This window comes from Microcaecilia unicolor, chromosome 6 (genome assembly GCF_901765095.1).
Source record: "Microcaecilia unicolor chromosome 6, aMicUni1.1, whole genome shotgun sequence".
Taxonomy (NCBI): Eukaryota; Metazoa; Chordata; class Amphibia; order Gymnophiona; family Siphonopidae; genus Microcaecilia; species Microcaecilia unicolor.
The window spans coordinates 324,912,868-324,984,956 of NC_044036.1; the positions used below are offsets into that span (position 1 = coordinate 324,912,868).

General features: G+C 44.9%; 1 protein-coding gene across 1 annotated transcript; it reads left to right on the top strand.

Moving 5' to 3' along the window:
• The first annotated feature begins 13,177 nt into the window (after window positions 1-13,177).
• On the top strand, window positions 13,178-48,458 carry PCTP (phosphatidylcholine transfer protein). Its single transcript, XM_030208373.1, has 6 exons — window positions 13,178-13,317; window positions 18,076-18,193; window positions 32,899-32,978; window positions 37,054-37,225; window positions 40,686-40,753; window positions 45,744-48,458. The coding sequence occupies exons 1-6, from the start codon at window positions 13,180-13,182 to the stop codon at window positions 45,801-45,803; spliced, it is 636 nt and encodes a 211-aa protein (XP_030064233.1). The 5' UTR covers window positions 13,178-13,179; the 3' UTR covers window positions 45,804-48,458.
• Window positions 48,459-72,089: the final 23,631 nt, after the last annotated feature.

Genomic DNA, 72,089 nt, shown 5'->3' on the forward strand with positions numbered 1-72,089 from the left:
TAATCTAAAAAAAATTATACTGTACTGAGCTTTTGAAAAGAGAAGGACCTCTATTTATTTTTTCTGGAATCTATAGAGGTAATTTTTATAAAAGATGTTAGTGTTTAAAATGCTGCTTTAGGAGCAGAAATCCTATATAATAATTTGCACCTCCAACATTCTACGTCTGGATGCCTGGGTTCGTAACATCCATTCTCACTCATTGCCCCGCCCTCGCGTCAAAATGTAATGACATCAGAGGGTGGAACAATGAGAGGGAAGGGAACGCTGGAGGCGAGATGATGTCAGGAGGAGAGAATCATGGGACATCGAGGGGAGGGAGAGAGGGAGGAAGGGAAGGGGAGGGCAGGGGAGAATTGATGGACATGGATGGAATGGGAAGACAGTCATAGCGCCCCGTATAAGAGGCTTGGGGAATCACCTTATTGACCTCCCAACCAGGAACAGTTTGACGTCTTCCCGTACTTACCCCAATCTACACCTCCCCAACTGCAAAGGTATTAAGTACAAATCCTTCCACACATCCAATTTTTCCTTCTTAGGTAGCCAGCTTTGGAATGCTTTACCAAGATCTATCCGTACCATCAACAGCCTTATGCCCTTCAGAAAAGCACTGAAGACCCATCTCTTCAAGATAGCCTACCTTAACGATCCAACCTAACCAAAACTTACCCATACAATTCTTGACAATAGTTATATTCTGACCATGTTCCCCATTATCCTTTCTGCTACCCCATATCCATTCCTTTTCATCTTTCTACGCCTACCCTCCAACGCTCATTTCCTTCTGAACCCAATTCCTCCTATGTTTAACTTACTTTCCGTCAACCCCATTAGTTTTGCGTTTAACACAAACTGTATATTCTTCTTATGACTTTGTAATTATTTATATTGTTATTATGTAAGCCGCATTGAGCCTGCCATGTGTGGAAAAGCGCGGGGTAGAAATGTAATAAATAAATAAATAAATATGTTTCTGGAAAACCATTCATTAGTTAGCCATCTAGGGCAGGATTCTATATGTGACACCTGGAAATATTTATGCCTAGATGTACTATTACTAATCTTTTGTATTAGCATTACTAGATGTATGCAGTATATGCAGGTACTTTCTCTGTCCCTAAAGGGCTCACAATCTAAGTTTTTTCTACCTGGGGCAATGGAGGGTTAAGTGACTTGCCCAAGGTCACAAGGAGCTGCAGTGGGAATTGAACCTAGGTTGCTAAGATCAAAGCCTGCTGTACTAACCATTAGACGGAACAGTCAGAACAAGGGTAACAAAGGAAAGGGCAGTAGATGATGTCCAAAGTAACACCTTTTATTGAAATATCCAAAGACTCGACACGAGTCGTGTTTCGGCCCGAAGGCCTTCTTCAGGTGTCTCTAGTTGGATGTATGGCGATATAAAGCTACCTCTAAAATTTGAACTCCTGTGAGTCCATACGACCTACGAAGCGTTTTTTAGAAGAAAGCAGCAAGATATCAAATATCATCAGTATTTATTTGTTACATTTGTATCCCACATTTTCCCAACTATTTGCAGGCTCAATGTGGCTTACATAGTACCAAAGGCAATTGATTCAGACATAATGAGGGTCAAAGGGAGGGAAGGTTAAATAACAGTGGCGTAGGAAGGGGGAGGGGCAGTGGGGCGGTCCGCCCCGGGTGCACGCCGCTGGGGGGGTGTCGGCTCGCTGGTTCCCTGCTCTTTCTGCCCGGGAACAGGTTACTTCCTGTTCCGGGGCAGAGAAAGCAAGGAAGCAGCAGAGCCGACGCAGCTCCCAGTGACATGCACTGGGGGCTGATCGGCCATCCCGCCTGCCCTCCGCTGCAAGGTAAGGGTGTGTTTCGGGGGGGGGGGAGGGTGCGTTTCAGGGGGGTGCACTTCAGGGGGGGAGTGCGCAGCGGCAACCCGCCCCGGGTGTCAGGCACCCTCGCTACGGCACTGTTAAATAATGTCCAGTATCATTTTAGAGGTAGCTTTATATCGCCATACATCCAACTCAAGACTCCTGAAGAAGGCCTTCGGGCTGAAACACGACTCGTGTCGAGTCTTTGGATATTTCAATAAAAGGTGTTGCTTTGGACATCATCTGCTGCCCTTTCCTTTGTTACCCTTGTTCTGACTGTTTCGTCTGTGTGTTTACAAGGGTTTCTATTCTTCTGTTTTTCTGCCGTACTAACCATTAAGCCACTCCTCCAGGCACATTTTATAGAATTATACCTATCGGGTTTATAGAATACACCTAGTGGCCATGCCTGCATCCACCTCTATTCGCGTCCATTTACAGCAAATAAAACTTGGTGTAAATACTGGTTCAGAGCAGGTGTAGTCTATAACCGTGCACATAGATTTTCAGAACGCCCACAGTCTGCCCATTCCACACCCATGGCCATGCCCCCTTTTTGGCAGTATGCATTAGAATTTATGCACGCCACTTTACAGAATACGCCTAACAAGTTACACGTGGAATTCTAATTAATGCCAATTAGTATCGATAATTGCTTGTTAAATGGCAGTTATCGGCACTGATTGGCTTGTTAAGTAATTAAACTGTGTGCGCAAATCCAGATTTGCATGCATAATTTCATCATGCCATATAGAATCTAGGGGATAGCTTTTTGGTGTCTCCACTTCTGGGAATGAGAAGAAAGAGGGTTAAGTGACTTGCCCAGAGTCACAAGGAGCTGCAGTGGGAATTGAACTCAGTTCCCCAGGACCAAGGTCCATGGCACTGGCCACTAGGCTACTCCTCCCTCCCCAAATATCCAAAAAAATTTATGATGCTTATGTAGGCCATTCATCCCTTGGCTTCACTATCTGTGTTTGATTGAACTTCTATTCCTTCATTCCAAAAAGGCAGGCAGAATAGGTTGTGTCCAATTTTTAAGAATACATTTGAAAGCAACTACTAGATTTTTGAACCATTAAGCTATGATTTTTTCCCACCACTCTCAGATTTTGTCCCAACCCAATACCAAACCCCAGGGCTGACAGTTGATATTTTGTTCTAGTATCCCATTAAGGAAATGAATAACGTTACCTGAAAAAGCTTTTGAGGACATTTGAATTAGGTTGAAACCTAGTTTGGGGTTGTATGGGGGGCATTGCCCCCCCTCCATATTCAAACTTCATGTCTGGAAGGGGAAAAGGATGTGTACAAGGTAATGTTTGGGGGGGGGGGGGGGGGTGAGCAAATGATCTGGAAGAGAAAAGGGAGGGAGATTACGTGTCCTAGTGTGTTTTGTATTGTTTGGGCTAGTACTGGGCAGACTTCTAGGGTCTGTGCCCTGAAAATAGTAGATACAAGTCAAGGTCAGGTATACATATAAAGTAGCACATATGAGTTTATCTTGTTGGGCAGACTGGATGGACTATACAGGTCTTTTTCTGCTGTCACCTACTATGTTACTATGTTCTTTTTGGGATCTGATGGGTTCTTGCAAGTGATTCAGGGGCCCTTTTACTAAGCTGCATAGGCACATACGCGCATCCTAGGTGCATATGTGCATCCTACGTGCATCAATTTTGAACTACCACATGGCTACCGCATGGCTCGGGTGGTAATTTCATTTTTTACGCGCATCCACTAAACACGCTGGAAATTTTCCGGCGCACGGCTTTAACCGAGCAGTAATCGGCATTGTATGCGTGTAGACCGTTACCGCCCGGTTAAAGTGTGAGAACTTACCGCTAGGTCAATGGGTGGCAGTAAGGTTTCAGGCCCCAAATGGATGCGCGCCAATTTTTATTTTGCTACACGTTCATTTTCAGCCAAAAATAGGCCTTTTTTTTTGAGGTACTGCGCACACACATCTACACCAGCGCAGGCCATTTCTTGGTGCACCTTAGTAAAAGGACCCCTCAGACAGGCCACTATTACAGATAAGATGGTTCAACGGACCACTGGTCTGACCCAGCAGTGCTTATTTATTCCACACGGATTTTTCTGGTGCCATATGTAGAATCCAGCCCAAAATGTCCAATATTCTAGTTTTTGTACTAAAGGTTCTGCGCTGTTGCCATTAGCGTGCGGCCATTTTTTAAAAATTACTCCCATCCATTTTGGGAAAGGGGATGGGATTTGATATATCATCTTTTTGTGGTTACAATCAAAGCAGTTTGCATATTACATACAGGTACTTATTATTTATTTTTACCTGGGGTATTGGAGGGTTAAGTGATTTACCCAGAGTCACAAGGAGCTGCAGTGGGAATCAAACCTGCTTCCCCTGCTTCTTGAGTTGCTGCATTCAGTGGCATAGCTGCGTGGGGCCACGGGGGCCTGGGCCCCCGTAGATTTGTCCCTGGACCCCCCCCTGCCGATGACCCTCTCGACCCCCCTCCCGCCGCCAACCCTCCTCTACCGTCGCCGTCGGCTACCTTTGCTAGCGGGGGACCCCAACCCCTGCCAGCTGAGGTCCTCTTTTTCTGGCGCAAGTCTTCATTCTGTTTCTGTGAGTCTGACGTCCTGCACATACAACGGGGTGGGGTCGGCAATGGCAGGGGGGATGGCGGCACTGGGGGGGGGGGCTAAAATGTGCCCCCTCACCTCGGGCTCTGGACCCCCTTCCTGCCAAAGTCTGGCTACGCCCCTGGCTGCATTGACCATTTGCTCCTCTTTCATCATAGGTGGTAAGGGCTCAGGAGGTATTCCTGCATTAACCAGTCAGTAACCAGGAAAGCCCACTCTCTACCACCTGACATGCCCCCTGAAAGAAAAATGTTAGTACACGATTATCATGTGCACATTTGACAGTTACCACGGAATATCTGAGTGTATCCCACAGTATGCCATTTTAAGCTGTGTTAAGCGTGCATTAGCGTCTAATGCAGCTTAGTCGAAAGACCCATTGGTGTGCACAAAACCAATCTAAGACATTTTAACCTACAAATTAGCATGTGCACAATCAATCTGTAAATGTTAATAAAAGTTCTAATACACACTACAATTGCACTGAAAAGTTAATTAGCATGTGTACACTTTTGTCAATTAGCACAAAGGAACTTCGTGCCTCCTATTTAGGAGGAGAGGCCAGGGCCGCCGAGAGACTAGGCCAGGCAAGGGGCAAGGCTGCCCCGCCTCCGCCCCCAGCCGCTGCCACCCTCCGTCGCTTCCCCTGCCGCTGCTGCCCCCTTTCACTCCACCCGCGGCCGCCGCTGCAGTCCGCGGTCTCACCTGCCTGCCTCCACGGCTCCAGGCCCCCTGCATTCAAGGCGGCAGTTGCAGATCACCTCTCTTCTGGCCTTCCCTCCCTGTGTCCCGCCCTTGTCTGATGTAACTTCTGGTTTCCGCGAGGGCAGGACACAGGGAGGGAAGGCCCGAAGGGAGGCGATCTGTGACTGCCGATTTGAATGCAGTGGGGCCGGAGCCGAGGAGGCAGTCAGGTGAGACTGGGCACTGCAGCGCCGGCAGCCTGACCCTGGCGCCGGCCCGGGGAATTTTGTCCCCTCTGCCCCCCCCCCCCCTCGGCGGCCCTGGGAAAGGCTCAAAATGAATGTTTCAAATGAACCTCCCCTCACCAAAAGCCAGATAGAAATATATAAGATCCAAAACTCAACCAAAATCTTTTGCCACCTGTTGGGTTTACAATGATAATTTGGACACCTGGCAACTTCTCATAGAGGGGCCCTTTTGCAAAGGTGCGTTAGGCTGTACGCATGTGCAGTGTGTGCCAGAATGAGACTACTGCAAGGTTACCGTGCCCTGTGGCGATAATTTCAGATTTGCCGTGCACGCATAACACCTGGATGATTTATTTACTAGTAAAAAAGGCCCGTTTCTGACACAAATGAAACGGGCGCTAGCAAGGTTTTCCTCGGCTCCCCTGCAGCCACCCATGTCCAGTGACCCTCCTCTCCCCCTGCAGCCACCCATGTCTAGCGACCCTCCTCTCCCCCTGCACCCACTGCAGCCACCCATGTCCAGCGAACCTCCTCTCTCCCCTGCCCCTCCTGCAGCCACACATGTCCAGCGACCCTCCTCTCTCCCCAGCCCCCCCTGCAGCCACCCATGTCCAGTGACCCCCTGCCCCCCCTGCAGCCACCCATGTCCAGCGACCCTCCTCTGGATATGGATCAGTTGTGAGGCATGTTATTTCCCCCCCCGGGTTCTGAAGTTGACATCATAATGGCTACAGTGATGTCAGCCTGATCTACGGAGCTTAGCAGACCAACTCGGTATGAGCCACGGTCCCAGGCAAGTCAGAACATTGGAGGTGAGAATTATTATATAGGATTTCCTTCCATATGCGGTGTTTCTGGTGGTAATCAGCAGTTGGCGTGCGCCGACCGGTCACTGTGCGTATAGCACGTGAGACCTTACCACTAGATCAATGGGTGGTGTAAGGGCTCAGGACGGTTTTAGATGTGCGTTAGTTTCAGTTTTTCCGCGTGCCCTCTTCCCATCCCATTAAAAAAAGCCCTTTTTTGCAGACATGTTAAAAACTGGCCCAGCAACCAAAACACGCACCTACACTACCGCAGGCCACTTTTTACCACAGCTTAGTACAAGGACCCCAGAGTTTGTAACCCAACCAGAAAAGATACACAAATTTTGATATACATGAGACAAAAATCTTCCACCCAACAAATGTACTTAAGAATCCATCTTGGTGAAAGAGGTTTATCTTTACAGTAATATTTCACATTTACTTCTGTCTTTGCTGGCAGCCTTTCTTTTTGAATGATAAACTACTTCCATCCAATATTATTCTGCTCTCTTCCATCGTAGACACTGATTTTGATGAATGAGACCTTGCAGAAAAATCGCCATCAGCAGGCTGAAAAACTGATGCACCATGACAGCAGGAAATTGAGCTACCATCAGGTCAAGTAAACTCCTAAGGGCCTCTAGCCTGTAAGATTCTTAACATTAAAAAAAAAAAAAAAAAAAAAAATATATATATATATATATATACACACAGAAGATAGGTGTAAATCTTTGCTGAGCAATAAAAACTGGCCAAACATAATTGTTTCCAGCAGAAAATCACCAGATATTCAGTCATTTACATGACTGAAATTTTGCATGATTTAGGCCAAAATAATCATTTTCAAACGTTGCATAAATCATTATTATTTTTGTAGAGGCTCTCAGGTTCTCCTTCTATAACATACTCAGCAGAGACGTCTAATGACTCTACCGATATTAAGAGAGTGATAGTTTGTCTTAGAATACTCTCACAGCTTCCGGAACAGGGGGCGGCTATCCTGACTGTGTCTGACAACACCGAAAGGAGACAACGTTTGGAGCGAAATTGTGTTGGTATAAATAGAAAAGTCCAGAGGTACCTTTATCTCCTGCTTCATGACCACTGTGTTGCTACTGCAAGGGGAAAAGGCTTCCCGCCAAATTCAATATAGGTTGCTCAAAGTTGGGCTCACAAATTTGGATGAGGATTGCAGATCTGCTCATAAACTCATTAGCTAATTATGTGCTAACAATCACGAACTGGTGTTAGTAAGCACTTAACTGACAGTAATGAGGAGTTATTGTGGATCCAAAGGGGGAGTGGCTATGGGAGAAGCATGGGCGGGTCAGGGGGTGTGTCTCAGAATTTAGACATGATGTTATAGAACACCTGCACCAGTTGGGCCCGAGCATTTACACCAACTTTTGGCAGGCGTAAGGGCTAGATTCTACATATGGCGCCTGAAAATTCCACGTGGAAAAAAAATATGCCTAGATGTATTCTCTAAAGTACGCCTAAATTTTATAGAGTGCCTCTCCGTGAAGACCATATGTAGTCGTGGACATTTACGCCATGGTGTAAATTGTGACGCCTAAATTAGGGGCAGAGCGGGTGTATTCTATAAAAATGCGCATAGATTTTAGAAACACTGATGCCACGCCCCCTTTTTAATTATGTGACTTAGAGTTTATGTGCACCACGTTACAAGATATGCTTAGTGAATTGTGCATATAAATCTTAATTTATGCCAACCAGTGCTGATAATTGCTTGATAACATCTAATTAACAGCACTGATTAACTACTTAAACAATTAAGTTACGCACATTGTTATAGAATACACGTCGACTTCTGCTTGGAACTTAAGGCGCAATAGTATTCTGAAAAGTAGTTCCCCGCAGAGCACCCTTTGAAGAATACCAGCTTAGCACACATCATTTGGGTGGCTATTTTTGGGCACCATTTACAGAATCTAGCCCTTGGCATTTGCCTCCCTAACGAAATTATAACTATTTAAGGGGCCATTTTACAAAGCAGCAGTAGAGTTACTGTCGCTTTGTCACATGCTAATCTAGAACTACCACCAGCCTAACGCAGGAGCCGGCGGTACAGCTGCCCCAGCACGTGCCATTCCCGGTTTGACCAGAATTTTTTTCTACTTCAGGGGGGTTACTGCTGGGTTAGTGCAGGAGCTACTACAGAAAGGGCTCCACCTGGAAATGGCCACGTGGCAAGTATTTACTTACCGCACAGCTATTTTTTTGGCTTTTTACTCGCCGCAGTAAAATGGCGCACAGCAAATCCACGCGCCAATGGCACCGCAGGGCCCCTATTACTGCAGCTTGGTAAAAGGAAGAAGCCCTAAGGGAACAGAGTCTCTGGCTACCACAGCCACTACACCCGGAGGAGAAAAGAGTAGACAAGCAAACACCAGAACCAAATCGGCTGCTGAATTTGTACTAAGGGAAAGCTGGAACAGAGAACCAGTCCTCAATCACTATTCAGTTTCTCCGTCTAATCTGTCTCTATGATCCACCTCCACTTACCCTCTAAACCATCAATAATTGAGTACTAGCAACCAATTATTAATGTTAATTGGCACCAGCGGAACCAGGTTGATGGCACGGGGGGGGGGGGGGGGGGAGCGAGAGCAGACTTCCGCTGGTGCACATTTTCAGTGCAACACAATGAGAAAAAATAGGCGCCAGTGCCAGCAGAACTCCGTTTGGGGGGATCGGCCGCTCCCCTGGCATCCCACCTAGCTAGGCCACTGATTGGCATCCATTCAATCTGTGCACGCTTCTGGCTGCATTCTATAAAGCAGGGTGCCCAACTCCTGTATAGTGTATCTGAAAAGGGGGTGCACCATGGGAGGGGCATGGGCGTGTCAGGGGCGTTGCAAAAGGTTATGTGTGCAGTTTTGGAATACTGAGTCAGCACTCAGCTTGGGCACCAGCATATACACCAGGTTTCAGCAGGCGTAAGTCTGGCACCCAAAGTTAGGGCATGGGAATTGGCACTTAGTGCTGATTTTTTTCAGCACCCGTTTTTGGGTGCCATTTAAAGAATCCAGACCTATGTACATAAGAAAGCTTTTAACTGTATTATGTAGTCACATTTATGTTTAAATATTTTTTATTAAGAAAAAGCAAAGCAATTACAGACAGATCAGTGTCATAAGAAATGTCCTCCTAAATAAACATCATTGTAGATCATACGCTGAAATCTTCTGCTCAGTCTATGACTGCAGCCAAAAAAGCAAACAGGATGGTAGGAATTATTAGGAAAGGGATGGTGAATAAGACCAAAAATACTATAATGCCTTCGAATCGAGTGCTGCAGATTTTTATTTTACCGCTTGTCCATTTTTGGCAAAAAAAAGGCCTTTTTTGCAGGTGTGCTGAAAAATGGAACTGTGTGCGTTCAATGCACATGCCTACACCAACGCAGGCCATTTTTCGGCGCGCCTTAGTAAAAGGGCCCCATTTTACTTTACTTTGAAGTGCATTAGTTATCAAGGCCAATTTAAATACACAAACTCTCAGATATCGTTTGTTTAAGCCATTTGTATGTGCTTTCTAAGGAGCCCTTTAACTAAGCCACAGTAAAAAGTCATCTTAGCACGTGGTTACACCTGTCATGTGATGTGATGTGATGTGATATGTTACTTGTATTCCGCTAACTCTCTCTGAATAGAGGTTCTGAACAAAAGCCCACCTTTTTGGTGCTGCTTTTAACTCCTAACCCTTATTCACTTGTTCAGAACCCTTATTTTATCATCCTCACTTTAATATTCCCTTATCTCTTGTTTGTCCTGTTTGTCTGTCCTAATTAGATTGTAAGCTCTGTCGAGCAGGGACTGTCTCCTCATGTTCAAGTGTACAGCACTGCGTACATCTAGTAGCGCTATAGAAATGATAAGTAGTAGTAATAGTAGTCTTTGGGATTCCGGAATCTTGTTACTCTTTGGGATTCTGGAATTTTGCTACTCTTTAGGATTCCACACAGAATCTTCCTACTCTTATTCCTTATTTGTCCTGTTTGTCCTAATTAGATTGTAAGCTCTGTCGAGCAGGGACTGTCTCCTCATGTTCAAGTGTACAGCGCTGCGTACGTCTAGTAGCGCTATAGAAATGATAAGTAGTAGTAGTCTTTGGGATTCCGGAATCTTGTTACTCTTTGGGATTCTGCACAGAATCTTGATACTCTTTGGGATTCCGGAATCTTGTTACTCTTTGGGATTCTGGAATTTTGCTACTCTTTAGGATTCCACACAGAATCTTCCTACTCTTATTCCTTAATTGTCCTGTTTGTCTGTCCTAATTAGATTGTAAGCTCTGTCAAACAGGGACTGTCTCTTCATGTTCAAGTGTACAGCGCTGCGTACGTCTAGCAGCGCTATAGAAATGATAAGTAGTAGTAGTAGGTTCCGAGCGGTTTAACTAAAAAAGAAAAAACGGGGGAAAGAAAAGGAACAAACAAAAAAAAAAAGAATTAGGACATAAATTGTTTAAACAGATATGTCTTTAACTGTTTCCTGAAAGAAAAATAACATAACACCTGGGGTAGAGAAAGCTAAAATTGAGGTGCCTGAAAACAAAAAGACGATTCTAAAATCTGTTTAAATCTGATATCAGTGCAGGAAGGCAATAACAGGTGAAACAGATCCCTGGCTTTTGATTGTCCATGAGCACAAGGAAAAGAGATTAACTTTGAAAAAAATATTCTGGTGCAGAGCCGTCAGACATTTTAAAAATGAAGGGCTCCTTTTACTAAGCGGCAGTAAGCCCAATGCGGGCTTACCGCTCGCTACACAGGAAGTACCGCCAGGCTACCGCAGTAGCCCAGCAGTACTTCCCACCCCTAGCGTGGTCATTTCTGGCGCTACAAACATTTATTTGCTGCATGGCCATTTCCTGCAGGAAGGCGAGACTTCCCTTTTACCAGCTGCAGTAAAAGGGGGCCTCGGCGCACGTGTAAAACATGTGTCGACGTCAGCACCTGTCCCCATTTTGCCACAGCTTGGTACAAAGGGCCCTAAGCATGCCAACTTGAACAAGACTCTGGAACGAATCGGAAGCCAATGCAAAGCAGCTAAGTAAGGCTGCTTTTGAGCAGTCAGGTCTTTTCAGACCCAAGATAAGTTTGGTTGCTATATTCTGTAGCAGTTGTAATTTAAAACAAAGTTTTGGCGTGAGAGAAGCGTACAAAGCATTACAATAATCTAAATGACTTAAAATACATGCTTTTAGTAGGATAGTAAAATTATATTTATCAAAATACTTTTGAATACAACATAGTTGACGTAATCCAAAGAAAACAGTTTCCTCACTTTAATATTCCCTTAACTTTTGTTTGTCCTGTTTGTTTGTCCTAATTAGATTGTAAGCTCTGTCGAGCAGGGACTGTCTCTTCATATTCAAGTGTACAGCGCTGCGTACGTCTAGTAGTGATATAGAAATGATAAGTAGTAGTGGTCTTTGGGATTCCGGAATCTTGCTACTCTGGGATTCCAGAATCTTGCTACTCTGGGATTCTGGAATCTTGCTACTCTTTGTCCTTATCCCTTGTTTATCTTGTTTGTCTGTCTTGATTAGATTGTAAGCTCTGTCGAGCAGGGACTGTCTCTTCATGTTCAAGTGTACAGTGCTGTGTACGCCTAGTAGCGCTATAGAAATGATAAGTAGTAGTAGTAGATAGATGAGTCACCTCAGGTTCTAAAGAAAGAGAGGAATCAAGATAACCCCTAAAATTTTAGAAGTTGATTCAATTTTAAGGGAAAATCCTTAGAAAGAGAAAGAGACTCAGGTACAATACTACCCTTAAGTGCCAGCTGAAGCAACTTGGTTTTATCCCACATGCTAAGCCCGTTTTTATTGCTTGGGTAAAATGCTGATCTTTATATTTCCAGCATTGATGGTCATGCGCTAATTTTCCCATTAGCATTTGAGTACTTAACTACACCTATATTGTAGACACAGGACTCACAAGCTACCCATGTGCTAATCGGTTAGCGTTTGGCAATGTAACTGTGCTAATCGATTAGCGCAGAACACGCCTACTCTCCACCCTGCCCCCAGTGCTAAAAAATAGTGTTTGGGAAGCACAGCACATGCAAAAGTTACCACAGGATGCCTGAGTGCGTTAGTGCTTACCGTAGCTTAGTACAAGGCCCCTAAGTGTGTAACCTTTCAATTCTTTGTCAGATTTCAATGTCTTTTTCATCTCTTACAAGACTCTTATTTTTTGCAAAATTATATTTAGATTGGATAAGCAGTGATATTCTACATTTAGTCAGACTCTATGACTGGCACACAGGATATAGCCTTGGCAGAGGACAGGAATAAGACCAAAGAATAGACTAATTAGTCTTTTTTTTTTCTGCCATCATCTACTGTGTTATGTTACATTGTCCAGGGAGTGGCAGGCATTCCCCGGGGAAAGCTGGAAAGAAAGCAGGATTTTTGCTAGGATTAAAATGGATAATCAAGAACGGTGCGGATGAATTGACAAAATACATGATTACAACATCTCTGTATTAACTCCCCCTCTGGAGGTTACTGAGTTTCACTACACTAAATTCCATTTTCGATTCAGTATTTGTGGGATTGCTTTTTATTTTCTGCAACCTTGTATGCATCTTTAGAAAGATAGACTGGAAACTAATTAAAAAATTATAATCTAAAACTTCCCATCAATTTAATTTTGAAGATTAATTTTAAGAGCTGCCCATTACAGGTCCTGCAACCTGTCCCTCATCTGATCCAAGTCAGTCCTACCTGCAAGCAACCACCCAGATAACCCGTATGAACCCCACGCGCCTCGCCCTCTCCAACCTGATCCCGGAAGCCGGAAAGAACACGGATTGGCTACATCGGTAGCGGTAGGGAGTCTGGATTGGCTGTAATGGAGGCGGGAGAATGATAGGGAACGCGGATTGGTTGAGGGGCAGCTTGGCCCCGCCCTAGGTTGGTAAGTGCCGGGCCATGGAACAACTGAATCTGAGCTTCCCCGAGCAGCTCTTCCAGGAAGCCTGGGGGGAGCTGGAGGAGCCGGCGCTGGACGGGGGCTGGGAGCTCTTCACGGAATGCATGGGATTCACTATCTACCGCCTCTATGACCAGGTACTGCCCGTAGCCTACTTCAGTTCGTGGATTGGGAAAAGGAGGCGCTGCAGAGGGGCTGAGCTATCTACCAGGAAATGCTTGCACACCCACGGTATCATAGATCATCATAAACAATGGATCATACAATGTGCATACATGCAACATGGAAACAATCATATAATAATTATAAACATAGTGTCGCACAGAATAATGCACAGATTTACCTGAACAGTAGTATTAAATATACAGTGTCATACAATATGATAGACATGTAAAACTTGACATAAGTACATAAGTAATGCCACACTGGGAAAAGACCAAAGGTCCATCGAGCCCAGCATCCTGTCCACGCCAGCGGCCAATCCAGGCCAAGGGCACCTGGTGAGCTTCCCAAACGTACAAACATTCTATACTTGTTATTCTTGGAATTGTGGATTTTTCCCAAGTCCATTTAGTAGTGGTCTATGGACTTGTCCTTTAGGAAACCGTCTAACCCCTTTTTAAACTCTGCTAATCTAACCGCCTTCACCACGTTCTCCGGCAACAAATTCCAGAGTTTAATTACACGTTGGGTGAAGAAAGATTTTCTCCGGTTTGTTTTAAATTTACTACACTGTAGTTTAATCGCATGCCCCCTAGTCCTAGTATTTTTGGAAAGCGTGAACAGACGCTTCACATCTACCTGTTCCACCTGTTCCACTAGACTGGCTTACATACTACAGCAGTAGTCTCCAACCTTTTTCACGTAAAGGGACACAAAGTGGTCATCATGAGAAAGCTCGTGTGTGTGTGTGTGTTCTAAAGCGTATTAACTGAGACCTTTTGCTTAACAGAGAACTTGGCACAGTCAAGCTGAAGTGTTTGATTAAAGCAAACTCCTCTCTGGAGCATTCCTATTCGTCTAGTGCAAAGAAATAAAGCAAATTGGTGAGGCAAGACTTCCCTTGGCTGAACCCATGTTGACTGTGTCCCATGGGTTCAATTAGAATTTACGCACACAACTGTCAAAGCATATTCTGTACCTTGATACACGTTAGTTGCATAGTTGAAAAGGGGACTGTAGGTACTGTTATATCAGATAATCACTATACCGCAATTATACTGGACTCGTTTGGCAAAAGGGGATGATCAGGAAGGACCTAATTGGCCCTTAGTTCTTGTAAGGATGTCCCCCAATGAAAGGAATAATGCCGAAGTGGAAATATATTAATTATTATGTATGTGTTCTTAAGAAACTAAAACTGGACAGAATGCAGAAAACACTGATATCAGTAGTACCACTCCTTAGGTTTGGAATTAAACTATTAAGCGAGACGAAAGGGAATCACTTTTATTGTTTCTATCAGGGAAAATATGAATCATGTTTACAAAAATAAAACAATGGGAACCCAAACAGAGATGACAAGTTTAAAGCAAAGGAAATTGATCTCTAATGAGCAACTAAAGGAAGAGAAACAACTTTTCTCTTGAAATTTCACTCCCTGGCTGTCTCCAGAGATGAATGGCGTAAATAAGCCTGTGATGTGTTATAACGCAGGCCAGTACTCAGGAAGAGCTCAAGTTGAAGTTTTTGACCTGGTCTCTGGTTTCCACTGAGAGACTTTTTTATTTTTTATTACATTTGTACCCCACGCTTTCCCACTCATGGCAGGCTCAATGCAGCTTACATATTGTATACAGGTATTTATTTGTACCTGGGGCAATGGAGGGTTACCTGGCTTGCCCAGAGTCACAAGGAGCTGCCTGTGCCTGAAGTGGGATTCGAACCCAGTTCCCCAGAACCAAATTCCACCACCCTAACCACTAGGCCACTCCTCCACTCAAATCATATCAGATTGCATCTTCCAAGCTGTATCCTTGAATCGATCTGGACCCAAAGGTTTGAACTGGTGCTGTGAGGTTGTTAAAGTTTTCTTTAGGTTTTTCAGTAGTGTAAATTCCAGTCCAAGAATGCCATAAGCAAAGCAGGTTGTCTCCATAACCTATTACACAAATGAGTCAAATACTGTAGTTTCATTTTCTATAATTGAGCTCTCTCTCACCCAGGGAATTCCCAGTCACTCCCCCCCCCCCCCCCCCACCCAGTGACTCTCCTCAGGGACTTACTTTCTCAGTAATCCCCAACCCAACAGGGGATTACATAGATTAAAAGGGCCCCTTAATGCATGGTCAGCACACGGGAAGAGGCTGCCGCACAACTTCGTTAAGGGTTTTGTGGTAGTTTGCCAGTTGTTATACGGTACTGCATTTTTCTCCGAGGGGCGTGGATGGGCAGACAGTGGACGTGGAAGCATTAGCCAGCTAGCACATGATAATTGGCTAATGCTGACTTAACATGGGAGTACTTACCCCTGGATTCTGTATAGTGTGCTTAGATTTAGATGCTGAAATCGGCGTGGATTCTATAACACTGTGCGTAACTTAATTGGCTTAACAAGCTAATGAGCACTGATAACAGCACTTGACAAGCAACAATGAGCACTAATTGGCACTGATTAGAATTTAGGCACATCTCGCTAAGCGTATTCTGTAATGATGTGTGCCTAGCTTCTAATGTGCGGAAGCAAAAAGGGGCGTACTTATGGGCAGGGAAATGGGCGTTTCAAAACTTAGGCGTCTAGTTATAGTACATGGCCCAGTGCATCTAAATCTACGCGTTGAGATTTACACCAGGTTTTCATTGGGTAAATGGATGCACGAAGATATTGGTGCTGAAATGTAACTAAAGCATATTCTGTAATCGGCGCCTAAATCTAGGGTGCTGATTATAGAATACGCTTAGTCGGCACTGATATCAGCGCCAATTTTTATTTAGTGTCTCCTAAAGAGGAGGCAGTAAGCGGTCCTGCGTCAACGTCTTTCAGGTACTATGCACTAATGGTTATGTTAATGCACAACCTGCAGTAAATATTAGAGAGAACGCCCCTAAAAAGTGCCGCATTAAGGGCCCCTTTTACAAAGCCGCGTAAGCGTCTATGCGCACCCAACGCACACTAAAATCGACTTACCACCTGACTACCACATGGCTCTTGCGGTAATTTCATTTTTGGCGCGCGTCCAATACGTGTGTGTGTGAAAAATAATTGTTATTTTCTGGTGCACGTAGAGGACGTTCGCAGGTCATTACTGCTCAAATTCTTTATCGCTAGGTCTATGGCTGGTGGTAAGGTCAGAGACCCAAAATGGACGCACAGCAATTTTTGATTTTGCCGCACATCCATTTTCAGGGGGAAAAAAAGAGGCCTTTTTTATAGTCGCGCTGAAAAATGGATTGGCGCACGCCCAAAACCCGCGCCTACACTATCGCAAGCCACTCTTCAGCATGCCTTTGTAAAAGGACCCCTAAATCTGGGCTTAACGCACAGTAAAATCTCTACTGAATTTTCATTAATTTTATAACCTAAGCTTCCTAATATGATTTTCAATAAATTCCTGCCCTTTTATTATACTACTGTACACTGCTTAGATAAGCAGTGTACAGTAGTACAGTGGAGGAGTGGCCTACTGGTTAAGGTGGTGGACTTTGGTCCTGAGGAACTGAGTTCGATTCCCACTTCAGGCACAGGCAGCTCCTTGTGACTCTGGGCAAGTCACTTAACCCTCCATTGCCCCATGTAAGCCGCATTGAGCCTGCCATGAGTGGGAAAGTGCGGGGTACAAATGTAACAAAAATAAAATAGATACTATTGGAGATTCTACATGGAATGTTGCTCCTATTGGAGATTCTACATGGAATGTTGCTACTATTGGAGATTCTAAATGGAATGTTGTTATTTCACTAGCAACATTCCATGTAGAAGGCTGCGCAGGCTTCTGTTTCTGTGAGTCTGACGAGGACGTCAGACTCACAGAAGCAGAAGCCTGCGCGGCCACATTGGTGATCTGCAAGGGCCGACTTCTACATGGAATGTTGCTAGTGGAATAGCAACATTCCATGTAGAATCTCAAATAGTAGCAACAGTGGAGTGGTGGACTTTGGTCCTGGGGAACTGAGTTCGATTCCCACTTCAGGCACAGGCAGCTCCTTGTGACTCTGGGCAAGTCACTTAACCCTCCATTGCCCCATGTAAGCCGCATTGAGCCTGCCATGAGTGGGAAAGCGCAGGGTACAAATGTAACAAAAATAAAATAGATACTATTGGAGATTCTACATGGAATGTTGCTACTATTGGAGATTCTACATGGAATGTTGCTATTCCACTAGCAACATTCCATGTAGAAGGCTGCGCAGGCTTCTGTTTCTGTGAGTCTGAGTGCAGGACGTCAGACTCACAGAAGCAGAAGCCTGCGCGGCCACATTGGTGATCTGCAAGGGCCGACTTCTACATGGAATGTTGCTAGTGGAATAGCAACATTCCATGTAGAATCTCCAATAGTAGCAACAGTGGAGGAGTGGCCTAGTGGTTAGGGTGGTGGACTTTGGTTCTGTGGAACTGAGTTCAATTCCCACTTCAGGCACAGGCAGCTCCTTGTGACTCTGGGCAAGTCACTTAACCCTCCATTGCCCCATGTAAGCCGCATTGAGCCTGCCATGAGTGGGAAAGCGCAGGGTACAAATGTAACAACAACAAAAACTTTATAGGTGGAGTATCAAATAACAATGAACTATACTGCATTACAACGTACTAAACCCAGATTTTCGCAAATTTTAGTAAAAGGACCCCATGTGTGAATTAAATACTTTGGTTTGTTTTTCTGCCTTGAGTTAAACCATTGCTTTTCCTGATTTACCCTTTCATGAGGAACTTTTGTTTTTTCTCTGCTCTCTTTTCACAGCAGTCAGGGCTTTATGCATATAAAGTCTTTGGTGGTTTCTCGGACTGTTCCCCACAGCTGTGTGTAGATGTCTATATGGATTTGGAATACAGGAAACAATGGGATCAGTATGTGAAAGGTTAGTAAACTCTGTACTCAATAACTCTTTTTAGAAACCTGAGTTTACACTGTTGGTCGAAAGAAAGAGAAAAAACTTATCTCTTCAATAGAACATATCACAATGACCCATCACATGAACTTTTGTGCATTACAACTTTAACTGTCATTTTATTATTGATCTTGTTATAACTAATTCTTTATCTCATTTGTTACATATATTCTACAGGGGTGATATGATACAGAAGTTCAAATATTTGAAAGGTATTAATCTGCAAACAAACCTTTTCCGGAGATGCGAAGGCAGTAGAACGAGAGGACATGAAATGAGATTGAAGGGGGGCAGACTCAAGAAAAATGTCAGGAAGTATTTTTTCACGGAGAGAGTAGTGGATGCTTGGAATGCCCTCCCGCGGGAGGTGGTGGAAACGAAAACGGTAACGGAATTCAAACATGCGTGGGATAAACATAAAGGAATCCTGTTCAGAAGGAATGGATCCTAAGGAGCTTAGCCGAGATTGGGTGGCAGAACCGGTGGCGGGAGGTGGAGATGGTGCTGGGCAGACTTATACGGTCTGTGCCAGAACCGGTGGTGGGAGGCGGGGCTGGTGGTTGGGAGGCGGGGATAGTGCTGGGCAGACTTATACAGTCTGTGCCCTGAAAAGGACAGGTACAAATCAAGGTAAGGTATACTCAAAAAGTAGCACATGTGAGTTTATCTTGTTGGGCAGACTGGATGGACCGTGCAGGTCTTTTTCTGCCGTCATCTACTATGTTACTATATCTTCACTCTGCTATGGCAATAACCTGGGCGGAATATTGTAAGCCACATTGAGCCTGCAAATAGGTGGGAAAATGTGGGATACAAATGCAATAAATAAATACATAAATAAGGAGCCCAAATTCCATCCAGGGTTTAATTTTATCCATGATTTACTGAGACATATATTTTTTTTTTTTTGTGGATCATGATTATTCTAGGGTTGAGGGACCCTTTTACAGACTGGTTTAAAAACTGGTTAAATGGAGACAGAGGGTAGTGGTAAATGGAGCTTGCTCTGAGGAAAGGGATGTTGTCAGTGGTGTACCGCAGGGGTCGGTCCTCGGGCCAGCTCTTTTTAAGATCTCTGTGAGTGGTTGGTCCTTGGGCCGGCTCTTTTTAACATCTCTGTGAGTGATATTGCAGAAGGGCTGTCTGGTAAGGTTCGTCTCTCTGCAGATGATACCAAACTCTGTAATAGGGTGGGTACTCCTGAGGGTGTGGATGGCATGAGGAAGGATCTAGCGAAGCTTGAAGAAAGTTGCCAATTTTCGGACCAAAGATTTAATGCTAAGAAGTGTAAGGTCATGCATTTGGGTTACAAGAATCCAAGGGAACGGTACAGTATAGGGGATGAAGTGCTTTTGTGTACGAAAGAAGAGCGGTTCTTGGGGGTGATTGTGTCTGATGACCTTAAGGTGGCCAAACAGGTAGAAAAGGCGACGGTCAGAGCCAGAAGGATGCTTGGGTGCGTATAAAGAGGGATGACCAGCAGGAAAAAAGGGGTGATGGTTCCCATGTATAAGTTTCTGGTGAGACCCCATCTGGAGTACTGCGTGCAATTCTGGAGATCGCACCTTCAGAAAGATATAAACAGGATGGAGTCGTTCCAGAGGGCGGCTACAAAATTGTAAGAGGCCTCTGCCATAAAATGTTTAGGGACAGGCTTATGAATTTCAACATATATGTGCTGTAAGAGAGGCAGGAGAGGGGGGATATGATAGAGACGTTTAAATGCCTCAGTGGTAAATGCACAGGAGGTGACCCTCTTTCAAATGAAGGAAGACTCTAGAATTAGAGGGCATAGGATGAAGATAGAAGGAAATAGGCTTAGGAGGAATCTAAGCAAATACTCTTTCACGGAAAGGGTGGTGGAAGCGTGGAATGGCCTCCCGGTGGAGGTCGTGGAAACAAGGACTGTGTCAGAATTCAAAAAAGTGGGGGTCAGGCACGGGGGAATCCCTTAGGAAAAAGAGGAGTTAGTGGTTGCTGAGGAAGGGCAGACTGGATGGGCCTTTTGGCCCTTATCTGCCGTCATGTTTCTGTGTTTCTAAGGTGGTTTACTGCGCCAACAAATGCTTACCACAGGTCATGCTAAAAGCATTTACAATTTTCCCTTTTGCATGCACTAACTGCATGTTATTTTTTTAAATTTTATTTTTTGAGGGGGTATGTCAGGGGTGAAGGGTGGGTGTGGAAGCACTGTTCAGGTAGTGTGTTCACATTGTTGCATGCAAACTGGATAATGCAGGAGTTCTTAGTGCGTCCTAAATAGCAAGCAGTAAATGCTCCTGCATTAAATATTTGCAGTTGCTGTGTGCTACTAACAACAGAAAAAATGGCCTATTTTATGGATGCACTAGAAATGTGCATAGTCCCACATTAAGACGCACTAAGCACGTTTCATGGCTCATCTTCGTAAAAAGGTCCCTTGGGGCCCCTTTTACCAAACTGCGGCAAAAGAGGGCCCTCGCTGGTATCGGCGCGTGCTTTTGATGCACGCCGAGGCCCCCTTTTACTACAACATGTAAAGGGTTGCCACGTGGCCATTTCGGGGGGGGAGCCCTTACTACCACCCATTGAGGTAGCGGCAATGGCTCCCGCGCCAACCCTCTGGTAACCAGGCAGTGCACTGCACTGCCTGAGTACCGCCAGGGTCCAAGAAAACAGCAAGGCAGAAGATCTGCAGACTCCAAGATGGAAACACAAACAAAGCAGATCAGTAGAAGGAAACGGAGTTGCTGGAGCGTTTGACGAATTTCATGTCATCACTTTTTTGAGTATTTGGCTGTTTTTTTTAATTATATTTTAGAAGACTTCTATACATTTTTTACACCAATATATTTACTCAACATTGACAATAAAAGAAAACTGTGTAGCCCCTGACGCAGCTCTGCTGCGCGAAACACGGCCTGTGTCGGGCTGATTTCATTATTTGGTTTTCGTTCAATAAATTTATGGTTTCCTTCTACTGATCTGTTTTGTTTGCGTTTCCATCTTTGATTACCGCCGGGTACACATCGGTATGACAGCATGCTGGGGGTGGGAAATACTGCCGGGCTGCTGCGATCACCCCACCCCTGAAGGGTAGCCCAGCAGTACTTCCTTTTTGGCAAATGGTAAGCCTGCGTTGGGCTTACCGCCACTTTGTAAAAGGGGCCCTTAGTTTTTTAAATCATGATTTTTCATCCCATTTCTCATGTTTATTTTTGCCATTTTTACCCAGTTTTTAACATCTGAAAACAACTGCTGATCTTATTGTTTTGCTACATTTTCTATTGTTTCCTTTGTAATGGCGTGTACTATCTCATTTAGTACGTGCTGTTATCAAATACTGAGCACTGTTACTAGAAAGTGGTCTCTATTATTACAATAATCTAAAGAAAGAGCAGCCAGGGACACCAGCTAGAGGCAGAAATCTTCCAGCACAAGGTTCCATTCCATTCCAGTATTTGTACCCTGCCGAAATCTATAGAGAATCAAAGTGGTTCGTATAACTTAAAAATAAGAACATAAGAGCATAAGTGTTGCTATACTGGGACAGACTGAAGGTCCATCAAGCCCCACATTCTGATTCCAACAGGGACCAATCCAGGTCACAAGAACCTGTTAAAATCCCAAAACAATACAATACATTTTATGCTGCTTATCTTAGAAATAAGCAGTGGATTTTTCCAAGTCCATCTTAATAATGGCTTATGGACTTTTCTTTTAGGAAATTATTCAAACCTTTTTTAAACCCTGCTAAGCTAACCGCTTTTACCACATTATCTGGCAACGAATTCCAGAGTTTAATTACATGTTGAGTGAAGAAATATTTTCTCTGATTTGTTTTAAATTTACTACTTTGTAGCTTCATTGTGTGCCCCGTAGTCCTAGTATTTTTGGAAAGAGTAAACCAGTGATTCACGTCTACCCGTTCCACTCCTCATTATTTTATAGACCTCTATCATATCTCCCCTCAGTCGTCTTCTCCATGCTGAAGAGCCCTAGCCGCTTTGGCCTTTCAGCATAGGGAAGTTGTCCCATCCCCTTTATCTTTTTCGTCACCCTTCTCTCTACCTTTTCTAATTCCACTATATCTTTTTTGAGGTGCGGTGACCAGAATTGTGCATTATAATGTCCTCATTTTTGTTTTTCATTTCCTTTGCTAACATTCTATTTGCTTTCTTAGCTGGCCATAATGCCTGGACAAATCATTTTTTTTCTTACCGCGTGCGGTGTTTCCGGCGTTAATCGGCAGTTGGTATCCTCCGACCTGTCAACATGTGTGTAGCATGTGAGCTCTACACACTATTTCTGCTTTGTCATATATTCTACGACTGGTTGCAGGGGGCCTGGCTATTGTGGGGTGGGTCCCTCAGCAATCACCCCACCCCTGAAGGGTAGCCTAGCATTTGAGTACCGGCACCTTTTTTGCTAGAAAAAACGCTCTGAGTATGCTAAAAAGCAGTGGTCCCAGCTCAGACTCCTGTGGAACCCTACTATCTACCCTTCTCCATTGAGAATACTGACCATGTAACTCTACTCTCTGTTTTCTATCTTTTAACCAAATTTTAATCCACCCTACCTCCCATCCCATGACTCTCCAATTTCCTCTGGAGTCTATCATGAAGTACTTTGTCAAATGCCCTTTGAAAATCCAGATACACAATATCAATTGGCTTACCAATATACACGTTTGCTTACCCATTTTCAAAGAAATGTAGTAGATTGATGAGGCAAGATTTCTCTTCACTAAATCCACATTGGCTTTGTCTCATTAATCCATGCTTTTGAATATGCTCTGTAATTTTGTTCTTTATAATAGTCTGTACCATTTTGCCCGGCATTGATTATTTCAGGCTCACCAGTCTATAATTTCATGGATCACCTCTGGAACCTTTTCTAAAAATCGGCATTACATTGGTCACCCTCCAATCTTCTGGTACCATGCTTGATTTTAAACATAAATTACATATTACTAACAATAATTCTGCAAGTTCATTTTTTTCAATTCTATCAGTATTCTGGGATGAATACCATCTGGTCCAGGTGATTTGCTACTCTTCAGTTTGTCAAATTGCACCACTACATCTTCCAGGTTTGCAGAGATTTCATTCATTTTCTCTGACTTGTCAGCTTTCAATATCATTTCTGGCACTGGTATCTTTCCCAAATCTTCCTCGGTGAAGACCGAAGCAAAGAATTCATTGAATCTCTCCGCACACGGTAACCGGGTGGTAATGGTCTATGCGCGTAAAATGCCGATTACCGCCCAATTACCGCCCGCGCGCCAGAAAATAAAAATATTTTCTGGTGCACGTAGTAGACGTGTATGAAAAATGAAATTATCGCAAGGGCCATGCGGTAGCCGGGCAGTAACTCAAAATTGATGCACATTGGGCACGTGTAGGAGCCTATGCGCCTTAGTAAAAGGGCCCTAGAATGAATAAACACGAAAATGAAATTGACATTTTCTACCTGCACACCCCTAGTAAAACACCTTCATTGTTTAAGAAAATGACCACTTTGGTTGGATGTGAGGTAGGGAGGGTGAATCTAATCTCTTTAATTGGTATTTTGAGAGAGAATTTTATTGTCTCACTTGAAGGATCAAGTGAAAGCTTCTAGAAAGTAACCTACGTGAAAGACCAGTACATTAATATGGTTTTTTTAATGAATTTTTCTAAAGGGAACAGAAAGGAAGCAGTTGGAAGTTACACCCTTTAAATTTTAAAGAGCAGACAATACTGTGGCTCTGTTGTCCTTTCCACCCCTCCCCCACGAAGCAGATGCATTATTGAAAAGCAGCCTCGGCACATTACCAGCTGTGTCCCAACATGTTTGCAGATTTGGGAAGTGCAGATGGGACTTAGATTAAAACATGGTTGCCGCTAATTATTTGTTCTACAGACGTCAGTGGTTTAGTGTTCAAATTCAGAAGGTGATTTCGCCTTTTTCCTATGACTGATGCCAACTTGGAAAAGACCATCGCTAACGTGTTAACCTGTCAGGATGAAGGTTGAATTAAAGGAACTGAAAATGTCATTGTACAAAATAATTACAGTATTTGGAAAATGAATTACTGCAGTTTTGAAAGCATTATAGTTTAGTAACAGTAAGTTTGGCAATTTGAAATATAGAAATTTCTTCCATTCAGTTCCTAGAAACTGACTCTCCTGATATTGAGCCCGTGGTGGTCAACATTTTGTTAAATGTTGGCTGCTATGGGCATTAAAATATCTGGATTTTCAGCTGAATAGTGCCTGCTGCATAATATCTGGATAGAGCGATGAGGTGCCAGCACTATCCGGAGAGTGATGATATTTTGCTGATAGCCATTTCTGGATAGATTTAGGACACTGACACTGAAAATTGCCTTTATCAGATAACTCTGGTCTGAGGGCCAGATGCACTAAACTTAACGAGCCATTAAAGAGCAAGTAGTAAACCGTGGCATGCACAAAAGGCTTCTCCGAGCCATTTTCCGATCACGGTAGCAGCTAACGAAAACGGAATGCAGATGAGCAAATTAGTACCCCAATCTGTATAAATCATATTGTAATGAGATGCACTACCGTTTTCCGATTGCCTAACCATGGAAAATCTAACGGGAGGTCTGTACCTCTCGGGGCTGCGCGGGATTTAGTCGCCTCTAAAAACTTCTATAAATTTAACAACAAAAAAAAAAAAGCGGGAAAGAAACCGTCCAAGTGCTCATCAGGGACGTCCTTTATGGACAGTCTTCACTCAAAACAACCAGCCGGAAACCTTTGCCTAGCCGCGTCCAATTGCTCGTCAGGGCCATCCTTCTAAAGTGCCTAACATGGTCGTCCTTCACTAAGGATGGCCCTGACGAGCACTTGGACGTTTTTCCTCCAGATTTTTTGTGATGGGTGCGAGGACGTCCAAATGAAAAAACTATTTGGACGTCTCTTTCGATTATGCCCCATCTTCAGGTCTTTCTCAGCCAATCACAGCGCGTTTAGCAGAGCTAAACGCGCTGTGATTGGCTGAGAGAGACCTGGAGGAGGGGCATCGGACGTGCTGCTAACACCCCGGGGCAAGGCGGCCGGAGCAGAAGCCGCCGATAGCTGCCAGGTATGAGTTTGATGACACGGTGAGGAGGGGCTTGAGAGAGAGGTTCTGAACTGCGGATAAGGAGGAAAGTAGAAGACTGAAGATCGGTTCCCCGACCCCCCCCCCCCCCCCCCGATCCCCGGCTTGCAGATGCAGTTTGCCGCCTGCGGGATGCCTTACAGGGAGAGAAGGTGTGCCTCGGCAGAGACGTCCTTTTTTTTGTTTGTTTTTTTTAGTGAAGAACGTCCATAAAGGATGTCCTTGGCATGCGCAGAGCAGCCAGCATAACGCTTGGCTGCTCTGCGCATGCTCAACCGGCCGACTGGCTTCCGAGGGAATAGAGAATGCAAGTGAGCTACAATGAGCAGCTCATTTGCATTCTGTTTCCTTGATGCATGGCCGTTCCCTACCGATTCGCTATGGAATCGGTAAGGGAAGGGCTCTTCCGAGGACCTTAGTGCATCTGGCCCTCTGTCTCTTCACTATCCACATAGTGATCTGCAGAGCTATTCAACAGCACTGTCTGGATAATGCTGCTGATTATCTGTCTTGGTGGGACTTTACACAGGTATATCGACCCCTGTATTTTCAACCTGATTGCAGTATCTGGAGGAGTAGCCTAGTGGTTAGTGCAGTGGACTTTGATCCTGGGGAACTGGGTTCAATTTCCACTGCAGCTCCTTGTGACTGTGGGCAAGTCACTTAACCTTCCGTTGCCCCAGGTACAAAATAAGTACCTGTATATATGTAAACCGCTTTGAATGTAGTTGCAAAATACCACAGAAAGGCGGTATATCAAGTCCCATTTCCCTTCCCCCTTCCCTTTAATGCCCAGGTCGCTTTTTCAAAGCATGTTCGCTGCTGCTTGATATGGAGCAAAGATCATTTAGACAAGACCCCATTCCTGATCATTGGCAGGTCTTACACATTCAGGGGGAAGTTATCAATGTTTGTTACCATTATAACATATTAGTTTACCATCAACTCTTGCTATTTTAGCCCAGGTCCCATTTTATGCAGTGAGACCTAGTTACTAATAACTGAAGTTAACAGTAACTTACTACTACTACTACTTAACATTTCTAGAGCGCTACTAGGGTTACGCAGCGCTGTACAAAATAAACAAAGAAGGACGGTCCCTGCTCAAATGAGCTTACAATCTAAAGAACGAAATGTCAAGTTGGGCAGTCTAGATTTCCTGGGTAGAGGTGTAGAGGTTAGGTGCCGAAGGCGACATTGAAGAGGTGGGCTTTAAGCAGAGATTTGAAGATGGGGAGGGAGGGGGCCTGACGTATGGGCTCGGGGAGTTTGTTCCACGCGTGGGGTGAGGCGAGGCAGAAAGGGCGGAGCCTGGAGTTGGCGGTGGTGGAGAAGGGTACTGAAAGGAGGGATTTGTCTTGAGAGTGGAGGTTACGGGTAGAAACGTAAGGGGAGATGAGGGTTGAGAGGTAAGGAGGGGCTGCAGATCGAGTACATTTGTAGGTTAGTAGCAGAAGCTTGAATTGAATGCGGTACCTGATCAGAAGCCAATGAAGTGACTTCTTAACAGTAGCCCAAGTTTATAACCTCCCCCTTAAAGAGAGAAAATTGTATCTAGGAATCAAAATTACTGTTTGGTTTGATGTAATAAGTGAGCCAAGCAGGGCAATCAAGCCATTGTGACATCACTGAGGAGGTTGGCTCTTAGGCTTTGGTGGAATGAGGTATTATGACATCATAATATCAGCTCTGGTTAAATCACTGCTATATGTAATAAAAGTGAGCCAAGTATAGGACAATCAAGCCATTGTGACATCACTAATGAGGTTGGCTCTTAGGCACTGGTGGAATGAGGCATTATGACATCACAATATCGGCTCTGGTTACCAGAGACTGAAAATCTTCACACCAAGGGGAGAAGTTATCAACGCATTACAATGTGTTATTTTACAACTAACTCGTACTTTTATTTTTTTTAGCACATGTTCCATTTTATGCAATGAGACCTAGTTACTAATAAGTGGGGTTAACAGTAAAATAACCCTCTTTACTGTAGCCTATATTGAAACTTCCCTCCTAAGGCTAGGCCAGGCCAAATTTTTTCATGTGCAGTTTTACATACAGAAGAGGGCTTTTAAAAACTGTCCATATACCTGTTTATAAGTATGGGCATGGAAAAGATTGTGCACTGGGTGTCGGCATTCCCAGGACCATAGTTTGAGGGAGTTACAATGTGCGTGTTTATATTGTAAAATATGAGAACGTATTGAGCAGATGTAAATTTGTGCATGGGCATTTGTACACTATTGGCACTTTTTTTTTAATAAAGAGAAAAGAGAGACAAATTTAAACATTTACCTGAGGTCTTTTTCCAAGGCGAGTTACATTCAGGTACAGTAAGTATATGGGAGTCTGATATCTTTATAAAATAGGCTTAAAATAGGTGTCTTTTTGAACTTTTCACATAGGCATCGTTTATAAAATTTCCCTCATAATGGGAAAACCTTTTAATAGAATTGGCTTTCCAGGTAGTCGCTGTGATAAAAGATAGGGTCTCTCTGTCCATCAGTACTTTGTTGTCATCACTACTACTACTACTACTTAACATTTCTAGAGCGCTACTAGGGTTACGCAGCACTGTACAGATTAACATAAATTGACATAAAGGACAGTCCCTGCTCCAAAGGAGCTTACAATCTAAAGGGCGAAATGTCAAGTAGGGGCAGTCCAGGTTTCCTGAATAGAGGTATGATGGTTAGGTGCCGAAGGCGACATTGAAGAGGTGGGTTTTGAGCAAGGCTTTGAAGATGGGCAGGGAGGGGGCCTGGCGTATGGGCTCAGGGAGATTATTCCAGGCATAGGGTGAGGTGAGGCAGAAAGGGCGGAGCCTGGAGTTGGCGGTGGTGGAGAAGGGTACTGACAGGAGGGATTTGTCTTGAGAACGGAGGTTACGGGTAGGAATGTAAGGGGAGATGAGGGTAGAGAGGTAGGGAGGGGCCATAGATCGAGTACATTTGTAGGTTAAAAGGAGAAGCTTAAACTGTATGCGGTACCTGATCGGAAGCCAGTGAAGTGACTTGAGGAGAGGGGTGATATGAGTGTACTGGTTCAGGCGGAAGATAAGACGTGCAGCAGAGTTTTGAATGGACTGAAGGGGGGATAGGTGGCAAATTGGGAGGCCAGTGAGGAGTAGGTTGCAGTAGTCAAGGTGAGATGTAATGAGAGAATGGATGAGAGTTCAGGTGGTGTGCTCAGACAGGAAGGGGCGAATTTTGCTGATGTTATAGAGGAAGAAGCGACAGGTCTTGGCTATCTGCTGGATATGCGCAGAGGAGAGGGAGGAGTCAAAGATGACCCCGAGGTTGCGGGCAGATGAGACGGGGACGATGAGGGTGTTATCAACAGAGATAGAGAGTGGAGGGAGAGGAGAAGTGGGTTTGGGAGGGAAGACAATAAGCTCGGTCTTGCTCTTGGCCATGTTCAGTTTCAAGTGGCTGTTGGACATCCAGGTCGCAATGTCAGCTAAGCAGGCCGATACTTTAGCCTGGGTTTCTGCAGTGATGTCTGCATCATCAGAAGACTTATTATTTAAAGTATGCCTCCTAGGACATATGGACTTGAGATCTTTGTCTTGCTTGCATGAAGTTACTCAATGATCTCACCTCAAGGATTAAAAATGGTTTTTGGCACACGTGGTTGCTACATGGCTTAAAAGCCATTCAGAAGTGCTAAATTGAAGTACAGCAGAGAGACAGCAGCGGAAGCCAGTGGGGAGGGCCTGTTCTATCTGGTCCTCTGTTGTTGCCAGGAGCGTAGCCAGACCTCGAGGTGGGATGGGGGTCAGAGCCCAAAGTGAGGGAGCACATTTTGGTCTGCCGCCCCCCCCCCCCCCCAGTGCCGCTGCTGCACATACCTTGGCTGTTGGGGGTCCTCAATCCCCGCCACCTGAAGCACCGCCGCTGCACATGCCTTGGCTGGCGAGGGACCCCGTCAGCAGAAACGCATTTTCCAGCACTCGTCTCCGGCACCACTGCATTTCCTGCCCTGCTGTCTCTTCCGCTCACATCATGCCCGGCATGCTAATTTTAATGAAATTGACCATGTGCGCATGGTCAGTTTCACTAAAAAGAGCGTGCCGGAAGTGAGGGGAAGAGAGAGCAGGGCAGGAAATGCGGCAGCACCGGAGACCAGCGCTGGAAAAAGCGCTTCAACTGGTGAGGGCTGGGGACCCCCACCAGCCAAACCAGGGGAACAGATCCAGTTTGGGGGGGGCTCAGGCCCCCCGTAGCTACACCACTGGTTGCTTCACTGGGACTTGATATACATTGCCTTGCTCACTGGTGCAATCACTGATGGTTGGCAAGGTAAAATGTGGAGGAGTGGCCTAGTGGTTAGGGTGGTGGACTTTGGTCCTGGGGAACTGAGGAACTGAGTTCAATTCCCACTTCAGGCACAGGCAGCTCCTTGTGACTCTGGGCAAGTCACTTAACCCTCCATTGCCCCATGTAAGCCGCGTTGAGCCTGCCATGAGTGGGAAAGCGCAGGGTACAAATGTAACAAAAATAAAATAGATACTATTGGAGATTCTACATGGAATGTTGTTACTATTGGAGATCCTGCATGGAATGTTGCTATTCCACTAGCAACATTCCATGTAGAAGCCTGCGCGGCCACACTGGTGATCTGCAAGGGCCGACTTCTACATGGAATGTTGCTAGTGGAATAGCAACATTCCATGTAGAATCTCCAATAGTAGCAACAGTGGAGGAGTGGCCTAGTGGTTAGGGTGGTGGACTTTGGTCCTGGGGAACTGAGTTCAATTCCCACTTCAGGCACAGGCAGCTCCTTGTGACTCTGGGCAAGTCACTTAACCCTCCATTGCCCCATGTAAGCCATGTTGAGCCTGCCATGAGTGGGAAAGCGCAGGGTACAAATGTAACAAAAATAAAATAGATACTATTGGAGATTCTACATGGAATGTTGCTACTATTGAGATTCTGTTGCTTCTATTGGAGATTCTACGTGGAATGTTGCTACTATTGGAGATTCTACATGGAATGTTGCTATTCCACTAGCAACATTCCATGTAGAAGGCTGCGCAGGCTCCTGTTTCTGTGAGTCTGACGTCCTGCACGTACGTGCAGGACGTCAGACTCACAGAAGCAGAAGCCTGCGCGGCCACATTGGTGATCTGCAAGGGCCGACTTCTACATGGAATGTTGCTAGTGGAATAGCAACATTCCATGTAGAATCTCAAATAGTAGCAACAGTGGAGGAGTGGCCTAGTGGTTAGGGTGGTGGACTTTGGTCCTGGGGAACTGAGTTCAATTCCCACTTCAGGCACAGGCAGCTCCTTGTGACTCTGGGCAAGTCACTTAACCCTCCATTGCCCCATGTAAGCCATGTTGAGCCTGCCATGAGTGGGAAAGCGCAGGGTACAAATGTAACAAAAAATAAATAAATACAGTACACCAGAGGGACAGTGGCAGCAGCAGGGGTCACTAGAAAGGCCTTTTCTAGCTATAGCCCCCCTGGTCTACATTTTTCTGCAAAGATGAGAAAGCAAGGTGTTTGCTTTTGCTGTGAAAATTGTTAGGTCTAGTGACGACTCTTTTAAGAGCACTGTGCTTTAAAGAAAAATGAAACGTGTTGGAAGCCTTCTCATGCACTTAATTTAGTAGAGATATCATGAGAGCAGTTTTCAGAAGCCATTTGTCTTCTGAAAATTGCCCATCCTTTACCCCGATAAAAGGATGTGTGGGGATTAAAACTGTACAGAGCTCTACCTGGGTAAGCAGTAGGTGGTTCCAGGTCATGGCTAGGCAGAGGAGAGAAATAGCACTTCTAGAAGAGTCTATTTACAAATCTATGCTTATTTTCCAAATAAGACACCGGCAGAAAAAAACAGATGTTAATCTTGGCTGGCACCGTTTCCTGGGACAGTTTTCAAAGAGAAACTATTTTTGCATCTTTTTTCTTTGATAGGAATGTGTGTGACCAAAATATTTGTAGGTTGTTTTGGGATTTTTCTGTTCATTTCACCTGTTCATTTTAATAACTGTTTTTGCACTTGGGTTAGAACATTGTAAAATACGCTCCCAGAACCCTTATCCACACCCTTGTCGCCTCTCGCTTGGACTATTGCAATTTACTTCTCACTGGTCTTCCGCTCAGCCACCTCTCTCCTCTCCAGTCTGTCCAAAATTCTGCGGCACAACTTATTTTCCGACAGAATCGTTATACCCACACTAGCCCACTCCTCAAGTCACTTCACTGGCTCCCTGTCCACTTCTGCATACAGTTTAAACTTCTCTTACTGACCTTTAAATGCATCCACTCTGCAGCCCCCCATTACCTCTCCACTCTCATCTCTCCCTACATTCCTCCCCGTGACCTCCGCTCACTGGACAAATCTCTCTTGTCGTCTCCCTTCTCCTCCAGTGCTAACTCCAGGCTTTGCTCCTTTTCTCTCGCGGCACCTTATGCCTGGAATAGACTTCCCGGACCTATACGTCTAGCTCCATCTCTACCTGTTTTCAAATCTATGCTGAAAACCCACCTTTTCACTGCTGCTTTTAACTCCTAGCTACTACTCAATTGCCCTCCCCTTGTCCCTTCCTTCCTTCTCACCCATTACTCTTCATCCCCCGTATCTGTCTTGTCTGTCTGTATTATTTAGATTGTAAGCTCTTTTGAGCAGGGACTGTCTCTTTGTGTCAGATGTTCAGCTCTGCGTGCGTCTGGTAGCGCTAAACAAATGCTAATAATAATAAATAAAATCATAAATTGATTGTACATATGTTCATTTGTAGGTTTATGCAGGTACAAGCGATTTGGGGTTCACAAACTGAATGTGCGCTAAACAATGCCCATCTTTACCCTTTGAAAACCGTAGCAGCCCACATGTTGAAATAGTTGTGGATTTTTCAGCTATATAAGCACTTTTCAAAATTCCTGGTACATAAATAGAGTGAAGTCACAAAAGCTAAAGCTTATGGCATTCTACGATGCGTACATGTTTTCTACATACTTTTTGGGGAGCATTATTTAATTCTGATTGAAAATCATTTGCCTATTTGCCACTCAAAGGGCCCCATTTACTAAGCCACGCTAGAGGTGCGTTAGTGCTTTTAGCACGCGCTGTGTAGGCGCCCACAATATTCCTATGGGCGCCTACACAGTTAGCGCACTAATTTTGTGCACGCGTTAAAAACGCGAGCGCACCTTAGTAAACAGAGCCCAAAATGTGTAAAATTAAAAAATAACAAAACTGAGTTTTATTGGTAGTAAGACCAAACCTGCTTAGACCAAACCTGCTTCTCTTTGCTTCACAGAAAATCATTCTTAAATTGTGTCTCTAGGCAGCTGAGGTAAGAAAATTGAGCCTGCAGAGACCTCTGGTGGGAAATGTACAGATATAGCGAGAACACGGCAACTAATCCTGAAAAATAACATATTGCTTCTTTCCTGGGCCATGATAGTTTGGTCTCGATTTCTGCAGACACAAAAATAGGAACAACTTGGTCTGGTTTCCTGGAGATGGCAGCCTGAAACAGACTTCTCCCACCAAAGATGCATTTCAGCTGCATATTAGTACACTTTTGACTTGAGACCTTGTGTTGTTTTTTTTTTTGTGTGTGTTTTAGAGCTTTATGAGAAAGAATATGAGAAAGGAAAAGTTATCTACTGGGAAGTGAAGTATCCGTTCCCCCTCTCAAACCGGGATGTATCCTTTTATGTAACCTGTAGAGCATTGGCAGGATCGATCAAGAGAGTGATGAGCTTGTGTTCGATTCCCACTGCAGCTCCTTGCGACTCTGAGTAAGTCACTTAACCCTCCATTGCACCAGGTACAAATAAGTACCTTTATATACCATGTAAACCGCTTTGACAGGCAGATGATCAAAAGCAAACGCCGGCGCTAGAGGCTGTTAGCGCCATACTAGCGCCGGCGTTTGCTACGGCCCCATGATCAGAGCCCTCGAGTGCGTGAAACAACGCGCTCGAGGGCTCTTAGTGCAAGTAGCATGCAAATGCATGCTAAACAGCGCTTGACGCATTCGTCCCCAATGATCAACGACCAGCGTGCCAAAGATTGGGTCGCTGGCGTTAGGGTTTGCAGATCATTGGGGAGGAATGGTGAGCCTTGTCCAGCATGCATTTGCATGCTGGCAGGCCCCCATTCCCCCCTACAACAAACCTGCCAGCGAGGGCAGTTGAGGACGTCCAAAATTTGGATGTTTCTGCAATGGGCAGTTAAGGACATCCAAAATTGGATGTATAAATTGGATGTTTCTATGAGAAAGACGTTTCTCATAGAAACATCCAATTTTGGACGTCCTTAACTGCCCATTGCAGAAACGTCCAAAATTTGGACATCCTCAACTGCCCCGTCGCTATATCTCGGACACCTCCTTGAAGTTTGGCCATCCCTGCAACAGGGCAGTTGAGGACGTCCAAATTTTGGACGTTTCTGCAATGGGCAATTAAGGACGTCCAAAATTGGATGTATAAATTGAATGTTTCTATGAGAAAGACGTTTCTCATAGAAACATCCAATTTTGGACGTCCTTAACTGCCCATTGCAGAAACGTCCAAAATTTGGATGTCCTCAACTGCCCCGTCACAGAAACGTCGAAATTTTGGACGTCCTCAACTGCCCCGTCGCTATACCTCGGACACCTCCTTGAAGTTTGGCTGTCCCTGCAACAGGGCAGTTGAGGACGTCCAAAATTTGGATGTTTCTGCAATGGGCAGTTAAGGACATCCAAAATTGGATGTATAAATTGGATGTTTCTATGAGAAAGACGTTTCTCATAGAAACATCCAATTTTGGACGTCCTTAACTGCCCATTGCAGAAACGTCCAAAATTTGGACATCCTCAACTGCCCCGTCGCTATATCTCGGACACCTCCTTGAAGTTTGGCCATCCCTGCAACAGGGCAGTTGAGGACGTCCAAATTTTGGACGTTTCTGCAATGGGCAATTAAGGACATCCAAAATTGGATGTATAAATTGAATGTTTCTATGAGAAAGACGTTTCTCATAGAAACATCCAATTTTGGACGTCCTTAACTGCCCATTGCAGAAACGTCCAAAATTTGGATGTCCTCAACTGCCCCGTCACAGAAACGTCGAAATTTTGGACGTCCTCAACTGCCCCGTCGCTATACCTCGGACACCTCCTTGAAGTTTGGCCGTCCCTGCAACAGGGCAGTTGAGGACGTCCATCTTCCGATTTAAAGATGGGCGTCCTTCTCTTTTCATTGGTCTCCAGCCCAGACCTGTCAAACAAGTGTGGGAGGATTGTGCTGAGCGCATGCTCAGGCACAATTCTCCTGCACTTCTACCCCATGATCAGAGATAATTGCGCTGCTTAAATTTGCATGCATTATCTCTGATCATAGGTCTAATAGCGCCCTGCGCTGTTCCAGCGCTATTTTAGAGCGCTGTTTGAAACAGTGCGGGGCTTTTGATCATCTGCCTGTGAATGTAGTTGCAAAAAACCACAGAAAGGCGGTATATCAAGTCCCTTCCCCCCCCCCCCCCCCCCCCCTTCATCTGGATAAAAAGGTGGGAATGACCAGGGTGATGAGACAGGAAATACTGTTCAAATCTTTACTGCAGGCATCCACAAGGAGTGACACAATCAGAATTTTAGATAACCATTCACTGATGCAAGAACTCCTCCGCACGGTCCGTGTTTCGGCATTCACCTTCATCAGGAGTACAGACAAACAACTCAAGCCAGCAAATAGCCATGGGTGAATCAAACACAGGGTCTAAGAATTGTAATGCCGAGCGATGCCAAATATAGCAGGGTTGTCTAAAATCCTGAATGTGTCGTTGCTTGTGGATGCCTGCAATAAAGATTTGAACAGTATTTCCTGTCTCATCGCCCTGGTCGTTCACACTCTTTTGTTTTGGTCTTGGTGACTTTGTGGGCCTGCTTGTCTTTTCCTTTGTTGGACTTGTGTTCATTTGGCCATATGTTAAGCCAGTACTTCTCAATTTAGTCTTCGGGGCACACCTAGCCCATTGGCAGTGTTGCCAGATGGAAAAAATTGTTCACGCCCAAAACCGCACAAAGTCAATTTGCATATGAATGACACCATTAATAAATATTAATGAGACCATTTGCATACAAATTACATCATTAAGCCCGCCTCCACTGGCCACAGCCGCGGGAAAACTGAGCCAACCCACGGCCGATGGCCGTGGGAAAAAAATGCAGTGGGCGAAAAAACCTCCGGCAGGGCAAGAAAAAGCTGCCCAAAATCCCGCAACCCGCACGCGGCGTGAAAAAGCCGCAGCGGGTCGTGGAAAGGAGCACAATTGGGCGGGAAACCCGCAGCCCTGGCAACACTGGGTTTCAGGATATCCACATTGAATATGAGATACATTTGTATGCACTGCCTCCTTGGGATATTTATTTATTTATTTATTATATTTGTATCCCGCACTTTCCCACTAAAAGCAGGCTCAATGCGGCTTACATAGTAATAGGTAACACAGAATTTTGTTATGTAAAGTAGGAAATTAAGTATAACATAATAGAAGGATGGATGGGTAGTAAATGGATGGGTAGGTAGGTAGAGACAGGTGATCGAGAGAGGATAGATTCAGTAAATGGCACTGAAAGATAGGCCAGGAGGAAAACATTTGTGCACAACGCTATTTTGTAAAGAGCGCTCCGGGCTGAGTGTTCTTTATAGACTTGCGCTTAGCACATATTCCGGTGCCCAACTTTGGGTTTGAGAACTTAACATCAACTGAAACCTGGTGTAAATCGTAGTGCGCAACTTGAGCTTGCAGCCCCCAAATTCTGTAACGTTCTTTGAAATGATCCTGATCTTCACAGGCCCCTCCCATAGCCACGCCCCATTTTGAGGCACGCGTGAGAGGTGCAGATCTTTATAGGATCGCGCGCAAACCCAATTAAAAGCAATCGATTGTTAACAGCCAATTATTGATTGTTAATGAATTGTTAACTAATTTATTTGTGCACAGATCTCAGAATTGCGAGCGATTTTGGGTGCCATGTATAGAATCCGGGACATAGAGAGCAAATCTATAACAGGGCACCTCCATTTATTTGCTCCGAGGGTGGGCACCTAGGAACTATTATATAGCATTACAGTAACCTAGTATTGGCACACTTAATATGTAGGTGTCCGCATTTAACCCAGCCTTAGAGTTTCTGTAAGTGTGGAAGCCTAACTCAGGGACGCATGTACTTACAGTATTGTTAAAGTTAGTGGGAGCTCTGTCTAGTTCCCACTCATGCTGTGCCCATGTGCATACCCCTCCCCCAAGAATGCATGCAATGGAAGATAGTCGCGTATTTACAAAATAGCGCTGGGGTGGTATACGGGCAAATGTGGATATTGAGAATCTAAAGGGAAGTGGATGGGACTTGATATACCGCCTTTCTGTGGTTGCAGGTACACAGTATACAGGTACTTTATTTTGTACTTGGGGCAGTGGAGGGTTAAGTGACTTGCCCAGAGTCACAAGAAGCTTCACTGGGAATCAAACCCAGTTCCCCAAGATCAAAGCCCGCTGCACTAACCACTAGCTATTCCTTGAGGGCTTCAAACAGGTATGCTTTTCAGTATTTCCACATTGAATATGCTTGATAAATTTGCATGCATTGCCACTGTTGTAGGCCGTTCTGTCTCAGGCATATCTAGCATGAAAATTCTGAAAACAATACCCATCTGTGGAACTTGCTATGGAGACCTCAGCTTTGATGATCAGAGCAAGGGAGCCATTGTACTTTCCTTAGCTACAACTTCAGTATGTGTGTGTCCGGGAGTGTCGAGACCTGGATGTTGCTGGGCAGAAGGTCTGGGTGATTCTCGCCAAAAGTTTTGCCATTCCTCAGTGTCCAGAGAAGCCTGGTATTATCCGGGTGGGCAGCTATAAACAAAGCGTAGCAATCAAGAGTGATGGCAAAAATGGATCCAAGGGTAAGAGAAGCATAAGAACATAAGAATAGCCATACTGGTTCAAACCAATGGTCTAGCCCAGTATCCTGCTTCGAACAGTGGCCAATCCAGGTCACAAGTACCTGTCAAAAACACAATTAGTAGCAACATTCCATTTAGAACCCCAAAGAGTAGCAAGATTCCATTCAGAATCCCAAATAGTAGCAACATTCCATGAAGCTGTGGCTTCCCCCATGTCCATTTTAATAACAGACTATGGACCTTTTCTTCAGGAACTTGTCCAAACTATAGTGTAGTAAATTTAAAACAAATAGGAGAAAATTTTTCTTCACCCAACGCATAATTAAACTCTGGAATTCGTTGCCGAAGAATGTAGTGAAGGCAATTAGCTTGGCAGAGTTTAAGAAGGGGTTGGATGGTTTCCTAAAGGACAAGTCCATAGACCGCTACTAAATGGACTTGGGAAAAATCCACAATTTCGGGAATAACATGTATAAAATGTTTGTACGTTTGGGTAGCTTGCCAGGTGCCCTTGACCTGGATTGGCCGCTGTCGGGGACAGGATGCTGGGCTCAATGGACCTTTGGTTTTTTTCCAGTATGGTATGTACTTATGTAAACCTTTTTTAAACCCAGATGCGCTAATCGCTGTCACCACATCCTCCTGCAATGAGTTCCAGAGCTTAGCTATTTCCTCCTATTTGTTTTAAAAGAATTTCCATGTAATTTCGTTGACTGTATATTCCATGTCAAGAAGGAACGGTTGAAGTAATGTAGCATTTGAATGTGATTTTACATTCTTTTATGGATTCAGAGTGTTTGCATATTTGCTATGACCTGTGGGAAATATTCCACAAATTTCCACCCAAGGTCCATATTTTCCATTCTCTGTCTGATATGAATTAAGTGGTGCTACTTGTAATATTTGGTAAAACATAGTGGATTCTAGCATCGTCCCGTACTCAGGACATCCGAATCCAGCAGGATAACTGCCTTGGGTGAGTCTCTTCATAAAGGTGGTTGATAGCCCATCAATCAATAAAGTAATAAATCAATAAAATAAAAATAAAAATGGCATTCCTTGGAAGTCTGGTTAAAGATATTTGGATGTGCTAGCCATTACTGATTTAAACAAAGTTAAGAGGCCCTTTTACTAAGCCACGTGGAGGGGCATAATCGAACGTCACCAGCGAAATAGATCGCCGGCGATCTATTTTGGTGGCGGCACAACAGCTGGCCAGAACCGTATTTTCGAAAAAGATGGCCGGCCATCTTTATTTTCCATAATATGGTTTAGCCTGGCCAAATGCCAGAGTTCGCTGGGTTTGAGATGGCCGGTTTTGTTTTTCAGAGATAATGGAAAAAATGCCGGCGATCTCAAACCCGGCAAAATCTAAGGCATTTGGTCGTGGGAGGAGCCAGCATTTGTAGTGCACTGGTCCCACTGACATGCCAGGACAGCAACCGGGCATCCTAGGGGGCACTTCTAAAAATGTAAAAAAAATATACAAATACCTCCCAGGTGCATAGCTCCCTTACCTTGGGTGCTGAGCCCCCCAAATCCCCCCGCCCCAAAACCCACTCCCCACAACTTTACACCACTACCATAGTCCTTATGGGTGAAGGGGGGCACCTACTTGTGGGTACAGTGGGTTTTGGGGGGGGTTTGGAGGGCTCAACACTTAGCACCACAAGTGTAACAGGTAGGGGGGGGGAGGGATGGACCTGGGTCTGCCTGCCTGAAGTGCACTGCACCCATTAAAAACTGCTCCAGGGACTTGCATACTGCTGTCAGGGAGCTGGGAATGACATTTAAGGCTGGCATACAGGCTGGCAAAAAAGGTTTTTATTTTTATTTTTTTTAGTGTGGGAGGGGGTTGGTGACCACTCAGGGAGTATGGGGAGGTCATCCCCCATTCCATCCGGTGGTCATCTGGTCAGTTGGGGCACCTTTTTGAGGCTTGGTCATGAAAATAAAAGGACCAAGTAAACCCGGCGAAATACTGATTAACGTCACTTTTTTTTCCATTATCTGCGAAAGCCGGTCATGTGGTAGCCACGCCCATGCCTGCCCATGTCCCGCCTTCGCTACGCCGCTGACACGCCCCCTTGAATTTTCACCGGCTCGGCAATGGGAAAGCGGCGATGGTGTCAAAAAAGCCGCTTTCGATTATACCGATTTCGCCGCTTTTGAGAGATCGCTGGCCATCTCCCGATTTATGTCGGAAGATGCCCGGCGATCACTTTCAAAAATAAGCCTGATAGGCGCCTAAGCGTGCCCAATGCGTGCCAAATTGGAGTTACCGCCCAGTTACCGCATGGTCCTTGCTGTAATTTCAATTTTGGTGCACGTCTGCTATGCGCGTCTGAAAAATATTATTTTTTATTTTCTGGCACGTGGCAGCTGCGTGCGTCAAGTGGCATTTGACACGCGTAGACCATTACTTCCCAGTTACTGTGTGAGACCTTACCGCTAGGTCAATTGCTTGCGATAAGGTCTCATAACCAAAATGGACGTGCGGCAATTTTCATTTTGCCACACATCCATTTTTGGCAAAAAAGCACATTTTTTTCTAGGTGCGCTAAAAAATAATTCTGCCCGTGCCCAAAACACGCGTCTACACTACCGCAGGACATTTTTCAGCATACCTTAGTAAAAGGACCCCTTAATATCTGCGCACATTGCACCAACAGCTTCTGTTGGTGCAGTGTGTGTTTAAAAGATGTTATTAATTGTCCGGTGTACTTATTTTATTTATTTATTTATTTGTGACATTTATATCCCACATTAGCCCAAACAAGTATGAGTTCAATGTGGCTTACAATGAATAATGCATAAGAAAGTAATTTGTTATAAGAATCCAATTTTACAATACAGTGTCATAAACATACTAGGATATCTATGGATGTTTACGTTTATACTGTGAATTACCTACTGATCAGGTGGGTACAAGGCATTTATAAGATTAGTAAAGTGACTTGAAGAGCATCTCGGTGCTGAAGTCTGTGACTGCTGTCCTGAAACATTTCGGCTATTCTCAGTTTGAAACATACTGTATGTAAATTACAGGCCACTTGATTTCATCTGCTTCATTGAAAGGGGCAAGTAGGGCCCTTGCAAGAGTATTAGCAGCCCTTAGCTTGGTGACCTCTTTAATTAACTTCCAAACTCCTAGGCACTCCCCTGAGATTTTGAGAAACCCAATCCCAGTGCCATCCCTCCCTGAACAATCTTGTAAAAATGCATAATTGGACATCAGATGTTTAAATATTAACCTTTATTTTGTATATACATAATGAGGGCCATTCCCAAAAGCCATTTACCTGGACCAGTGGAGTATTTGCAAACTCCCTGTGAATAGAAGAGCAGGCTGACGTTCATTAAAGTTTTTTTTTTGCGGCTGTCAGGACTATTGTTTTACTTTGACTGCAGCTGTTTTGTGTCACCTCCTCTCATTTTCTTCTTTCTTTTCTTTTACAAGTCTTCATGTACTACTTTGATAATCCAGGTGGGATGATCCCCTCGTGGCTTATTAATTGGGCAGCCAAGGTAAGAAGACAGAAAGCATTTCCAGTCAAACTTACTATTCCCGGAGGCTCTTTGTGAATCTTGAACAGCTCTTATAGTGGCTGAAGGACACAAGCAGGGCTGACCTCTTAAGGACAACGCTGCACACGTCCATCTTTTCAGGACGGCCTGTCGCTCCATGTCAAATGGCTCAAGCAGACCTAGTTTTTGTATTTTTTCCCCATTTTTCTGAGGAAATAGACTATGGAGCAGTTTCACATGAATTCAGAGAAAGCCCAAGTATGGGGAAAGGGGGTAGGAGTTTGTTCCTGCTTAGTATGTGTGGGGAGCTGATTTTAAATCAGCCCCAAGAGAATACAAATGCTGACACACAAATTTTTGCCCTCTCTGGTTGGCATACATGCATGCTTGTACTGTGTGTGTGTGTGTGTGTGTGTGTATTTTATAATGTTTAAAATGGATGTTATCAGCTTAGCGAAACATGTCAGATGGTTAAGTCCCCGACCCGACAATCTCTATTATTCAGATGAATACTACTACTACTACTTATCATTTCTATAGCACTACTAGACATACACAGCGCTGTACACTTGAACATGAAGAGACAGTCCCTGCTCGACAGAGCTTACAATCTAATTATATTGGAAATACTTTAAGGGGGCATGCGATGAAGCTACAAAGTAGTAAATTTAAAACAAATCAGAGAAAATATTTCTTCACTCAACGTGTAATTAAACTCTGGAATTTGTTGCCAGAGAATGTAGTAAAGGCGGTTAGCTTAGCGGGGTTTAAAAAAGGTTTGGACACGTTTCTAAAGGAAAAGTCCATAGACCATTATTAAAATGACTTGGGGAAAATCCACTGCTTATTTCTGGGATAAGCAGCATAAAATGTGTTGAACCTTTTTGGGGATTTTGCCAGGTATTTGTGACCTGGATTGGCCACTGTTGGAAACAGGATGCTGGGCTTGATGGACCTTTGGTCTGTCCCAGTATGGCAATACTTATGTACTTGGGATTCTGAATGGAATCTTGCTACTCTTTGGGGTTCTACATGGAATGTTGCTACTCTGAGATTCTGCATGGAATCTTGTCACGCTTTAGGATTCCAGAATCTTGCTACTCTTTGGGGTTCTACATGGAATGTTGCTACTCTTTGGGGATCTTGCCAGGTATTTGTGACCTGGATTGGCCACTGTTGGAAACAGGATGCTGGGCTTGATGGACCTTTGGTCTGTCCCAGTATGGCAATACTTATGTACTTATAACGTTATTGTGAGTGAATGTATGAAAATAGATCTTTTGGTCAGTGACAAGTGACGTGCTGTAAGTCTTTCGGTACGAACACATGATACTGAAAGCCGCGCTACTGAGACCATCTTGATCTAAATGTATTTTATGCTGATGAACACCAGCCTTTCATGATAGCTTATAAAATATGCATGTACATCGCAATTCTGCCTCTGCTCAACCCAGACTATGCCTGTGCACAGTTTATGAAACAGTAGGGCTCACTCTTTCCGTTCACCTGCCTTTTAGGCATTTCTGCAGTCATTCAGTGGTATAAGAACCATTTTCTTCTTGTAAAACAAGTTTCATACATGGAAAAAGCTTCATCAAAGGCCTCCGCAAACAATGCATTAAAACTAGGACAGACTCTGGGGGGAGGGGTCTTTTATGTAGATGTGCTGATGTTTTTAGCGTGTTAGCACATAAACACTGCCATACCGGGAAAAGACCAAGGGTCCATCAAGCCCAGCATCCTGTCTCCGACAGCGGCCAATCCAGGCCCCAAGAACCCGGCAAAAAAAAAAAAATAATAATTTTTTCCCTTCCCCTCCTTTTTTTTTTTTTTAAATAATGCTCAATGGACTTTTCCTTCAGGAATCTGTCCAAACCCCCCCCTTAAACTCCGTAAGGCCAGCTGCTGTCACTACGTTCTCCGGCAACGAGTTCCAGAGTCGAACTACACGCTGAGTAAAGAAAAACTTTCTCCTATTTTTCTTTACTCAGCGCCCATAGGAATACGTTAGCGTCTTTAGCATTTAGTGTGCCCCTATTTGTAACACGTTCTAAAAATGCCAGCGTGCCTATGTAAAAGGCCCCCTCAGTGTATCTCAGTTTGACATGGAACCATATCCTTACCCACTCTCCACGTTACTTTATCTCCCCCCAGTTTACTACTTCACAGTAATGCCAACAATGGACTATCAGAATCGTATAATTACTATGTATCCGTTTATCTCTGTTAATTGTATCCACACTGACTCTCACCAAAACCAGAAAAACATTCGCCCACTACTCATATTATTCTTCATTAGCTTCTTTGTTAAAGAGCACCCTCAGATATTCCCACTATAAATACCACACAGTATATTTCTGTGGCTTAGTGGTGTAGCACAGAGCCGTAGCGAGGGGAGCTGACACCCGGGGCGGGTCGCCGCTGCGCACACGGCGCACCCTCACGCTGGAGCGCACCCCCCCGGAGCGCATACCTGCGGCGAGAGACGGGCAGGAGGGCCGATCCACCCCGACTGCACATTGCTGGGGTGTATCGGCTCCGCGCTGGTTCACTGCTCTCTCTGTAGGAAGTAACCTGCTCCGGGGCAGAGAGGGCAGTGCACCAGCGCGGAGCCGACACCCCCCAGCAGCGTGCACCCGGGGCAGACCGCCCCCCCGCCCCCCCGCCCCCCCTTCCTACGCCACTGGTGTAGCATTAGAATTAGTGGTCAGCATTAGCGCATGGCAGCCACTATGTGGCTTAGTAAAGAGGGAGGTATATGTTTTATACATTTCAGATTATTAATGTATTAATCACTTGTTTTATCTAAAGGTATAGGGTAGCTAAATGTAGACATAATTTAAACAGATAATTTAGGTGTTGTAAGTGATGCATTTGGGGCTTAGCTGAATACTACCCTCTGTGAATGTAATTTATTGGACAAAGCCATTCTGTGCTGGCTACATCTTTAATCCTAAAACATGATGCTTGCTGATTTTCTTTTCAAAGCTGTCGGATGTCAGGGAAAGCAGAATTAGATTAACTGAACTTGTTCATTCTTTGATAACAGAGTAGAAAGAGAAGATGTTAACACTTGCCAGAAATAAAATGTTAATATCAAAATACATAGAATAGTAATGATACGTCAATTTTCACCCAGCTACTTATGGAAAATTAAGATAAGGGAGAACATTGAAGTGGCTTTTTTATTCTTTCCAACCCAGTGGAAGTTGGAAATAATTATGCAACAGAAGCCAAAAATGTCTGTTCGTTTGTTTCTCTGTCTGGGGACAAAATAACTCTCCAAAAATGTACCAGAATGGGATGAAATTTGGTACATTGGAAAAACCAGTAAAAAGACACATCAATTTCAGAAATGGGCAAAATTGGACCAGGAGTTCCAGTGAAATAAGCCTCCCCCCCCCCCCCAAAAAAAAAAAAAAAAAGCATTTCTATGGGAGCAGGTCTGAGGGCAAGATAACTCTGAAAGTCTAATGGAATGGGATGAAACTTGCCATGTGGTAAAATGACAATTTGAGTTCATAAATAAGCTAAATTGGGTTGAGGGTTCTAGAGAAATATGCCCTCCCCCGCAAAATTGCCCAGTGCATTTCTATGGGAGAAGAGGTTCCAGCTTCTGTAGCACAGAAACTTACACACAGTGTAACACAGTTATTAGGAAGTTCCTCCTTTTGAATTGCCTTTCCCTGTTCTGTACTCTCCCAACACCCCAAACTGTACCACCTCCAAAAATACTGCTCAGCCCTTTGACACTACTGTTCATGACTCCCTTGTCCCCTGCAAACTGCCCCACCTTAAAAACTGACCTGACTCACCTTAAGTTGCCCCAGTTCCAAAACCTAGCTCCACAACTGCCCCACCATCTCACAAATTACTGCAATCCCCAAAATCTACCACCACAGCTTCCCCACTACCCTGCAAGCTGCCTTACCCCCCTAAATTACCTCTCTGTCCTGATGCCCCAATCCCTCTCAAACTGCCTCCACTCACAATAATTACTCCTTTCAACCTTGCAAATTGCCCTACCTCAAAAATACCCTTCTCCAGTTGCCCCACCACCACACAAACTGTCCAAACTGGAGTGGAGGAGTAGTCTAGTGGTTAGTGCAGTGGACTTTGATTCTGGGGAACTGAGTTCGATTCCCACTGCAGCTCCTTGTGACTCTGGGCAAGTCACTTAACCCTCTATTGCCCCTGGTACAAAATAAGTACCTGAATATATGTAAACCGCTTTGAATGTAGTTGCAAAAACCTCAGAAAGACGGTATATCAAGTCCCATTTCCCTTTCCCTATTTGAGATTCTACATGGAATGTTGCTACTATTTGAGATTCTACATGGAATATTGCTATTCCACTAACAGCATTCCATGTAGAAGCCTAAGCCTGCCCTTGCAGTTCAGCAGTGCGGCCGGCCGCGCAGGCTTCTGTTTCTGTGAGTCTGATGTCCTGCACGTATGTGCAGGACGTCAGACTCACAGAAACAGAAGCCTGTGCGGCCGCATTGCTGATCTGCAAGGGCAGGCTTCTACATGGAATGTTGCTGGTGGAGGAGTAGCCTAGTTGTTAGTGCAGTGGACTTTGATCCTGGGGAACTGAGTTCAATTCCCACTTTAGCTCCTTGTGACTCTGGGCAAGTCACTTGACCCTCCATTGCCCCTGGTACAAAATAAGTACCTGAATATATGTAAAGCGCTTGAATGTAGTTGCAAAAACCTCAGAAAGGCAGTATATCAAGTCCCATTTCCCCTTTCCCTTTCCAACCTCAAAAACTATCCCCCATAAACTGTATCACCACCCCAGCTACAACAGATGCAGTGCACACACAGAAATGATACGCACACATTGGAAAGAATGATGCATGAGACCTCAAGGACTTTGTACAGCATTTGAATCTTCTTTAATGGGGCAGTTTCTAAAATACTATAAAAATTGCTCTGTAAATGATTCCATGGCCATAAAACTTTGTTTGTCCTTTTTGTTTTCTCTTAGAGTGGTGTGCCCTCTTTCTTACAAGACATGCAGAAGGCCTGTAAAAAGTACCCTCAGTAGAGAAAGAAAACAACCAACCAGCTGATCTACCTGTCATCATGGCTGGCCAGGTTCTTGAATCTTCGTTTTCATGCTCTACATTCTCTGTACTTTTCGGAACTTCCAAATGCATGAAGAACACATCCTGTAGATTGCAGATTCTCAGGGTGAACCTTCCCCTCTCTGGTTGGACAAGCTGATGTATCTTCCTCATGGGCTTCTCTTATGGTGAATGTGTACTGCTGAATTGGTGGCTAGGATTGTTCCACTGGCATTGACAAGGAGGGGGGGGGGGGGGCTAAACTTGCTACCTCATTAGCATGTGCTAATGCCATCAATCTACATTATTAGTAAATGGGTCCCATTCCATAAAATAGGACCTGTGGTAAATAATGTGCATTAGTGCATGGTAGAACATATAAACTTGGTATCACACTTTAGTAAATTTATTTCTTAGCGTTCTTAATCACGTCTGCTGTATCCTAAAGGAACATACCTCAGAACTCTCTGTACTATAATGAGCCATATCTGCAAAAAAAGTCTTCCCTTTTTTTTCCAGCAAGGAGTTGATAAGTTTGACTCCCAACAATTATGCAAGTGAACGTTGCTTCTTTGAGACTGATGTACTAAAGTGCAAAGTGATTTCCCAAAAGTGAGCTTAGAATGGAAAGTGCAAAAACTCCAAAATGTCACTATTCTGTGCTTGTGTTTCTGAGTGAAAATCACTTTTGTGGACGTGTCTTTTCAAAAGTGAGCTTCTCAACAGTAAACTTTTTTTTTTGTGTAGAATGCTACAGGGAAAAGGTTATTTAAATTTAGCCTTAATGAGCTGATGCAATGCAAAATGAGGTATTTTGGTCAAAATAGGCATGCAAAAAAGACTTCTAAACTACAGAGAAGTGCCACACTCTGTAATCACTCCACTCAGTTTAGCCCAGCCACTGCCATAATCTATGTCAGTGTTTTTCAATACAAGGCCTGGGGTCCAATGGCGGCCCCTGCAGTCCTCTGAGGCAGTCCCATCATTTTTTCCGGTTTTTTTCCCCTCTGCTACTATTAGCCTCTCTAATCAAGCTCAGAACAGGAAAGGGGACTTAGGTGGGGGAAGAGCCACATGCTTGAAGAACAAGTCATTTTTCAGTAGATAAAGAAAATACATTTGGAAATTCTCACCTCCTTGAGGAGATACCCCCAATGAAGAGTTTGAAAGTGGGGATGGATGTCGTTGACCCACGTTGGTCAACAACGTCACGGCCCTGCATGGGAAGATATTTGGAGGCTCTCTTTCAGCTCATTTGGATCCAAAGTGGCTCCAATTTAAAAATTAATGAAGACCACTGGTCTATATGATGATTCTCATCAGTAGAGGAGAACCAGGGGTGGTAAGCAGGCTGGGTCTACTGACAAGTTCCTCATGGAGAGGACGATAGGGTGGGGTCTTCCACCTCTAGCAACCATGTTTTCTTTAGCTTGAGCCTTCTGATGCTGGTGGCTGCCAGATCTTTGCTGCTTGAGGAGAGACCCAGAAAGCAGAGGAACCCTAATGGAGACACAAGAGCTGAGCACTCACTGACACAGAGCAAGGCAGAGCAAAGCTCACATCCAGCAGGGAATGGAGCAGAATCAAGAAGCATTCAACAATAAATAGGATCTGGTGAGAAGCAGGAGGCTGGGCACAAGATGACACCAAGCAGTGCAGACCAAGCTCTACTAAGGAAACCAAGCAGTGGCTAAGTTTATATAGGTATCCAGGCAGGAACTAGATGGCTTCTTGCAGAAAACAGCAACCATGGCGAACCTCCCAGGTTAATCACACACTGACACCAACTGGAAAGAGATCGTAAGTTTACCCCTGCAACACTTTCCCATAAGCTGATCCCCCTGCAGGCTGGTGGTTTAGCTTCACAATCTAATCAGAACTTAAAAATGCCCGTATAATGCAAGAGCATCAGAAATAGAAGGGCTTCAGTGTGATCTGTAATTAGTCTCTCCAAATCACTATGATATTGACTTAAGATTTATATTGTGACACATGATTTATTCTCTATAACTACTACACTAGTTTTAGAAAAAAAATGTGTTGCGAGTGAACATGGAGCATCTCTGATGTTATTTCCTTCTTCTAAATTCATTTCTTAAAACAATTTTATAATGAGATTCACAAAACCATGAAACAAAATTACTTTTCTGTGTCATGAAATCTCATGTGACTGTAAAATAGTCCAATAAGCTTCTCCTCCATTGGCTCCTCACTGCGCAGCATTATAGTAAGCCTGCCTCCAGCCAGTGTTTCGGCAGATGCCTGTTTTAAGGGATGTAAACAAAAGATGAAACAAAGTTATAGTCATTAATGGAGTGGCATTATAAAAATTGCCTGTTCCTTACTCTTTCCCGTATATTTTCTGAGTAAGAGTGAACATGTGAGACAACTCTCTCTAATGTAAAGAAATGGCAATCAGCAAGCATGATGTTAAGAATGATAATCTGACTGGTATTACTTTCCTGAAAATGTAATGGAAAGACAAACAGCCTATAAAGTTCACTTCATCATTCCGTCCTCTCAGGTCTATGGCGCTTTTAAGTTGTCATGTAGTGAGCGCAACTTAGAGAATTTTGGGGTCATTTTACTAAGATATGCTGAAAATTGGCTTGTGGTAGTGTAGATGCGGGTTTTGGGCGCGGGCCGATTAATTTTTCAGCGCGCCTGTAAAAAAAGTCTCGGTAACCGGGCGGTAATGACTTACGCGTGTCAAATGCCACTTGACGCGCGTCCAATAATAAAAACTATTTTTCAGTCGCACGTATCGTATGCGCACCAAAAATGAAATTATCGCAAGAGCCGCGCAGTAACTGGGTGGTAACTCCATTTTGCCACGCGTTGGGCGCTCGTAGAGGCTTACACAGCTTAGTAAAAGGGCCCCTTTATAAGGTGTGTGCATAGGTAGGATTTTCTAACTGTTTTACAAGAATTGGGACGAAAAAGGGCAAAATCTCTAGTAACTGCCATTTTTTCACCAAGATTTCCAAGAATCTTATAAAACCTGTTGTCATGTTTCAATAACATCATGTTACAGGACGAGACTTAGGTTGTGGGCAAGAATGATAACGGCAGTCTACTACTACTACTATTTATCATTTATATAGTGGTACAAGGCATATGCAGCGCTGTACACCATACATAAAAAGACAGTCCCTGCTCAAAGAGCTTACAATCTAGATAATCTTATCTATGTTTTAGCACTCCCTCAAAAAAAATTAATGCCCATAATTATTGGCCCTTCCCTTATCTAACTTTTCCAGATATATTTTATTTGATATTAAAAATTTTCCATAAATGTATAGCGCACCCGTCAGAATGAGTAACGCCAGCATTTGTGTAAGAGGTGTCGTTTGAATGTAAATGTCTAAGAACAGCTTTAACAGCACTGGTGCTTTTTTCAACTTGACTTGTGGGTCCTTTTACTAAGGTGCGCTGAAAAATGACTTGCAGTAGTGTAGGCGCCAGTTTTGGGCGCGCGCCGATCCTTTTTTTTTTTTGCCGAAAATGGACGCGCAGCAAAATCAAAATTTCTACGCGTCCGTTTTGGTTCTGAGACCTCACTGCAAGCCATTGACCTAGCAGTAAAGAATCCGGGCGGTAATGACCTACGCACTCCAAATGCCACGGCGTACGTCCGTAACTCGCACCCGAAAATAAAAAATATTTTTCGGACGCGTGCCAAAAATGAAATTATCGCAAGAGGCATGCGGTAGTCAGGCGGTAACTTCATTTTGGCGTGCTTAGACACGCGGCTTAGTAAAAGGGCCCCTCGATGAACAAAAATCAATCATTTTGAAACTGAATAAACTGCTTTATTTCTGAGATAAAGGGACCATTGTGATCTTTCATTCTTTCTTTTGAGCTTCTTTCTCAGTTAGATCCAGTGCAAGGATCTAGCACCACATCTCTCTTCCATCTGTCTTTGTTTGAAACACTGCAGTGATAATCTTCAGTGGAGGCCAAACAACAGGGCTCCTTTAGAACCTACAGCCATGACCTAGAGATGGGAGTAACTAGTGAGGTAATTAAATTCGCAGATGACACAAAATTATTCAGGGTCGTCAAGTCGCAGGAGGAGTGTGAAAGATTACAGGAGGACCTCGTGAGACTGGGGGATTGGGCGTGCAAGTGGCAGATGAAGTTCAATGTTGGACAAGTGCAAAGTGATGCATGTGGGTAAGAGGAACCCGAATTACAGCTATGTCATGCAAGGTTCCGCGTTAGGAGTTACGGACCTAGAAAGGGATCTGGGAGTCATCGTGGATAAGACGTTAAAAACTTCTGCTCAGTGTGCTGCGGCGGCTAAGAAAGCGCACAGAATGTTGAGTATTATTAGGAAAGGGATGGAAAACAAACACGAGGATGTTATAATGCCGTTGTATCGCTCCATGGTGCGACCGCACCTGGAGTATTGTGTCCAATTCTGATCGCCGCATCTCAAAAAAGATATAAAGGAATTAGAAAAGGTGCAGAGAAGGGCGACGAAAATGATAAAGGGAATGGAACGACTTCCCTATGAGGAAAGGCTGAGAAGGTTAGGGCTCTTGAGCTTGGAGAAAAGGCGGCTGAGGGGTGATATGATAGAAGTCTACAAAATAATGAGCGGAGTAGAGCAGACAGATGTGAAGCATTTGTTTACACTTTCAAACAACAACAAAACCAGGGGACACAAGATGAAGCTAGAATATGGTAGATTTAAAACAAATAGGAGAAAGTTTTTCTTTATTCAGCGTGTAGTTGGACTCTGGACCTCGTTGCCGGAAAATGTAGTGACAGCGGCTGGCCTTACAGAGTTTAAAGGGGGTTTGGACAGATTCCTGAGGGAAAAGTTCATTGAACATTATTAATTTGGGGGGGGGGGGGGGGGAGTTGCCGGGTTCTTGAAGCCCGGATTGGCCGCTGTCGGACACAGGATGCTGGGCTTGATGGACCCTTGGTCTTTTCCCAGTATGACGGTACTTATGTACTTATGGTCTCTGAGGGGTCCTTTTGCAAAGGCGCGCTGAAAAATGACTTGTGGTAGCGTAGACATGGGTTTTGGGCGTGCGCCAATCCATTTTTCATTGCGCCTGCAAAAAAATGCCTTTTTAAAATGTTTGCCGAAAATGGACGTGCGGCAAAATGAAAATTGCCACGCGTCCATTTTGGGGCTGAGACCTTACTTCAAGCCATTGACCTCATGGTAAAGACTCATGTGGTAACTGGACGGTGATGACCTACAAGCACCAAATGCCACTTGGGGCACACGTCTGTTACGCGTGTCCAAAAATAAAAAATATTTTTTGGATGTGCGTATCGGACGCGTGCCAAAACTGAAATTACTGCAAGAGGCACGCGGTAGTCAGGTGGTAACTCCAGACACTTACGCAGCTTAGTAAAAGGGCCTCTGAATCTGGAGACAAGAAGGGGGTAATTCCATAAGGAACCACCTAGTTTTAAATGGGAAGAGCATGCATGAATGCCTGTATTCCAGTGGCGTAGCAAGGGCGGGGCGGTGGGGGCGGTCCGCCCTGGGTGCACGCTGCTGGAGGGTGCAGAGAGCAGCCGCGCGCCTGACGGCTCCGCTGGTTCCCTGCTCCCTCTGCCCCGGAACAGGTTACTACTTCCTGTTCCGGGGCACAGGGAGCCGACAGGCGCGCGGCTGCTCTCTGCACCCTCCAGCAGCCAAAAATGCATGCCGGGGAGGGGGTGTCATTGCACCGGGGGGGGGGGGGGGGGGAGGGTGTCGTGCTGCACCCTGGGAAGACAGATGCCGCTGCAGCCGACCTAGGAACGCCACTGCGGTATTCTAGTCATTTACGTGTATTTGTGAAAAAGTAGGGCCATTTTACTAAAGAGCGTTAGAATCTGGACTTAATGCATCTTAATACAGGACTTTCCTGTGCGCTAAGACCAGATTCAACATGGCACTTTTAAAAATATATTTTCTTTTTTTTTTTTAGGCTGCGTGCTAATTTTGCTGTTAGTGTGTGGTACCTGCAAAACGTTAATGCGGGAGCATTTACTGCTTCCTAATACTCCTGCATTAGTCTGCATTATCTAGTTACATAAGAACATAAGAATAGCCATACTGGGTCAGACCAACGGCCCATCTAGTCCAGTATCTTGCTTCCAACAGAGGCCAATCCAGGTCACAAATACCTGGTAGAATCCCAAATACTAGCAAGATTCCAGAATCCCAAATAGAAGCAACATTCAATGTTTTCCGATCACAGGGCAAGCAGTGCTTCCCCCATGTCTATCTCGATAGCAGACTATGGACTTTTCCTTCAGGAACTTCTCCAAACCTTTTTTTAAACCCACATACACTAACCACTGTTACCACATCCCCCAGCAATGAGTTCCAAAGCTTAACTGTTCGTTGAGTGAAAAGATATTTCCTCCTATTTGTTTTCAAAGTATTTCCATGAAACTTCATTGAGTGTCCCCTAGTCTTTGTACTTTTTGATAGAGTAAAAAGTCAATTCACTTTTACCCATTCTATGCCACTCAGGATATTATAGACCTCAATCATATCCTCCTCTGCCGTCTCTTTTCCAAGCTGAAGAGCCCTGAACTCTTTAGCCTTTCCTCATACAAGAGGAGTTCCATCCCCTTTATCATTTTGGTCTCTCTTCTTTGAACCTTTTCTAATTCCGCTATATCTTTTTTGAGATACGGCGACCAGAACTGAATGCAATACTCAAGGTGAGGTCGCACCATGGAGCGATACAGAGGCATCATAATAGTCTTGGTCTTATTTTGCATCCCTCTCCTAATAATTCCTAGCATCCTGTTTGCTTTTTTGGCTGCCGCTGCATACTGGGCAGAAGATTTCAGCGTATTGTCTACGACGACACCTAGATCTTTTTCTTGGGTGTTGACTCAAAATTTTCAAGTGCAAACAATTTGTGTAAGCCGTAAGGCTTATATTTAGGTGCAGAAAAACAAGCACATCATTTTTAGTTAGGACATGCATAAGAAGCTGTGCTTACCACGAAACTTTGAACTTTGTACACATATATCCGACATACTCTCTCACACTTGCTGCAGGATACTGGGCTAGATGGACCATTGGTCTGACCCAGTATGGCTATTCTTATGTTTTCCACTTCTTGCATGCTGTGGTATTGTGATTTGCAGTAGATGCCACGTGTTCAGACATCCACGCACAGCTCTGCCGCAAACCTTTCTGGATCGATCCCAGAGTGAGGTGGATTTTCATAGTTCAGTGGTTCTCACATTTTGTTTCTTTCACAATCCTGTCTGTATCCCGTAACACACCAGGAATCGTGGTTTGCAGGATGAAGCAATGAAATTACTCCCTGGGAGAAGCTGTAACAAGGATATTTCTTGAATTTGATTTAAGTAACACCAAATACCTTTCCTCCTACATCATTTTGAAGGCTTATAAAGAGCCAGTGACCTGCACAGCATCATATAGATGTATTCTGACCAGGCATAGTTTAAAGCTTATCATCACAGGACTTTGGATATCTACACATATACAGTACCTATACACTCTCCCCAGGTTGTAGCTTTTTCATACTGCGTGTGAATCTGAAAAGAGATTTGGGATAAAAGTATGTACAGTGGGGGAAATAAGTATTTGATCCCTTGCTGATTTTGTAAGTTTGCCCACTGACAAAGACATGAGCAGCCCATAATTGAAGGGTAGGTTATTGGTAACAGTGAGAGATAGCACATCACAAATTAAATCCGGAAAATCACATTGTGGAAAGTATATGAATTTATTTGCATTCTGCAGAGGGAAATAAGTATTTAATCCCTCTGGCAAACAAGACCTAATACTTGGTGGCAAAACCCTTGTTGGCAAGCACAGCGGTCAGACGTCTTCTGTAGTTGATGATGAGGTTTGCACACATGTCAGGAGGAATTTTGGTCCACTCCTCTTTGCAGATCATCTCTAAATCATTAAGAGTTCTGGGCTGTCGCTTGGCAACTCGCAGCTTCAGCTCCCTCCATAAGTTTTCAATGGGATTAAGGTCTGGTGACTGGCTAGGCCACTCCATGACCCTAATGTGCTTCTTCCTGAGCCACTCCTTTGTTGCCTTGGCTGTATGTTTTGGGTCATTGTCGTGCTGGAAGACCCAGCCACGACCCATTTTTAAGGCCCTGGCGGAGGGAAGGAGGTTGTCACTCAGAATTGTACGGTACATGGCCCCATCCATTCTCCCATTGATGCGGTGAAGTAGTCCTGTGCCCTTAGCAGAGAAACACCCCCAAAACATAACATTTCCACCTCCATGCTTGACAGTGGGGACGGTGTTCTTTGGGTCATAGGCAGCATTTCTCTTCCTCCAAACACGGCGAGTTGAGTTCATGCCAAAGAGCTCAATTTTTGTCTCATCTGACCACAGCACCTTCTCCCAATCACTCTCGGCATCATCCAGGTGTTCACTGGCAAACTTCAGACGGGCCGTCACATGTGCCTTCCTGAGCAGGGGGACCTTGCGGGCACTGCAGGATTGCAATCCGTTATGTCGTAATGTGTTACCAATGGTTTTCGTGGTGACAGTGGTCCCAGCTGCCTTGAGATCATTGACAAGTTCCCCCCTTGTAGTTGTAGGCTGATTTCTAACCTTCCTCATGATCAAGGATACCCCACGAGGTGAGATTTTGCGTGGAGCCCCAGATCTTTGTCGATTGACAGTCATTTTGTACTTCTTCCATTTTCTTACTATGGCACCAACAGTTGTCTCCTTCTCGCCCAGCGTCTTACTGATGGTTTTGTAGCCCATTCCAGCCTTGTGCAGGTGTATGATCTTGTCCCTGACATCCTTAGACAGCTCCTTGCTCTTGGCCATTTTGTAGAGGTTAGAGTCTGACTGATTCACTGAGTCTGTGGACAGGTGTCTTTCATACAGGTGACCATTGCCGACAGCTGTCTGTCATGCAGGTAACGAGTTGATTTGGAGCATCTACCTGGTCTGTAGGGGCCAGATCTCTTACTGGTTGGTGGGGGATCAAATACTTATTTCCCTCTGCAGAATGCAAATAAATTCATATACTTTCCACAATGTGATTTTCCGGATTTAATTTGTGATGTGCTATCTCTCACTGTTACCAATAACCTACCCTTCAATTATGGGCTGCTCATGTCTTTGTCAGTGGGCAAACTTACAAAATCAGCAAGGGATCAAATACTTATTTCCCCCACTGTAAATCTGCAATCACTGGAACCAGTAACAAGCCGGGGAGGCAGGGATTAAATACGGAGCCTGAAATGTGGTGGTCTTTTTCTCAGGGAACTGGTGGTGACTCCTAAGGACTGTGATATAACGATGACCGAAATGATAAGTAGTAGTACTTATCTTATGAGAAAGAGAAATCAATGGAACTGGCACAGGGGAAAGTAATGAGCACAGACAGTAAGGCAGGCCTCGACAATTTTTCACAAAATCTAGGAGCCAGCAGCAGGCCACCTCTCTTGCGTTTTGCTCCCCAGTGAAGTGTGTGTGTGTGTGGGGATGGGGATCCCCTTCCAGAACAGCAATAGCTGTTTTACAAACTGGCTTACTAAGGGCTCTTTTCCTATTTTGTGCCTGGGGGCAAAGAAACTTTAGTAAATCAGTTTCTTACAGTGCCTCTGCAAATCACTGGCAAAAGCCAGTAGTCTCCCCAGGGGCTTAGCCAGACTTTGGCGGGAGGGGGGTCCAGAGCCTGAGGTGAGGGGGCACATTTTAGCCAGAAACAGAAGGAAGCCTTTTGTGAGAAGAAGAGGACCTCGGCTGGCGGGGGTTGGGGTCCCCCGCCAGCAAAGGCAGACGACGGCGGGTTGGCGGTGGAAGGGGGGCTTGGGTGGGTCATCGGCAGGGGGGTCCAGGGCCAAATCTACGAGGGCCCAGGCTCCCCAGGCCCCACGTAGCTATGCCACTGAGTCTCCCTTTCCATAGCATGCTGTCAGCAATGTGAGAGCACCTTCTAGATAGGCAAAACAATGAGGCAATTGCCTGTTTGTTTCACATGTCACTAAAACCTGTCTCTCCCTCACTCATACCCACCCCCAGCCTTCACCTCTTACTCGCACATACCCGCCCATGGCCTTCAGCCAGTCTCTCTCTCTCCCCCCTTAGTCTTCACTCAGTCTCTCAACCCCCGGCCCTCAACCTTCACCCGGTCACTCTCTCAACCCTCCTCAGCCTTCACCTATTCTCTCAACCCCCCAGCCTGCACCCACTCTCTTTCAACCCCCCCCCCCCCACACACACACACACACTCAACCTTCACCCTCTCTCTCTAACACAGCTATCTAGTCCCCTCACCTCACAAGCTGCCTTTGCAGAGGAAACAGCATGCTTCCTAGCCCTCTTTGCTGTTCAGCTGTCATGTAAACTTGAGCCATATGGTACAGGAAGTTCGGGCTGTCTCACAGCAGTTTCAAGTCCTGTGAGACTCCCAAGCTTCCTGCACCATGCAGCTCAAGCTTACACAGAGAGCCAAATCGAGGTGCAGAAGCATAACACATGCTGGGTAGTGTTACAAAAAAACAAAACAAAACAAAACACAACACACACAACATTAAAATTGGATGGGGGGAGGGAGCATTAAATCCTGGGCACCAGTGTGTAGTTTCTAGATGCAATGGCGACCTGGCACCTGGGATTTGTTGAGCCCTGCAGTAAGGTATGGACTGTCTATCCAGCTTATAATTGAAAAAGAAAAACGCCTATATTGCGACCCAAATCGGGAGATAGACGTTTATCTCACAAAAACGAATAAAGCGGTATAATCGAAAGCTGAATTTGGATGTTTTCAACTGCACTCTGTCGCGGATGCGGACAAAGTTGATGGGGGTGTGTCGAAGGTGTGGTGAAGGCGGAACTGGGGCGTGGTTATCGGGCGATCAGAGATGGGCGCCTTTCGCCGATAATGGAAGAAAAATATGCATTTTTAGCGAGAATTTAGGGCACTTTTCCTGGACCCTGTTTTTCCACGAATAAGGCCCCAAAAAGTGCCCTAAATGACCAGATGACCACTGGAGGGAATCAGGGATGACCTCCCCTGACTCCCCCAGTGGTCACAAACCCCCTCCCACCACAAAATATGCCGTTTCACAACTTTTTATTTTCACCCTCAAATGTCATACCCACCTCCCTGGCAGCAGTATGCAGGTCACTGGAGCAGTTATTAGGGGGTGCAGTGGACTTCAGGCAGGTGGACCCAGGCCCATCCCCCCCACCTGTTACACTTGTGCTGGTAAATGGGAGCCCTCCAAACCGCCCCCCAAACCCACTGTACCCACATGTAGGTGCCCCCCTTCACCCCTTAGGGCTATAGTAATGGTGTAGACTTGTGGGGAGTGGGTTTTGAGGGGGATTTGGGGGGCTCAACACCCAAGGGAAGGGTGCTATGCAGCTGGGAGCTCTTTTACCTTTTTTTTTGTTTTTGTAAAAGTGCCCCCTAGGGTGCCCGGTTGGCGTCCTGGCATGTGAGGGGGACCAGTGCACTATGAATCCTGGCCCCTCCCACGAACAAATACCTTGGATTTATTCATTTTTGAGCTGGGCGCTTTCATTTTCCATTATCACTGAAAAACAAAAACGCCCAGCTCACAAATTGTCGAATAAAACATGGACGTCTATTTTTTTCGAAAATACGGTTCGGTCCGCCCCTTCACGGACCCGTTCTCGGAGATAAACGCCCATGGAGATAGACGTTTTTGTTCAATTATGCCCCTCCACGTCATCAGAAGTATGGTATAACCTATGTCTCCTTTTCAGAATTGTTGAAAGGGTTAAACAGACTTCTGGCAGCATCCAACTAAGCATAATTAGCAATGAACATAGAGTGGGGGTGGGTGGGGAGGCAAAGTGATCCAGTCCTGATTTTACATCATAGCTTCATGGACATGTCATGCAGATTCCCCGCCCCCCCCCCCCCCCCCCCAAGGATGCATCTCCTTGGATGCAGTGCTGTAAAGCTGGGACAGGCTTAGCTGCTCTGACACCCTATGTTTGATGCTTTGATCACTATCCTTAATGGCTGCAGTTGTGCTTAGTTGAGTGCCTCAGGGGTGGCTTAACTTTTATCTCCCCTAACGTTGAGCTGTATCAAAACATGACCTAGTGCAGGCAACACAGAATAGAGAGAAGGACAGACAGACTGTGGTACTGACCAGCGGAAAGCTGGTGCTGTAGCTTCTGAGTTAAAGCTACAGAGATTTTGGAAAAGTCTGCAGAGCATCTGGCAACCAGGTAATTTTAAACCATTGGCAGGGAGGTGTTACTTTTGATCAGTTACAGTGCAGGACATCAGCATCCTATCTAAGCTCTGTGGGGAGACCACAAGTAACATAGTAACAGGTGGGGCTGGTGGTTGGGAGGCGGGGATAGTGCTGGGCAGACTTATACGGTCTGTGACAGAGCCGGTAGTGGGAAGCGGGACTGGTGGTTGGGAGGCGGGGATAGTGCTGGACAGACTTGTACGGTCTGTGCCAGAGCCGGTGGTTGGGAGGCAGGGCTGGTGGTTGGGAGGTGAGGATAGTGCTGGGCAGACTTATACGGTCTGTGCCAGAGCCGGTGGTGGGAGGAGGGGCTGGTGGTTGGGAGAAGGGGATAGTGCTGGACAGACTTGTACGGTCTGTGCCAGAGCCGGTGGTGGGAGGAGGGGCTGGTGGTTGGGAGAAGGGGATAGTGCTGGACAGACTTGTACGGTCTGTGCCAGAGCCGGTGGTGGGAGGAGGGGCTGGTGGTTGGGAGAAGGGGATAGTGCTGGGCAGACTTATACGGTCTGTACCCTGAAGAGCACAGGTACAAATCAAAGTAGGATATACACAAAAAGCAGCACATATGAATTATCTTGCTGGGCAGACTGGATGGACCGTGCAGGTCTTTTTCTGCCGTCATCTACTATGTTACTATGTTACTATTGGCAGACATGAACAGGATTTTCCCAGGGCTTGTAAGGACATTGTGACCCCTAATCTGCACCTGCCTCTCTTTGGCATGTACTTTTGCTTGTAGTGGAAAAGGGGCAGTCTTTACTCACCTTTCCCGTTTACCCAAATAACTGCTTAGTTGCTCAAAGCAAATCATTTGAAAATTGCCCTCCTAAAGATTTGGAAATAATCAGGTCAATATTCAACTGCTGCAATCAGTCTCTAATTGTCAGACATGACAGTTAAATAAAACATGATATTGGAACATAAGAATATCCATCCTGGGTCAGACCAAAGGTCCATCGAGCCCAGTATCCTGTTTCCAACAGTGGCCAATCCAGGTCACAAGTATCTGGCAGAATACCAAAGAGTATTTACTGACCCCAGGGTTATGCCATGGCTTTTCCATTTCTATCTTAATAGCAGATTATGGACTTTTCCTCCAGGAACATGTCCAAAGCTTTTTTTTTAAACCCAAATACGCTAACTTCCTCTGGCAACAAGTTCTAGAGCCCAACTATCTGTTGAGTGAAAAAATATTTTCTCCTATTACCATTTAACTTCATTGAGTGTCCCCTAGTCTTTGTACTTTTTGATTCATATTTCTTTGTTCTACTTTGCTCAGGATTTTGTACACCTTTAATGTGCACTTCTGTGATTTAATACACCTTCTTTAATGTAAATCCTATTATTGTCCACACAAGATTTGCAAAGCTTGATGATTTGATTTAAACCTCTGGCCACCGTCATGACTAGTTATTGTTTCCAAGTTCAGGATAAAAAGATTTTACAGCTCTGACACTGAGCCATTAAAACTGGCCACTGTGCAGATTTTTAACCCCACATGAACTTCCCCTGTCTGACTTTCATTTCCTGGTAAGAGATCCTGTATTAACATGAGCCAAGACCACCAGGCACCTGTTATTCACATCCACATAAACCACAGTAAAAATGGCACCAGGACAAACAATTTTTAACCATGTAAAGTGTGATCTGAGGACTTAGAGCCAGTTGTTTCATTTATGGGAAACCATTCAAGCAGCAAGTTTTCTGATTCTTACTTAATTACTTCCTTTTTTTCCACTTTAATTTTATCAGGAGCCGATTCGCCAGCCACCTTATTCAACTTGCATTTACAAGACTGACTACATGAAATGTGTATTTTCAGCCTAATACCCATCGGTCAATCTTTAAACACTGGCTGTGATTGTTAAGGATAAACCTGAATATTCAATGTCACCCACTATCCTGATTTTATAAACTTATGCAAGCAACTTTACACTAAGAGCTAGATTCTATAGCACCAAAAAATTGCCGCTGAAAAAAGCGCTATTCTATAAGCTGAACTTAACATTAGGTGCGGTTTATAGAATAGCACTTATGCCTGAGAATCATGTCTAACTTTAGGTACGGCCATTTGCACCAACTAAACCATAGCGCAAATGTACGCGCCTACATTAGGGGGCCCTTTTACTAAGCCACGTAGGCACCTACGCACGCCCAGCGCACTTCAATTTGAGGTTACCGCCAGGCTACCGCGTGGCCCATGTGGTAATTTTGTTTTCTACGCGCGTCCGCTAAGCGCGCCGGAAAACTATTTTTATTTTCCTGCGCATGGCAGAAACCGGGTGGTAATCGTCATTCTACGCGTGTAGGTGATTACTGCACAGTTATCGCGTGAGGCCTTACCGCAAAGTCAGTGGGTGGCAGTAAGGTCTCAACTGTTTTGTGAGCTGAATGCACTGGAGCTTCATCCTGTCGAAAAATAAAGTACTCAGAAATGTCTGGAATTTGGACATTGTTGGGTTATTTGGAAAAATGGGGGGGGGGGGGTCTCATTTTTCCAGACATCGTGTGTTTTTCCCTTTATTTGATGCCTGGGTCTATGCACAGATTACCTGTTGCTAAGAATGCTGCTGGGATCCTGATGGCTTATGCACTTTGCGCTCTATATTGCAGGTTGGAACTGTGCAAAATATTACAACCAAGAAAGACCTCAATGGGTCAGAGTCAATACCTTCACCTTCCAACATCACCTTCCCCTACCTTGGTCCTGGGGGATGAGCATTTGTTAGTATATATTTAGTTTATTAGTACTTTAAAAAAAATTTAGTTCATGCTAAATTGGTTTAATGTTTGTTAGCTTACAAATTAGCATGCATTGGAAAGTTTTGGACTCTTATATTAGGCTGTGTTAAGCAGCTAATGAGGGTTTTATCACACAGTAGACAGTAGTGCAACCTTCACAGTTAAAACCCCACAATATTGCCTAATGCGGGAGTGGCGGAAAATGGGCATGACATGGGCAGGCAGTTGTGTGGCTGACTGTGACAGCTAGAACACAGGTTGGTACCTCAAGACTACCACTAGGGGGCATTGGCAACATTTGTGGATTGCAGTGCCAACCCGAGTGGTAGCAGAGGGGGATCACTGCCACCCAGGACCAATGTGCCACTAATGTGGACCCCTGGATGTTTTTTTTGAGGGGGGGAATTCATGGTGGGGGGAGGGGAGGGCTCTGGGAGAGTGGGTTTTTGTATCGGAGCAGAGATTTATGTCAGGGTCAGGACTTTGTTTCAGCGAGTTGGGGTGCTTCACTTAATGGGTCAGCTTGTGAGTCAGGCTCAGGGTGGGGAGGTGGGGTTGGGGTGTTTGATTGGGAGGGTCAGGGAGGGTAGGTGGGGTTGGGGTGCTTGATTGGGGGGGGGGTCGGTTTATGTATCGGGGCTTGGAAAACTCAAACAAACTGACAGTTCCTAACTTTATCCATATATTCTGACCACTGAAATAGCAGATAAGATCCATGTTTCTTTACTTGTCGATTTTCAGTGGCAGCTAGATGAAGCGAGAGGTCACTCAGACTCTCAGAATTCACTTAAAGATATACAAATCACCAGATTCATAGGAGCCAACTTTTCAGCGTGATTTGGGGGTGCTAAACCCACTTATTTATTTATGTATATTTATTTATTGGGGTTTATTAACCACCTTTATGAAGTGATCCACCCAAGAAATTACCCCTCCGTGGAAACAGTCAAAGAGTTTGCTCAGTATTAGGGGTGCTCAAGCACCCACACAGCTGGATCCTATGTGTGGGTTTGTGGCCCCTGAAATTTCACCCCATAATTTGAAAAAATGACCTTGGGTACCCAGCTCCAGGTTCGTAATACCTGCATATTTTCAGGGCACCAAAATGATCAGATGACAGAAATTCATTGTTTATGCAGGACTTTGCCTGGATCTTGCAATCGGTAGTGAGTCAAGGTTAGGAGGGAAATTGGGATGGTTCCTGGAATGAAGCAGGCAGGATGCAGCACAGGGCTGAAATTTGCCAGTCTCCATCCCAGCTGAAGGCATCCTTGCTGAGTAATCTCTATACAGCAGCCAGCCACCCTGGGTGGAAACATGAAACGTCTGCCACAGCTGCTCTGCTGTCTGTGAACTGAGGGATGAGTCAGTGAAGGTAAGGCAAGGTCACCTGGGGCTCCCTGCGAAAGCAAGATCTCAACAGACATTATTAGAGTCACTGAGGAAAACAGCTGAAATAGTTCAGGCACTAAGTGACATATCCAAAACGGAATAGTATTTTTACATATTGCTGGTGAGGAGTGGGTAACTCTAGGCAAGCCAGACCATCTAGTTAGTAATACTTCAAGCATGTTTTCACAGAGAGATGCCTGAATAATCAAATAACAGGAAGCCACTCTGAGTTAAATATCTATGGACAAGAGGATCCTCAGAAGCTTAGCTGAAATTGGGTGGCGGAGCAGTTGGGGGGAAGAGGGGGTGGTGGTTGGGAGGCGAGGATAGGGGAGGGCAGACTTATACGGTCTGTACCAGAGCCGGTGATGGGAGGCGGGACTGGTGGTTGGGAGGCGGGAAATACTGCTGGGCAGACTTATATGGTCTGTGCCCTGAAAAGGACAGGTACAAATTCAATTCAAGGTAAGGTATACACATATGAGTTTGTCTTGGGCAGACTGGATGGACCATGCAGGTCTTTTTCTGCCGTCATCTACTATGTTACTATGACAAGAGGTCTTACAAAATCCTGAGTGGTGTAGAACGAGTAGAAGTAAATAATTTTTTACTCATTCCAAAAGTACAAAGACTAGGGGACACTTGAAGAAGTTACATGGAAATACTTTAAAAACAAATAGGAGGAAATATTTTTTTCACTCAACGAATAGTTAAGCTCTGGAACTCTTTGCCAAAAGGATGTGGTAACAGCAGTTAGCATATATGGTTTTAAAAAAAGTTTGGACAAATTCCTGGAGGAAAAGTCCATAGTTTTCTGTTGAGACAGACATGGGAAGCAACTGCTTGCCCTGGGATTTGTAGTATGGAATGTTGCTATTCTGAGATTCTGCATGGAACCTTCTCACTCTTTAAGTTCCAGAATTTTACTATTCTGTGGGATTCTGAATTTATTTATTGCATTTGTATCCCGCATTTTCCCACCTATTTGCAGGCTCAGTGTGGCTTACATAGTAACTGTGATGGCGATCGCCAAGTCCGGTGTAACAGATACATAGAGACATTGTAGAAGATTTATGAATGATAGACACATCAGGAAATAAGGAGGCAGGGTTGAGGTGCGATCAGATCGAGTATTAGTTTCGTTGTGTTGCAGGATCGAGGCATTTAGGTTAGGTTGTTAGGGTATGCCTTTTTGAATAAATTAGTTTTTAGTGCTTTACGAAAGTTTGATAGGTCGTGGGTTGTTTTCAAGGGGTTTGGTAGTGTGTTCCATAGTTGCGTGCTTATAAAGGAGAAGCTGGATGCATACGTTGATTTATATTTGAGTCCTTTGCAGCTTGGGTAATGGAGGTTGAGGTATGTGCGTGTAGGTCTTGTAGTGTTTCTGGCTGGTAGGTCAGTGAGGTCGGTCAGAATGGAATCTTGTCACTCTTTAGGATTCTAGAATCTTGCTATTCTTTGGGGTTCTACATGGAACGTTGTCATGATTTGGGTTTCTGTCAGGTACTTGTGACCTGGCTTGGCCATTGTTTGGAAAACAGGATACTGGGCTAGATGGACCACTGGTCTGATCCAATATGGCTACTCTTATGTTCTTATAAGTAAATGCATTGCAACAACAATTGCCAAAAATACAGTTTTAAAGAGAAACGTTTCAGATAGATTGATAAAGAGGTTCAAATAATGCCTTTTCCTTTAAGATGCTATGTTCATGTAATTTGGTGCCTTCACAATTTAACAAACCATATTTACTGTACTTCACTTCTAAAAAACTAGATGCAACATGAAAAAGAAGCCATACAGTATAAATTGCATCATTAGGGAAGTTCCTGCTTTTTATTCTGCCTCCATCCAAGTAAAATATGAATGTCCACTACTACTACTACTTAACATTTTTAGAGCGCTACTAGGGTTACGCAGCGCTGTACAATTTAACAAAGAGAGACAGTCCCTTCTCAAAGAGCTTACAATCTAATAGACAAATGAACGGTCGGTCCGATAGGGGCAGTCAAATTGGGGCAGTCTGGATTCACTGAACGGTAAGGGTTAGGTGCCGAACGCAGCATTGAAGAGGTGGGCTTTAAGCAAAGACTTGAAGACGGGCAGGGAGGGGGCTTGGCGTAAGGGTTCAGGAAGGTTGTTCCAAGCATAGGGTGAGGCAAGGCAGAATGAGCGGAGCCTGGAGTTGGCGGTGGTGGAGAAGGGTACTGAGAGGAGGAATTTATCCTGTGAACGGAGGTTACGGGCGGGAATGTAAGGGGAGATGAGGGTAGAAAGATAGTGAGTCCACTAGCTTCTGGTACATTGGAAGATATTTACAGTCATAATGAAGTCTTAACTGACTGTATAAATTATGTTACACAATACTGGCATGTCAGCATTGGTGCTCTTAAAAGTAGACATGAATAGTTACAAATCACCCAAAAAGGAATGAAGTCAAACAAATAACTGTAAATATGTACTTCACTAAAGTCATGTTCAGTATCCTCCACCAGCAAGAAATACTTATTAATATCTTTCTATTAGAAAGAAAAAGCTTCAGAAATATGCAGGTCTATATTTTTGCAAAACTCTGCTTTCATCAATCACTGCCTCAAAAAACCTTCTATTTTATATATATATATATATACAAGCCGTTGAACCCATTAAAACGGGCAAGAAAGCGGTTGGAGCAACGCCGGGTGCAGCCGAGCCCCCGCCCAGGAAAGCCGCCCCGGGGGATGGTGGCAGAGGAAAGTGCCCGGGTCACAGCAGCAGCGGTGGCGTCAGCAGCTCATCGTACCTGTCAGAGATGGAGTGCGCCTCGGAGCTGCTGTCGGACGATCCCCGCCCGCCCGGTGCTCGCCGGTCAACGTCGGAAGAGATTTGTGACGTGACGTGCATTCGCAGCACGTCGGTCACTCTTCATTTATATAGTAGGATAAATTTTCCTTTTCGTATTACATAGTAATGTAGTAACATAGTAGATGATGGCAGATAACACGGTCCATCCAGTCGGCACTACAAAATAAACTCATTACATATGTATAATGTGATACTTCATATGTATACCTGATCTTGATTTGTCTTCACCCTTTTCAGAGCACAGCCAATAGAAGTCTGCCCGGCACTGTCCTTGTTCTACATTTCCGAAGTTGTTGAAGTCCCTGAAAGGCTCCACTGCAGCTCATCCAAATCTATTGAGCCACGATCAAGGCATAGACTGTAGAAGTCTTGCCCAGCACTGGCCTAAACGTATTAACATCCAGCCATAGGTGCCGACTCCGTGGGTGCTGTGGGTGCTCGAGCACCCCCAATATTTCACCTACCGGAAGTTCGTTCCCTCCCTCCCTCCGAGTTCCAGGGTCGTCGTCCCCTCCAAGTTCCAGGGTCGTTGTCCCTCCCTTCCTCCCTCCCTCCGAGTTCCAGGCCCCCTCCCTCCAAATTTTAAAAGTTATCTTGACTTACCTCATCAGGGTTATGGCGGCCGGCAGCAGCGGTAAAAAGCGTGCAGGCTCAGCGCTTACTTCAGTTTTCCCTTCTCTCTCTCTCAGCTCTGGTCCCATCCTCATTTCCTGTTTCTGCAAGGGCGGGACCAGAGCTGAGAGAGAGAGAAGGGAAAGCGCTGAGCCTGCACACTTTTTACCACTGCTGCCGGCCGCCATAACCCTGACGAGGTAAGTCAAGATGACTTTTAAAATTCAGAGGGAGGGGGCCTGGAACTCGAAGGGAGGGAGGGACGACGACCCTGGAACCGGGAGGGGGGGACCCTGGAACTCGGGGGCGGGACCTTGGAACTCGGAGGAAGGGGGAGGGAAAGGAGAGAGAGGGGAGGGAGGGGGCCTGGAACTGGTAGGGAGGAGGGCCTGGAACTCGGAGGGAGGTGGGGGGGGGGGACAGGAGAGGGGGAACGAGAGAGAGGGGGGAATGCACCACCTGTAAAAAAAAATAAATTTCAGCACCCCCGATGATTTTGAAAAGTTGGCTCCTATGCATCCAGCTGTTTATCTTCAACAAATGCTGAGGTTTAACCGATGTTGGCCACCATTTTGCAGTGCCAAACTACTGCTTGAGGGGGTATTAGACCTTCTCTGAATTGTACGCTCTCACTCATTTCAGCTTTATTGACTACTTTCCAAGTATGAACTTTTACACCATGAGGCATATTTTCAAAGCACTTAGCCTTCCAAAGTTCCATAGGTTTCTATGGAACTTTGGAAGGCTAAGTGCTTTGAAAATATGCCTCTATGTCTATAGCTGGTGGAACAGTTGACACCTAAGTGCAAAATTTAGCCCATAGCTTTACAATTTTCTGTAAGCTATGCGTGTAACTGGGAGACCTGCCCATGGCCTGCCTATGCTCCGCCCACTTGTACGCCCTCACATTTTGGCACTAACTCCCCCACCCCCACCCCATCCCCGAAGTGGTAAAAAATGAATACTTTGGCTGGTGGGTATCCTTAAGCCCCGCCAGCTGAAGTGTCCTCTTTGGAGCACCCTGAGCTGTCTCTATCCCAGGCCAGTCAGAAGTACATTTCCAGCCACCAATGCTGGCACCCCCCTGCCCCCACCATGCATGCTCAATTCAACCGGCACCCTCCCTCCCCTTGCTACACCACTGGTCCCACATTAACTCTGCATTAGGAACAGGGGTGAATTTTATTTATGGCAGCAAAAAAATTGGCGCTGAAAAAAAAAACCGCGCTTAGTACTATTCTATAGAATATGCGGACATCCATCCCCATGACTAAAATTTAAGTGCGGCCATTTACACCAAGTAAAACCTGGTGTAATATCCGCGCCTAACTTAGGCGCAGATCGGACACATTCTATAACACTGCACATAATTTTTTAGGAATGCCCACGACCTGCCCATGCCCCTCCAATGGCCACGCTCCCTTTTGAGATCTGTGCTTTAGAATTTACGTGCACCAATTTACAGAACATGCTTAAAAAGATGCACACATCACACATTCTAATTAGTGCCAATAATTGCTTATCGCCTAGTGCTTATTGGTTTGTTAATTAATTTGCATATGCAATTTGGCCGCAGTGCCCCGGGCGGTAATTCCATTTTTTTACACACGTCCGATACGTATGTCCGAAAACATTTTTTATTTTCTACCGTGTGGCGCTAAGCGAGTGATAATCAGCAATGTACGCATGCTGACAATTACTGCCCAGTTAACGCGGGAGACCTTACCTTCGATTCATGTGAGCACTCGGGGGAGGGGGAGCAATATCTCTGTCCTTAAATTAATAGGTTGCAGTCGGAAAGTTATTTTTTGCTGTTGCTAAGCGACAAACTGCTTGGGCAGGGGGAGGGCTCAGAGACCGGTGGGGAGAAACAGGGACAGCAGCTGTGCAGTTGTCCCTCTCTCATTCTCTAATACCCTCTTCCCTAACAATTTCAGTACAAGGTAGGTTCAGAGACTGGTGGGAACAGGGTAAGGAGAAAGTATTGGGGTCAGGCTGGGAAGTGTGTGTGCACGCATTAGTTCACTATCTCACCAGGGGAACGCTCCTCGAAAAGGGCGGGAATTTCAATATGCCCTTGAAAAGAAGGCTGTGTTTTCGACAGGAAAACGGTGAAAGCCAAACGGCAGGCACTAGGGAGTATTAAACTCGGTGTCAATGTCACCCTTTCTCACACACCCCTCAGTAAAATACCCTAGTCACACTCAGTCATTCACCCCCCCCCCACTCACACTCAGCCATTCTAGTACAACATTCAGCAAAACATCCCATTCATACTCACACCCCTCAGCAAAACAACCCCAATCACATAGAATACCCCACTTGCACTCACACCCTCACTGACACACACCCGTTCTCAAACACCCCAAAGTAGCACACTCACCCCTCAGCATACTTATACAGTGTTATTACACACAAATAACCCTAGCTTTTCTCAGCAATGCCAGTGGGGACTAATGGTTTTATATGGATACCTTTAGAGTACACTAGATGGCAGTATGGTAACATAACATAAAGAAAGAAAACAAGACTTCTCACCATATAGTCTCACACACTGATGGGGCAACGTCGAGTTTATAATATCCACAGGACTTCAGCTGTGTACCCAATCTAGTTTAATTATTGATGGCAGATTATTCAAAATCCATAGTATCTCATGAGAAATATCCTGCTTTTTTTTATTGCAATGGAAATGTAGAATTTAGCAGAGACTTGAAAACGAGAGGCAGAACATTTCCCCCCAAAGTCATTTTTGAACTGAAGAAGAAAGTGTTACCTTTGAAAGATAATGAAAAAGTGTATTGCTAGTGCTATAAAAAAGGTATCATCTTATTTTCTATTCTACATTTTGTTTTATTTCTATTTATTACCCCGAAATCTGAAATCAGGGCTGTCGAGAGACTGAACCGGGCCCAGGACAGGGCCCCCCCCCCCCCCACAATCGTAGCCGCTGCACCCTAGATCACTGCTGCCCCCCTCTAGATTGCTGCCGCAAAATACCTTGTTGGCTGGCGGGGATCCCGAGGCCCCGCCAGCAGAAGAGGTCTTCCTCCAGCGTTGCTCTTCTGCCGATTGCCTGCCCCTGCGGCTGCTTTTTCTCTCAGAGCACGCTCGGTTTCAAAATCGAGCTTGCACGCCATAGAGGAACAGCATCTGCTGAGCTGGGCAGAAAAGCAGTGCTGGAGTTGCTCTTCCAGGTCCTCCCCAGCCTCCAAGAGGGGCCTGGCTGCCGTGCCAGAGTTTTTTCTCTCCTGCTCCTGTTGAGATGCGATCGCTCGGGTCCCGACATGAGCAGGAGCATAGGCGGTTGGTGGCCCAACTGTTTGGGGAGGCTAAAGGGGGTAGGGTTAGGGGTGGGGCCAGGGGTGGAGCTTAAATCCATAATTGTCTGATAACACGCAGAAAAAATAAATAAATAAAAATAAAAGTCACAATTAATACCTTTTATTAAATTTAGATATTAGATATGTATCATATGTCAAAGAATAAAGTGGTTGCTCAAAGCATATTCTAACCACAATCGCTCAACTGCAAAACACTATGCACAACTTTGTCCAAAAACACACTCAGAACCTTACTGTACCATAAATATGACACTGGGCAGAACCTAATACACCAATATACCACCCATACGGAAAATGCAGACTGTCAACAATATGAAACAAGGGATCATAATATCACAATTCTCATGTAGAGCCACAAAACAACCTAATTCATGTTTAATGTGGGATAAAATGCCATAAGTAAGTAAATAAATATAAACTTTTAATGTTGAGCACCTGATTCTCAAAGTGGACATATTCCAAACACTATAAAAAAAAAAAAAAAATGATCTTTTCTACCTTTGTTGTCTGGTGACTTTTTCTGATCATGCTGGCCCAGTATCTGTTCTGCTGCTATCTGTCCTCAGTGCAGGTCAGGAAGTCATCCTCCTTAAATATCTCCCTAGCAACCCAGGACACCTCCAGCCAACCCCCCCTGCTTTCCCAGCAGTAAGGTAAACAAACCATAAACCAATTTCTACAACTGCTAGAGGGCTTTCACTGCAGCTCCTGCTGTGAGGATGGAGGTAAATCAACAATTTAATCCCCTCAGAGCAGCTGGACTTCATAGCTGATCCATTCTGCTGCAGCAGGGGGAGGCTTAGCCTCTCCAAGCCTCTTATACCGGACGCCTATGAGCAGGAGAGAGAGACCCTGGTGCCGGGCCTCCCTTTGAGGCCTGTCCCCGGGGAATTCTATCCCCCCCTCTCAACGGCCCTCCCTGAAATAATAATTCTTTTGCAAATTGTGATTTTTTTTTCTGACATATTTCACTTCAGTTATGAGGCTTGTTCCCTTTTCTAAGAAACAAATAGAGAAAACTGAAGGCAGATAAAGATCATATGGCCAAGATGAGTTTGGGCAGACTGTATTCAGTTTGCAATGCATAATATTATTATAACCCACAGACATGGGGGGAGGGGGACACTTTCTCAAGGCACTATATGCAGCTAAAGGCTTTTTACCTTCCTTAATAGGCTGCCTTGAAAATTGAACTCCCCGATGTGGCTAAAAGCCCACAAAGTCTGCAGTTTCACGGGTGTGTTTAGGTCAGAGGTCATGTAAATGACATTTTCTGATCTGCACACATTCCTAGTCCAGAATTATACATTAATTATTTATTAATGTGTCTATTAAGTTGTTTATTTGGCAGCATTAAACCACCTCTCTAGAAGAAGTTACAATGCTGTTCACAAGAATAATATACACTCAAAGTACAATATATAAAAAACAATTTTTTTGCTAGAAAAAAACCCAAAACAAAACCCAGATGAACACATATTAAAAGCATGCTTAACAACCTCATTGTGCACAGTTTTTGAAAGGAAAACCAATTTACCACTAACTTTTGTTTTAACCAAATGGCCTTCATATGAAAAGGACTGCAAAAGAGAGGAGCAGACCCAAGTAGAAATTTAAAATAATATTTATTTTAGTTTTTGAAAATGTTTGATTTATTGGTTTTACTGTATGGTGCTTGTTCATTTCTTATAAACATATATGTTACTTTTGTAATATTCTAAAACCTTATAAATAAAGACTTAAAAAATATATATATATATATTTATTCAATGCAGATCCATAAAAATAGCATACAATTTTCCTCTCACCGCCCAACATGGCCATGTTTCGCCCTCACAAGGGCTGCATCAGGGGCTTAAAATAAAACCATCAGGAGCCGACCAATGCTTTCGCTGTCTGGTTAGTGCACTGCAGCACACAGAATAAAACTCACTCAGGGGTCCTTTTACTAAGGTGCGCCGAAAAATGGCCTGTGCTGGTGTAGACGTGTGTATTGGACGTGCAGGTCCATTTTTCAGTGCACCTGCAAAAAAAAGGCCTCTTTTTTTTGGGGGGGGGGGGCGAAAATGGACATGCGGCAAAATGAAAATTGATCCATTTTGGGCCAGAGACCTTACCGCCACCCATTGACTTAGCGGTAAGGTCTCACATGTTAACCGGGTGGTAATTGTCAGAGCATGTACAATGTTGATTACTGCCCAGTTAGTGCCATGCACAGGAAACGTTTCCGGCGCGCGTAGCAGATGCATGTAAAAAATGAAATTACAGCCCGGGCCATGCGGTAGCCGGGCGGTAGTTTAAAATTGATGCGCGTAGGATGCACATACGCGACTTAGTAAAAGGGCCCCTCAGTGAATCTCTCTTACAAGCTGCCCTCAGATGTGAATATTCATACTTGTATTTCAGGCTCTACTGCAGTGTTGTAAAAGGGCCTCACAGGACAGTAATAAGGCTGTCCTACATTTATGCACTAAAATTAACCGGGCACTGGTCTGAATATCAGCTGGTGCCCAGTTAACTTCTGGGCAGGGGCATAGCTATGGGGGGCCACGGGGGCCTGGACCCTTGCAAATTTCATCCGGACCCCTGGTTTGGCTGGCGGGGGTCCCCAGCCCCCGCCAGCCGAAGCCTTCTTCAGCGCCAGTCCCTGGTGCAACCACGTTCGCTGCTTGCCCTCTGCTCTTCTTTCTTCTTGCTCACAAGGTATTTGTTTGTGAGGGAATGTGGCGAGGCGAGGAGGCAAAGAGGTGAGGCGGGGGGGAGGCGAGGAGGCGAGGTGTGGCGGCACTCAAAATGTGCCCCCAACCTCGGGTTCTGGACCCCTCCCACCGTGAGGTCTGGCTACGCCCCTGCTTCTGGGTGACCACTGATACCTGGATATTCAATACTGAGAGCCGTGCATGCCCCGGGTTTGACTATCCAGGGTCAATTCAGCTTGCAGGCTGTGAGCGGCTCCGACGCCACATACCACCGTGGGCTGACTAATCTCTACGACTTAAAAAGCACACTAGGTACCCAATGTTAAAAAGCCAAAAAGGTGCCTACAATGGAGCTTCCAGCGCTCAATGTGATTTCCAGCAATTTTTAAAACTTTTTGAGGGGTCCTT

Bases quoted from the DNA above. Each gene is read 5' to 3' on its own strand.
- PCTP (XM_030208373.1), top strand. From the start codon at position 13,180: ATGGAACAACTGAATCTGAGCTTCCCCGAGCAGCTCTTCCAGGAAGCC. The intron at 32,979-37,053 runs GTATCCTTTTAT...CTACAACTTCAG, and splicing joins TCCCCCTCTCAAACCGGGAT to TATGTGTGTGTCCGGGAGTG. The intron at 37,226-40,685 runs GTAAGAGAAGCA...TTCTTTTACAAG, and splicing joins TGGCAAAAATGGATCCAAGG to TCTTCATGTACTACTTTGAT.